Source organism: Hibiscus syriacus, unplaced genomic scaffold, assembly GCF_006381635.1.
Source record: "Hibiscus syriacus cultivar Baekdansim isolate YM2019G1 unplaced genomic scaffold, ASM638163v2 tig00110895_pilon, whole genome shotgun sequence".
NCBI classification, from domain to species: domain Eukaryota; kingdom Viridiplantae; phylum Streptophyta; class Magnoliopsida; order Malvales; family Malvaceae; genus Hibiscus; species Hibiscus syriacus.
In genome coordinates, this window is record NW_024062903.1 from 5,832,668 (window position 1) to 5,904,756 (window position 72,089).

The following is a 72,089-nucleotide window of genomic DNA, read 5'->3' on the forward strand; positions in this document are numbered from 1 at the left end:
TATTTTCTTAACATTTTCTTTAGAGGAGCTGCAATAATTGAGAACCCCTCGATAAAACGACAGTAATAACTAGCTAAGCCCAAGAAACTACGGATCTCTAAGACATTTTTGGGTTACTTCCAGTTCAGAATAGCCTCCATTTTACTTAGATCCACCCAGATACCCTCAGTAGAAACGATATGCCCTAGAAAAGTCACTTCGCTGAGCCAAAACTCATACTTGCTCAACTTGGCATACAATTTCTGTTCCCTTAGAGTCTACAGAACAATCCTCAAGTGCTCATCATATTCTGTTTTAATTCCATAATACACCAATATATCGTCAATGAACACAACCATAAATTGGTTCAGATAGGTCAAAATACCCGATTCATTAGATCCGTAAAATTAGCAGGGGTATTAGTTAGCCCGAATAGTATCACTAAAAACTCGTAATGCCTATATCGAGTACAGAAAATAGTCTTTGAGACATCAGAGTCTTTCACCTTGAGTTAGTAATAACCAGACCTCAAGTCTATCTTCAAGAAGATATAAGCCCCCCAAAACTGGTCAAACAAATCATCGATCTTAGGTAGAGGATATTTATTTTTAATCGTAAGATTATTCAATTTCCTATAATCAATATAGAGTCTTAATGCCCCATATTTCTTTTTGACAAAGAGAATTAGGGCTCTCTGTAACTCCCAATTCCCGTATATGTTTCCATACATGAGTCATAGATGTCACGTCACTTTTAAAAGCTTTCTACTTTTGAAAATCCATTAAAAAAATTTGTTTCAAATCATAAACCTTTTAATTTAAAAAAACCAAAACATTCATTTAATTATAATATGTAAACAAATCTTAAAGGTTTGAACATCTTTAATTTTTACATCATCATATGTCAAAATATTTTTCAGAGCATATTCCTAGGTCTATTACATGCCAACTAAATACATCAAAAGTAGATATGGTTGCAGTATAGTTATTGATGAGGTGACCATTGCTTTGAGATGTCAGATGCACTCCTTACTCCGTTCGAGCTAACCTACGCATGAAATCAACATACACTAAGTAGTCACTTAGTGAGGCATAATAATAATAAGGTAAATGTTCTTTTAAAACATACATATACCATCAAATATAAATTGATATTTCAACTCTCTATAAATTCAATGGGTTTCTCACACGTAGTGCAGATACGGTAATTCACAACTCATAATGAATTACGTTGGGTGCATACATAGTGCCAATACGGAAATTCATAAACTATTATGAATTTATTAGGTTACAAACATAGTGGCAATACGAAAATTCATAAACTAATTATGAATTTCTTAGGTTGCACACATAGTGCCAATACGGAAATTCATAAACTAATTATGAGTTTCTTAGGTTGCACACATAGTGCCAATATGAAAATTCATAAACTTATTATGAATTTGTTAGGTTGCACACATAGTGCCAATACGGAAATTCATAAACTAATTATGAATTTCTTAGGTTCCACACATAGTGCCAATACGGAAATTCATAAACTAATTATGAATTTCTTAAGTTGCACACATAGTGCTCATTTGGTAAATACAATACATACATTAAGCAAAAATGCATCTATGACTTTCATAACATATAAGTACATAAGAAATGTACTCATCTTGTGTGCCTCAATAGAATGCCTTACTGATGTCCGACTAATCGACAACTTTATCTTTTCCCTTTTTCTTGCTAGACTCAGGAGCTTGATTTTGATCTACAGAAGCATCCATAATTATACACATAATACAAATGTTATCATACTTTCTAAAATTTATACTTCTAATAATACTCAAAAGTACTATTATTTCCAAATTCTATTAAATTCCATAATATCTTAAAATTTTAGGTTTACTGGTATCAGTACCCCTCTTATGGTATCTATATTTCTATACTATGGTACCGATACTCCCTTTCAGTATCGATACCATTTCTGCATTCTGGAATCCATGGTATCGATACCTTACTCTTAGTATCGATAGTAATTGCATCAGTATTGATAATGTTCATTGAATTTCTTCAAATTTAAACCTATAGTATCAGTATTGTTCTTCTAGTACCGATACCCTTACCCTTTTTTCAACTCAATTTTCACCCAAATTTCGTCAAATTCCCTTACTATTACCTCCAACAATACTATTAAACCATTTTTTACTTATCCCAACTAACTTTCCTTCATTAAGCTGTTTATAACATCTACAATCTCCAAAGAACATCCCAAACTAAAAATCATAATACTTTTTCACACATGTTTTAACCACATCAAATGTTTCTAATCTCTTATTTACTTATTTGACAAGTCTAATATACTTGTAAACATCAATAAAAACTCATATTCCAACATATCACCCAAAAACCCATTTTCTTCAATCTCAAATAAATCATTCATTTCTTAGTTTTAATCCTCTTTAACCATTCCTTAAGCCTCTATAACATTCAAGGTTTCAATACTAGCCATTACACTAAAGGAAAAACCAACTTGGAAGAAACTCACCTTTGGCTATGGGGAGAGCACGGTCAAGGGGAATAAGAAGAGAACTTAGATTGTTTTCTCACTTTTCCCTTTTTTCCTCTTCTTAAATACTTTAATTTTAAAAAAATGAATTTTAAATTCATTTCCCTCTAAAGTACCAAAATACAATTTCCTTCTTTCATTCTTACTAATTAGACTTAATCACAATTTCTATATCATTTTCTTATACTTAACCATTTATTCAATTTAATCCTCCAAGTTTTTAAATCCTTTCAATATAGTCACTGACCTGATATTTAGGATATTACAATTCTCCCCTTTAAGAAAATTTATCCTCGAATTTTAAAGAAGTATCTGATACGAAGAGGTGTGGAAACTGCTTCCTCGTGTCCTCCTTTCTCTCCCAAGTAGCTTCTTCTATTTTGTGGTTTTGCCAAAGCACTTTAACTAGAGGAATGTTCTTGTTACGCAGTTATTTGTTTTCTCTAGCCAAGATCCGTACTGGTTCTTCCTCGTAAGTCAGATATAGTCGGATCTCTATTTCCTCCGATGTGATAACATGGGATGGATCTGATCGGTACCTTCTGAGCATCGACATATGAAAAAAATTGTGGATCTTATCCATATCAGGAGGTAAAGCCAATTGATATGCTACTGGTCCGACCCTTTTCAAAATCTCATAAGGTCCAATGAATCTCGGACTCAACTTTCCTTTGCACCTAAAATACAATACTTTCTTCCAGGGCGACACTTTCAGAAATACTTTGTCTCCCACCCAAAATTCAATTTCTTTTCAAATCAGTATAAGAATTTTGTCGATCGGAGGCTATCTTTAGATTATCCTAGATAATTTTCACTTTCTCTTCCATGTCTTTCATCATTTCCAAGTCCACTAGATCTCGATCTTTTAGTTCAAACCAATTTAATGGTGTTTGAAATTTCCTCCCATACAAAGCTTCGTATGGGACCATCTTAATACTCGATTGGTAACAATTATTATAAGCAAATTTCACCAAAGAAAAATACCTTTCCCATGATCCTTTAAACTCAATCACACATGCCCTTAGCATATTCTCTAATATCTGAATCGTTCATTCTAACTGCCCATCTGTCTGTGGATGAAAAGTTGTACTAAAAGTCAATCGAGTACACAATGCCCCATTTAAGGACTTCCAAAATCTTGAAGGAAACCATGGGTCTCGGTCAGATACTATCGATATGAGCACTCTATTTAGCCTAACTATCTCTTTTACATACAATTCTGCATATTTATCCATCAAGTAATCTACCCGAACTGGAATAAAGTGAGTTTTCTTGGTCAATCTGTCTACAATTATCCATGTCGAATCCTTTTTACGTGATGACAAAGGTAGCCCTGAAACAAAATCCATTATAACTCATTCCCAATTCCACTTGGGAATGGATATCGGTTGCAACAATCCAGACGACACTTGATGTTCAACTTTCACTTGCAACAACCCTTTTCATACCAGGCCACCAACAACGACAATTTAAATCCTGATACATCTTATTCCCACCTGGATGCATCGTCAAATGACTATAGTGTGCCTCAAAAAGAATATATTTCTTCAGTTCATCATTATCAGGAATACAAAGTCTTCCACGATAATATAAATATCCATCAGTCATCATTTTGAAGTATTTAACCTCTTCTTTTTCTACTTGCGTCATCCTCGCCAAGCATTTCTCATCTTGACCTTGCAGATCTTTTACATTATCCAAAAGGATCGGCTTTAACTTAAGTTCAGCGATCAAGACACCATCTTCATTTAAAGACATACGCGCATCCAAAGCCCGTAGAGCTACAAAAGTCTTTCGACTAAATGCATCAACTACCACATTAGCTTTTCCTGGATGATAATCGATGATCAAATCATAATCTTTTAAAAGCTCGATCTATATTCTCTGTCTCAATTTCAGTTCTTTTTGAGTCAGCGAGTACTTTATACTCTTGTGATCCGTATAAATATGACAACGCTCACCGTAAAAATAATGACGCCAAAATTTTAAAGCAAACATGATGGTTGCCAATTCCAAGTCATGTGTTGGGTAATTTCTCTCATGATTTTTCAGCTTTCTTGAGGCATAAGCCACAAATTTTACATCTTGTATAAACACACATCCTAACCTATTATGAGATACATCACTTAAAATTACATAGTCTTTACCCGTCTCAGATTGTATGAGCACTAAAGCCTCTGTTACTATTTTCTTTAACATTTCAAAACTTTCTTGGCATTTCTCTGTCCAAACAAAAGGCACATCTTTCCATAACAACTTAGTTAGCGGCGAAGTTAACATTGAAAAGTTCTTCACGAACCGTCTATAATAACCAACAAGCCCCAAGAAACTCCAAACTTCAGAAATATTCTTTGGGGTTGCCAATCCACTATAGCTTGAATTTTTTGGGATCTACTTTTATGCCTTCTGCGGAGACTATATGACCAAGGAAAGCAATCTAAGCTAACAAAAATTCATACTTGGACAATTTGGCATACAATTTCTTTTCTCGAATTGTCTGAAGGACCACTTTAAGATGGGCATCATGTTCCTATCTTGACTTGGAATACACTAAAATATCATCTATAAATACCACCATGAATTGATCTAAGTAAGGTTGGAATACTCGGTTCATCAAGTCCATAAATGTTACAGGAGCATTATTTAATCCAAATGGCATCACTACAAATTCGTAGTATTCATACCGAGTCCGAAAAGTTGTCTTTGAAATGTCATCCTCTTTTATCTTTAATTGGTGGTACCCTGAGCTCAGGTCTATTTTAGAAAACACTGTTGCGCCTTTCAGTTGATCGAATAGATCATTAATCCTTGCAAGAGGATACTTATTCTTTATCGCTACTTTTTTTAACTGATGGTAGTCGATGCATAATCGCATAGATCTGTCCTTCTTTTTCACAAACATCATAGGTGCTCCTCAAGGAGAAACACTGGGTCTCATAAATCCCTTATCAAGTAGCTCTTGCAATTGGGCTTTTAATTCTCTTAACTCTGTTGGAGCCATTTGATATGGAGCCATAGAAATAGGTTTGGTACCTGGGTAAACCTCAATACTTCACGATCTGGAGATAAACCCTGTAATTCTTCCGAAAAAACCTTTGAAAACTCCTTAACTGTTGGAATATCATTCAATATTGCTTATGGTACTCGAGTTTTTATTACATTAGTTAGGAAAGCTATACATCCTTTTGATATCATTTTCCTTACAATAATGGTTTATATTAATACTCTGATGTACCAGTACACTAGCATTTTCGAACGGAATCGGGTGCTCACGATTAGCTTCATAGCTCTCGCTTCCCGACCCTTCTCTAATTTTAGACCAGTCGCTCTCCACAAATTCGTAGAATCTGACATATAATAGAACATACATAATAATAACACTCATGTTAGTAATGAGTGATATCAATCATATTTTATCTACACCATATCAATAACTTTGACATCTTAGTGGCATGTAAACCTTTTTTTACAGTAATAATACACCTGGTTTCAACTGAGAATTGGTTAAACCTATAGCTCTAATACCAATAAATGTAACGCCCAATTCCCGTATACGTTTATGTACACTAGTCATAGATGTCACGTCACTTTTAAAAGCTTTCCACATTTAAAAATCCATTAAAAATTTTCGTTTCCAATAATAAACCTTTTAATTTAATAAAACCATAACATTCATTTAATTATAATATGTAAACAAATCTTAATAGTTTGAACATCTTTAATTTTGACATCATCATATGCAAAAATACTTTTCAGAGTATATTCATAGGACTATTACATGCCAACTAAATACATCAAAAGTAGACATAGTTGTCATACAGTTACTGATAAGGTGACCCTTGCTTTGCGATGTCAGATGCACTCCTTACTCCTTTCGAGCTAACCTACGCATGAAATCAACACACGCTAAGTAATCACTTAGTTAGGCGTAATAACAATGAGGTAAATATTCTTTTAAAACATACATATACCATAACTATCAAATATAAATTGATATTTCAACTCTCTATAAATTCAATGGGTTTCTCACATGTAGTGCAGATGCGGTAATTCACAACTCATTATGAATTATGTAGGGTATACACAAAGTGCTAATACGGAAATTCATCAACTTATTATGAATTTCTTAAGTTGCACACATAGTGCCAATACGGAAATTCCTAAACTAATTATGAATTTCTTAAGTTGCACACATAGTGCCAATACAAAAATTCATAAACTAATTATGAATTTCTTAGGTTGCACACATAGTTTTAAAATCAGTATAATATGTTGAGTAGTATCGATACTGATTCAAGTGGTATCGATACCAAGAGGGGAATATCGATACCATGAGGATGGTATCGATACCATTGAGCACATAATGCAAAAATGGTATCAGTACCATAATAGAGTATCGATACCATAGTATAGTAGTATCGATACCATGGTGGGGGTATCTATACTATTGAGTCAGAAATGTTAAAAATAGGTTGATATTATTATAGAAAGTTAATAATATGTACTCTTGAGTAACGTTTAAGTATAATTGTTAGGAAATATACTAAAAATTGATATTGTACGTGTCTTTATTAGATTCTTGAGTAGATCGAAATCAAGCTCCCGAGTCAAGCAAAACTAAAGGAAAAGGTAAAGTATCGGAGTAATCAACTTTGCATTTTGGATATAATAGCGAGACAATCCAGGTGAGTATATTTAATTATGTACGTATATGTTATGATAGTCCTAATTATAGGTATTACTGATGTATGTATGGTGATTACCAAATGGCACTAAGTGTGCAAAAAGTTAAGAAAATCATACTAAGTGTATGAATTTCCATATTGGGCACTTTGTGTGCAAAAAGTTAAGAAATTCATATTAAGTGTATGAATTTCCGTATTGGGCACTTTGTGTGCAAAAAGTTAAGAAATTCATACTAAGTGTATGAATTTTCGTATTGGGCACTTTGTGTGCAAAAAGTTAAGAAATTCATACTAAGTGTATGAATTTCCGTATTGGGCACTTTGTGTACAAAAAGTTAAGAGATTCATACTAAGTGTATGTATCTCCATGTGGGAAATATATGTATAAATATAAGAAGTTTATAATAATTAGGTGAATTTTTGTACTAGTAGTAGTAGTGGGTATGCAACTCACCTAAAGTATAATAAGGGTTAAGAAATGATGGTATTAGCACCACCAATGTAAACTATAGAGTTTTAATGAGTTGAGAGAGTTCATTGATATTATGAATAATTATTATAGTAGAAACTGTTCTAAAATACAAGATTAAAGGTCTAACTGTATATTTGATAGAAATATGTCAATCATGTCAGTTAGATGAAAGGCTAAGTGCCTTTGAGGCCTAACTGTGGATTTGACAGAAAGGTGTCAATCATGTCAGTTAGATGAAAGGCTAAGTGTCTTTAAGGCCTAACTGTGCATTTGATAGAAAGGTGCCAATCAAGTCAGTTAGATGAAATGCTAAGTGCCTTTGAGGCCTAACTATGCATTTGACATAAAGGTGTCAATCATGTCAGTTAGATAAAAGGCTAGATTCCTTTGAGGCCTAACTGTGCATTTGATAGAAAGGTCTCAATCATGCCAGTTAGATGAAAGGCTAAGTGCCTTTGAGGCTTGATTGTGCATTTGACAAAAAGGTGTCAATTATGCCATTTAAATGAATGGTAAAATATTGTTGAGTAAAAAACTAGATATATAACAATGCATAACATTGTATAAAAGACATGAAAGGATGCCATAATTGAAATGCATATGGGTGCATTATCGGCATTAAATGATGCCATAGTTGAAATGTATATGGGTGAATTATCGGCATGAAAGAATGTCATAATTGAAATGCATGTGGGTGCATTATCGACATGAAAGGATGCCATAATTGAAATGCATATGGGTGTATTATAGGCATGAAAGGATGCCATAATTGAAATGCATATGGGTGCATTATCGGTATAAAAAGATGTTATAAATGAAAAGGCATAATGATGCATTATAAATATGAATGGATGCTATCAATGAAAATAAAGAATAATGAATAAAGAGATAAATGGAAAATAAAAATATAAAGGAATATATGTATGTTAAGCATACTAAAAATAATTAAGATGATTGTGCATGGAATACAGTTTAAATGAGTAGGATTATAGGATCCTTAACGAATATATGATTTAGTGCGAACTAAATAAATATGGCATACCTATGTATACACAAAGGTTACTTTACAATATTTTGTCTCACTAAGTAAATACATGACATGCGTTGTTTCCACGCGTAGATAAAAGCGGAGACATTAAATAAGGAGTGCATCAGTAGCAGCGGATATCATCTTTTAAGGTTGACTCTCATTAGTAACGGTAGGACAATCATATTTATTTTGAACAATTGTTGGCATGTAATCAAATTTAAAGAAAAATGCTATGTAATGTATATAAAGAGGACATTTTGATAGTATGTTTTGATTATTGTTTTATCAGTGTTCTAAAATGTTTTAATTTAAATTTTGCAACAAACTTTTAAGGGTTTTCAAAAGAAAAAAATGTTTTAAAAATAAGGTGACATCCATATCTCATATATGGAAAGGTATACGGGAGATACGTGTTACATTACAAGTCATATAATAGGTTTGATATACTTTCTCCAATAATATCCCTAATGACAGCAATAAACATGTATGTATTCGAGTGAAAATGGTAGTTTAATCCATTAAAACATAAAAATGCTCCATACTCAAAAATCAAATACATAAATACAGTAACCATAGATCATATAAAAAATGTACAGTAAATCATATATGAGATAAACAGTATTCAGAAAATCAGGTATTGTGTCGTAAAATACTCAGTATCATCATAAATCTAAAACAGTTCAGATAAATAGTTTAAAATAGTAATGTAACACCATCAGTAAACACACATGTACCAGTCTGAGTAGTCTGATAAGGAAGCCTACTACCGAGTCTGTCGATCACGATCATCGACAGTGTTAGATGCTACGAATCAAAAAATTTATATCAGATTCCTAATATAAATAATAATAACCTCTATTTAAACAATTTACGAGAACATATGACTCTCGAAGAATATAGATCAATGGACGAGAAGCACCGAATCTAATCGACCCTCAGTCGGGAGAAAAACAAGCACCTTCATAAAAATATATTCTCAAATTAATTCCATATTCAAACCTCAAATAAATAAGCAAAAATACTAAAAAAATACTAAGCATTTTTGGGTTAATGAGATCGAATCTGGGCTTTAGAATTATAATTTGGCAAAACATATCACAAAATCGGATTCAGGACGTCAAAAAATATCAATATGGAGGTTTTCTAAAATAGTCAATAGAAATCAACAGTCAATGGTTGACCGGTTCGGATCGAGTCGGATTTGGTCAGGTTGGATCGGATCGGACAGGCGGGTCGACCCATTTTTAGAAGCCCGCCAGGCTGTGGAGCTTCCCCACCCGCAACGAGGCCTTCAGGGGTTGTAAAAATTACGAAAAAAATTCCTATATGCATTTTAAAGGTTTTGAGACGATTATCAAGCTCGGTTCACAGCGGTGAACGACAGAGAGCTCAATTTCACAATGTCAGAAACTTGAACTTTCTCACCACCTCACACGCTAGAGGTAATGGAGACAAGATAGACACTAGTGGACTCGGGATGACGCAAGGAACACAATTGTGCGAGATGTGTCAAAAGCGGAACAACGGTCGGTGACGAAACGTCGATTAAAGATTTCCTACTAACAGATGAAAAGTTGAAGAGAAATAGGAGTAGGGTTTAAACTTTCCAGAAATGGAAAGTTTCTGATTTTTTGGGCTTTTAAACCTACATTTAGGAAAATTTTGTATAATTACACTATAGGTCCTACAATTTTAGTTGATTTATTAATTTTGGATTCGAATTTAATCAAATTTCACTATGGTCCTCGAATTTAATTAAAATTTCAATTTAGTCCTCAAAATAAATTTTAAGAAAATTTTAGGCCCTAATTTGGGGTGTGACACATATGTTCCAACGCTGTCCTTTTTTGTTAAAAATGACGACAGTCTGAGCTGAACATTAACATGCTAACTAATATATATTAAAATTTGATCACAAAATCTCAAACGACTATCATATCTCAGTCAACATGTTAACGTCCAACTTAGATAGTTGTCATTTTTTTATCGAAAAATGATGAGTTCGAAATATATGAAAAGTCGAGTGACCATTTTGTAACATTTAATAATCAATGGACTCAACAAAGTAACAACATATAATTAGATGATCATTTTGTAACTTTTAATAATCGAAGGATTCAACAAAGCAGCGTCCTATAGTAAAGGGACCATTTGTATACTTCACCCTGCTATTTTTTGATATGGTATTAGGACCTATCTTGGTCTAATTGGTACAATCAGATCGATTATAGATTTTTATTTACATTTAGTTAAAAATTTAATAATTATATTTCGTTTCTAATAATATAATTAATAGACTAATGGTCTGATTTGACACTGGTTTTGGTAAGAAATTTGAAAAATATTAAATCACTGTCCGTCTATAAACACCTCTAATTAAGGCAAAAGCTTCTTTGCACTTAAAAGTGTTCATTCTAATAAGGTTAGTCTTACAACATTGTCTAATGACACTTATATTTTGTGATTTCATTGAAATCCATTCCTCTTCCTAAGTTCGTCGTATAATTAATTCAAGCATCTTGATGTTTTGTGACCAGTCTACATCTCTCACCCCCTCAATTTTTTATTGAACAAATTTTACTATCAAATGTATTTATGTTCTGAAATCTCTAGCCATCAATATGAATAAATATGTAATTGTTTGATCAATAAATGTAATATAAAATGCTCATTATAGTGTACATGTTATGTAATAAATCAAAACATATTAAATGTCAAGTGGTTTTAACAATAAGAATGAATGTTGTTCTCCTAAAAGATTCGGGTCAAAACAAATGTTATATATGTAAGATGTGTAGCTAAGAAAATTTTGATTAAATATTACCGTATAATCATTATAAATTAATAAAAAACACTAAAACTAAAACACAAAAAAAAATTAAAATTTTATGAGTTAAAATTGGAATGTAATTATGGATGAACAAGTTTAAGTTATTATCCAAATGTTTATTATTTTATTTTATATTTTTTAGTTGCTTTCTCATTTTCAAGATTTCAAAATTCGGATCGACCCACGTCACACACCTGACTTTCGTGGGTGAGTCTTCGATCTCCCAACAGAGATATCAAACTACTTACTACTTGAGTTGGCCCCGCTGGTATCCAATTATTTTTATTTAAGGGTAAAATACACAAATGGTCCCTCGACTATAGGGTGTTATTTTATTGAGTCCCTTGATTATCAAAAGTTACAAAATAGTCACCTGACTATTCATATGTTCCAAACTAATTCTTTTGCGTTAAAAATTGATGGCAAATTGAACTGGACGTTAACCTGCTGACTGAGATATTTTTAATATGATCTCAGAATCTTAAACGATTATCATATCTCAATCAGTATGTTAACATCCAACTCATATGATTATCATTTTTTTACCGAAAAATGACGAGTTTAGAACATATGAATAGTCAGGTGACTATTTTGTAACTTTTAGTAGTAGAGGGACTCAAAAAAGTAATTTCATATAACCAGAGGATCATTTTTTAACTTTTGATAATCGGGAGACTCAACAAAGTAGCACCCTATAGTTAGAGGATCATTTGTATATTTTACCCTTATTTAATTACTCAAATTCAGATCAAAACGGATCCGGTCCAACCCAATAACTCCCATTATATTAAAGGTTTAAGTAAAATAATATATTTTATTAATAATTAATAATTTAGATATATTAAAATTTCCCAAATAGTTTGATCCCCGGTAAAGCCAGAAATGCCATGGTTACAAAGAATTAAAAATGAAAAAAGTAATAACGACAGACAACCTAACACTGCAATACACTAAATAGATACATACAGTGCCATAAAGTATAAATCATATAATTAATTAATCAATTAATTAAACTTTTCTGCTCCACTAATTGATCTTCCAAGTTCCAACAATTCTACCTTCCCTTGCATGACATATCCCTTTTATATTTCAGAAATTTGTTATTTATAACTGAATTTAAAGTCATTCATCAATATAATGAAAACCCTGTAATTACCTACCAAAATATAAAATAGAAAAAAAAATGTAAAAGGCAGTGCACACGAGAAGCATTGGTAACTTCTGCTGTGCGGCGCCTAAAAAACGACGTTTAGGTTAAAATTTAGACTGGTTATGTTATATTATTTAATCAAAAATATTATCAAGTACAATAACATATTAGGTAACGTTTATATAATGTAATAGGTAGCGATTATATAATAAAATATGCATTTAACCGGAAATATTATCAAATACAATAACATATTAGGTAGCGCTTATATAATATAATAGGTACCGTTTATATAATGTAATAGGCAGCGCTTATATTAACCTATTTTATAAATAAACCGGTATATTTATACAGGTAACATTGCAAATTTACCTATTACATTATATTTATCGGTTTCAATGGTTTTGGATCGATACAATTTTAAATGTATCGACACTTTATGCGTGTACCTCGTTGAGCATTCATTCTGGAAACAAGTATCGACACAAACTTAAAGAGTGTCGATACATTATATATACCTATTTTTCATAAAACCGGTATATTTCTATCAGGTACATTGTAAATTTACATATCACATTGTAATTATCGGTTTCGATGTTTTTGGGATCGATACTTTTAATAAATGTATCGACACTTTATGTGTGCACCCGTTTGGCATTCATTATGGACAAAATGTATCTACACAAATTTAATAAGTGTCGATACTTTATGATGACATATTTTCTCATAAAACCGATATATTTTTACCGGTTACATTGTAAATTTACATATTACATTATAATTATCGGTTTCGATTTTATTGGGATGGACACTTTTAATAATTGTATCGACACTTATTACGTGCACCTCATTTAGGCATTCATTTTGGACAATAAGTATCGACACAAATTACACAAGTGTCGATACATTATGTTGACATATTTTCTAATTAACCAGTATATTTATACTGGTTACATTGTTAATTTACCTATTACATTATAATTATTGGTTTCGAAGTTTTTTGGGTCGATACTTTTAGAAAAAGTATCGATATATATATTTAGGTAGTTATTGTACACACCTAAATATGTCACGCGAATTTAATGTTGTACTCACCCTTCAACTACCACTACCAATACCACATCCTATTTAAAGCACGACTGAAACATGTTGAATGAACCTTTACTTACATCTCCATCAACTCCGGGACCACTGAACTTGCGCAACAATATTTTTTGCCATGGATCATACTGATGCAGACAATGTTATGCCAACCAAGGAATGCCATGAAGTACATAATGTTGATGAATCTGAGAGATTGGTTGGCCAGCTCTTCTCTTCACGTGATCAAGCTTAGTACTTTTACAAGGGATTCGCACGGGAACATGGGTTTAGTGCACGTAAGGGAACAACACGGCTTGACGTGGAAGGGAATCTGAAGACACAAGAATTTTGTTGTTCCAAAGAAGGGTTTCGAGTATCAAAAGGCAATACTGTTGATCGTCAACGTGCTCATACGCCAGTCACAAGAATAGGATGCAAGGCTAGACTCATAGTTACATCAACAAATACAAACGATCACTGGGTTATAAGTAAGTCTTATCAGAAACATAATCATGCATTGTGCACACTTGCTATGACACCATTTATGCGTTCTAATAGAGCTGTAAGTAAGTCTGATATCGATGAGGCAACAACATTGAAAGAGGTCGGTGTTGGCACTCCACAAGTAATGAACTATTTAACTAAGCAGGCAGGGGGCTATCATAATGTTGGATTTACACATAAACACCTCTATAATGCACTTTAAAGAGGTAAAGCAAAGGAAATCGTCGATGGGGATGTGAATGCGCTTATTGTTTACTTTGATTATAAGAAATATGATGATCTCGGGTTTTTTATGACATACTCGGTACACAAATCAGGGGCATTGCATAATCTTATTTGGTCGGATTCTACATCGAGATCAGATTACACATGCTTCGGTGATGTAATTACGTTCGACATAACGTATAAGTATAATTTGTATGGTCGACCAATTATGCCTATTGTCGGTGTCAATCATCACCATAACACAATTGTGTTTGCCACTGCCATAATTGCTAACGAGACGTCCCAATCTTTCGAGTGGGTACTACAGAATGTTTTAGAAGTCGTGATGAATAAATCGCCTATTTCAGTTGTCACCGATGGGGATAGGGCAATGCAGAGGGCTATCAAATCTGTTATCCCTTATGCTAAGCACAGATTATGTTCTTGGCATCTTTCTCACAATGCATAAGCTAACATTGGTGACCTAAATTTACAACAGCATTCTCAAAATGCATGGCTTCCTGGTGGACAACCGAGGAATTCGATATTTAATAGCGTTCGGTTGTTTCAGAATTCAACGTCGAAAAGCATCCATGGGTGATTGAGAAGAGAAATACTCGGCATGTATGGGCGCAAGCATATCTAACCGGTTATTTCTTTGCCAATATTCACTCAACACAAAGGTGCGAGTCTATGAATGCTTCACTAGCAATTGCACCGAAACACAAGAAGACATATTTAGATGTTGTTCGTGCAATTGAAGATGGAATTAGTAGCATGCGTATGAACGACTTGGAAGTGGATTACTTAAGTTCCCAAACGAAGCCCTTCCAGATCACAAAACTGGTCATACTTGAAAGCCATGCTGCTGAGATTTTTACCCGCGAATTTTTTCGTGCGTTCCAAGATGAACTTCAATGGGAGATATTGTACTAGATTGATGAAGAGATTCAGCCCTTATCAGATGAATGTCAACATTATATTTTGACAAAGTACAAAGAAAAAAGTAGGACATTTGAAATTAGTTTTAATTCTCGTACGGAAACCCTAATTTGCTCCTATAAAAAATTTGAGACCGGTGGACTTCTGTGTCGCCATCAACTTCATATTTTGAAGCACTTGGATTACACATATTTTCCTGGGACTTTGATTCAAAGTAGGTGGACTAAGGATGCGAAGGCTTCTGCACCCAGTTATGTTGACTTTAATGTGCCTCCAGAAGTGATGCAAATGGCAAGGTTCGCTGCTCTACGTCCAACGTCAAGTAGGTTATGGTACATTACATCAAAGACAGAGGCGTCTTTCAAAACCGCAAGAGATGAGATGAAAAAACTAATAGAAGAATTTGAAAACTCGTTTGGTTTGAATGATTCAGTCAACCAGAGCAGTGTAGTAAACAATGTTCACGGCCCTTAACGAAAACAACGCAAGCGAAAAGAAGTACTGAAGAACAAGGTCGAGAAGAAAATTAGGCGATGTGGGTACTGCAACGGTGAGGGACATAACAAACTAACATGTCCTCAAGTAAAGCTAAGTTTGAATACAAGCACACAGCCTACATCAACTGATTTTTTCGAAGACGGAATGGAATGGCCATTCAGTCCCGCACGTGATGACAACGATCTCCATATATCGTAAGTATCAACATGACTCCTATTGTGTATAAGAAACATGTACAAAAACCTATTGCTATCTTTTCTCATCTCATACATAATTACATTCACATATAAAATTATAAATCGTATGTAACTTATAGAAAAATAACCCTACATTAACAAAATTTCATATCTTAGTCTATTTTGATTATGGCTTACAAGACCGTTTAATATTACATCTACATCATCACATAAATGCCAAACAATTTGTAAACTATAGTCTCCTGAAATCATGTTCAGTTCTATAACTGGGATTATCCAGGTTAATCATGTTGACTGCATAGCCAATAAAACCTGGGGGTCCAAATGGTAAGCTAGGAATTGGTAAGGCAAGCTTTCTTTGAGGGTTTAGGGTTTAGAGCCCTCCAACATAAAGAGTGCATGATTGAACATTACGTATAATAAGTGTATTCAATTGTTGAAGAATTGTTCTTAATTTTATATAAGGATAGTTGTTATAATATATGTTCACGTTTCGGGACCAATTAGTTAGATGCGTGCAGTAGCCTATATCCTCAAGGCAGAGCACAAGAAATATGTCACTTAAAGATTTACCAAGAGCGGTAGCTTTTGCTCTGAATGAAGACCGAACCTAGAATCAACTTTGCAATTATGCCTATCATGCTGAAGAGAACCTGCTGAAAAATAGAAATTGCACAACTGCAAGCATTTTAAACGCTAAACCCAACTCCTCACATGGAAATTTTTCCATAAAATGATTGACATCTCTGTTGCATAATTTTTAATGTGAGTAGTTGGGTTTAGGGTTTAAAATGCTTGCAGTTGTGTGCAAATCCTATTATTCAGCAGGTTCTCTTCAGCATGATAGGTATAATTGCAAAGTTGATTCTAGGTTCGGTCTTCATGCAGAGCAAAAGCTACCACTCTTGGTAAATCTTTAAGTGATAGATTTCTTGTGGTCTGCCTCGAGGATATAGGCTACTGTACGCATCTAGGGATGGCAAGCGGGTATAATTTCGTGGATTCCGCACCGCGCCCGCTCCAATTGGAGCGGAGATGGGTATAATTTTAGTGGGTAGTGGGCGGGTATGGATTTAGAAAGTGTTACCCGTCGCGGGTAGTGGGCGGGTAATGGGTTTGAGACCTTACCCGCCCTGCATCCGCCCGCCCCGCATCTGCCCACCCAGCTAAATATCCATTAAATTTTGGACCATTATGAATTTAGGTATAATTTTAGAGACTAATTTATAAATATTAATATTGTATAATATATAACTTGTAATTTAACTAAATATTAGGGATAAGTTTATGCATAATTTGTTTTCTTTCAAACCTCTAGTATTTACTCTCCAGCTTATTCAAGTACGTTTCTTCCCTTTTTACTTAAAATTTAATTTTTGTAACAGCCATTTCCGTAGTCATTTCGTTTTAAGCTCCTCTGCATTTCATTTTAAGAGTTTAATTTTTATTTGCTCGTACTGATTTTTAATTATTTTTTAGATTCATCTCAATGTTTGTTTTAAGCTTAATTTCTTAATGTTCTGCAAATCAGTATCTTATCACTGAGCACCCACGTTTAGGCCAACAGAGTCAGATCGTTGCTTCTCAAATCTCCATTTTTAACGCCACTGAATAGAATTAAGTGTTAAGAGATTCAATGTTTTCCTTGTGCTATATTACTTTCCCCTGTTCTTGTCCCCGAAATTAAATTTATATTTTTTTATCTTTTACTATCTATAGAGTTGTCATTAGAATAATGACATAAAAAAATTATATAGAGCCAAGTAAGCATCTTTTCTTTTTCTTGGGATGTGTCAAGTAAGCTTCTTTAGTTCGGTACAGTAATATCATTTGTTTTTTTTTGCTTTTAATCTATACCGAGAATCCAGTTTTAGGCACCTCCTAAACTATATCTTGAAATAAAACACCAAATTTACTGCTTTTCTTACTGTTAACATATAAATAGAGGAGTAAATGAATGTTCTACCCACATCTTTCACATTTATTTATGATAAGTAAATGCATTGAAGAGAAGTCTTTGTAATGATATGGTTGTCTTATCGTTTATGATTAAAAGGCTCCAATTTTTTTTGCTCATTTAAAAAGGGCCTATATTGTATTCTCCTTACTGGAGAGATGCTATTTTAGGAGGTCTTAAATCATCTTAGTTTGCTTCGACAAAACTTAATTGTTCTCAACTTTTGTTTTGGTTAAATTCGATGATATTTTCTCATGATTTTGATGGATTAGTTTAGTTCAAAGAAAGCATATGATAGAGAAATATAAATATATAATGTCCTTGAATCATATGCGTGTAATTCAATTGCTCTTTCTTGTTTTACTAAAAAACATAGTTTTCTTTCTTTTCTAATCCAATATAGATTTTCTTGTTGGATAACATAGTTATAATTTCTAAAGTAAACCGAAGATACGAGAAGTTTATTGCCTAACATATTTATTCAAGCAAAACATGGTCTGCAAGCCCTATACTGAGTTTTCACCGAATCGTTGGCCTGAGCTTGAAGTACAAAACAGTAAACACATATATGATGTATCCCTTATTAGGTGGGTAGCGGGTGTGGGGATGAATTTGAGAATGTACCCGCGTGGCCGGGTGTGGATTTGAAAATTTTTACCCATCATGGGTGGTGGGCGGGTGGTGGATTGAAAAATATTGGGTGGGTATGGGGATGGGAGAGGGGGTATCCGCACCCGACCCGCCTATTTGCCATCCCTATACGCATCTAAATAATTGGTCCCTAAACGTTAACGTATATCATAACAACTATCCTTATATAAAATTAAGAACAATTCTTCAACAACTGAATACAACTATTATACGTCATGTTCAATCATGCACTCCTTACGTTGGAGGGCTCTAAACCCTAAACCCTCAAAGAAAGCTTGCCTTACCAATTCCTAGCTTATCATTTGGACCCTACAAGGGTTTTATTGGCTATGTTGTCAACATGATTATGAGTTTCCTTTATCCTTTCGCATTCAGTAAGATTGTAGAGATTTGAAGGTCATCATCTTCGTGAACAAAGATTGAACTTGCAACATATAACCATTCACAAACAACAAACTTTAAAACCTAACCCCTCTTTTTGAATATTTTCTAAAAAATTAGGGTTTTGACAACATACCTATCGAACATAAGAAGGGAAAACAGTGTCCAATATAGAAATCAATACCATAATATCGAGAAATTTACATGAATAACTGATCGTAACTGTTATAAACGATGGTATTCTTCACAGAGGAATAGAAGAGAATTGCTTTTAGGGTTTATCAATTTTGGGTTTGTATCGTTACATATAAATAATGAAGGAAGAAAAAACGTGTTATTTACAAGTATCGCCACAAATCTAAAACGTGTCGATACATTTGTTCACCTATTTTCTCATAAAACAGGTACATTTATACTGGTTACATTGTAAATTTACCTATTACATTATAATTATCGGTTTCGATGTTTTTGGGATCGATATTTTTTAAAAAATGTATCGACACTATATGCTTGCAACCCTTTTGGCTTTAATTTTGGACAAAAAGTATCGACACAAATCTAAAATGTGTCGATACATTATGTTCACCTATTTTAACATAAAACCGGTATATTTATACTGGTTACATTGTAAATTTACCTATTACATTATAATTATTGGTTTCGATGTTTTTAGAATCGATACTTTTTATAAATGTATCGACACTTTATTCGTTCACCCTTTTGGGCATTCATTATGGACAAAACATATCGACACATCATTCAAAAGTGTCGACACATTATGTAGACCTATTCTGACATAAAACCGGTATGTTTACACCGGTTATATTACAAAATTAATTATTACATTATATTTATGTGTTTCGATGTTTTAAGGATCGATACTGTTTAAACATGTATCGACACTTTATGGGTGCACCCTTTTTGGATTTTCCTTGTGGACCAAAAGTATCGACACAAATTCTACAAGTGTCGATACATTATGTATATCTATTTTCTCAAAAAATCGGTTTTATTTATATCGGTTACATTTTAAATTTACCTATTACATTATAATTATCGGTTTCGATATTTTTGGGATCGATACTTTTTATAAATGTATCGACACTTTATGCGTTCACCCTTTTGGGCATTCATTCTGGACAAAAAGTATCGACACAATATTCAAAAGTGTCGACATATTATGTAGACCTATTTTCACATAAAACTAGTATATTTATATCTGTTATATTACAAAATTACCTATTACATTATAATTATGGGTTTCGATGTTTTTGAGATCAATACTTTTTTAAAAAGTATCGACACTTTATGGGTGCACCCTTTTGGGCATTCCTTCTGGATAAACAGTATCGACACAAATTCCAGAAGTGTCGATACATTATATAGAATTATTCTCGCATAAAACATGTTTAGTTATACTGGTTATATTGTAAATTTACCTATTACATTATATTTATGGATTTCGATGTTTTTGGGATCAATATTTTTTAAAAATGTATCGACACTTTATGGGAAACTTTAAGTTTTGGAAACTTTATGTATGCAAACTTTGTTGTGGAGATTATAGAAAACGATTCTTTAATAATGTGTTTCGATACATTTGCACGCATATGTAAAATACATTAATAACTGGTATTGATATTTCAACAATCCTCAAATGTATATGTATACAGATAAGCAAATATGGAATAATCAATGATAACATGCATATTAGCTAAGTTAATAAGTTTTGAAATAGGTAAGTTGTTACCTTATAAATGAAATTGTATAATTGATTCATACTATTCAAGTAACATACGTTATGAACCATCAAGCAGGTAAAATATAATATTGATTGAGTTCAAAGCTGAGTTGTGAGTTGATGGGGTTGTCACACTTGTCACATGGTGGGAATAAAGTACTAACATGGAAGAGATAAATAAATTATTTTGTTATGCACAGCGCATCCCATCCGAATGAAGATATACACACAATATAATCAAACCAAAACATACATACACAAGAAATTTATACATAACAATGTTCAAATAATGTTCGAATAATGTACCCACAACGAAATTAAATCGATGAAAAAGGGTTATTTCTAACGAAGTTCGGAACATTAGGCGGCTTCAACAAATTTTCCAAATACTCTCGTATGTTACCGCCTTTTTCTGAGAACATATATAAATAATTTCAATTATAAAACTAATGAGGTGCAATTTTACAACTAAATTCGCATAAGCAGGAACAAATTTGTGTCATACCTAGAGCATTGTAGCCCGAATGGGAAGCATCGTCAAAGGAATGTGGACATATGTAATTGTATTTCTATATAAACACATAAATTGTTAATCAATCAATGTATTAACACTTGTTTAACTGGAAAAACATATTGCATAAATGTAACTTACCGGACTATAAATCATTTTTTCCGGTGAATCATCGACCGACAGTGTATTTAGGTCGTTAAAATAAGGAAACACGTTCCAAACATCATTGAGATCTTTATAGTAGGTAACATTATCATTGAGATCTTTATAAAAGTCAAAAATTGTAATGAGATTCATCTTACCCAAGTGAATAGAAAATGGTCAAACATCAAAGGTAGTTTCTCAAGTACAGGGTCGATGTTATGCCTGAGATAGAAATCAAGTTTGAATGTTAACATTTAATTGTATATTAACAATTTTGGTTACAGTAATTCAATTTCTCAACAGTTCTAACCTCATCTTGGAAGACCAAATGGCAACAACAAAATTGTATACACAAAAATGCATAAATTCATATAATCCTCTTCTGATGCCAACATCTACAACATGAAGAAAATGAGATTAAAGTTCTACGCTTATATGTTAAAATAATGGATACAAAAGAACATAATTAAAACCTTTTGGTTGTCTTGAGATGTAGGCAATGACACCATTGAAATAAAAAATTATAAGTTTTCTTGCAGGCGGCGGTGCAGACACGATATACTTGCTTGGATCATCATAATCATCATCATCATCTTCTTCATCGTCATCTTCATCTTCATTGACCTCTTGGTTGTCCACATCTGTTAAAAGAAAATAAAATACATTTCAGAACGTGTAAATGTTTAGAAACATAAATAATTAATTACCTAACTCATTTGATTTCATTGACGTAATTCGTCATGCAACATGGAGACTTCATCCTGCAATGATGAAATATCGGCTCGCATTCCACTCAAAAGGGAATCAATATGCTCCCGAAAATTAACCATGTATTCCATCACCGTCTTAATTATGACATCCTCTCCAACTGGAGCTTCTTCCATCATTGCGTCTCCAATTGGTTGGTCGTCTTCATGGCCAATAGGGTCCATTTCCTCCATCTCTTGATCTAATCCGACCTCCTTGACACGCTTCCAACCGACTTTTTCAACAAAATCATATCCCGCTTTTTTAATAAATAACATGTCAATCTTGCAGGTTAATCGAACAAGGGCATCATGCGAAAAATCAACTTCTTTCTTATTCAACAGATGGGTGATGACACATCCATATGGTAGTGAAGTTGAAATTGTTGCTCCCTTTCTGACCATATATACAATTGTATTAAATATCAGTTTAGCAATGTTTGGAGCCGTTTTGGATTTATACTTTGCTATCCACCAATAATCACTGTCTCGAAGCTTTGAATGTTTTCCCCCAGTAGGCCGAATATACCAAGAGAGCATTTTGTGAAACACTCTCGACTCTACATCTAGGTGAATTGGGCTATTTCTAGCAACCCGTTGTATTGTAGTATCTAAATTATTTTCATCTGAATCCCCTTTATTCTCGACACCTAGACCTTCCGCAATAGTTTCCAGATATATATATATATATATATATATATATATCCTTCTCCATAACATGGGTATTAATTCCTATTATATTAGTCTTATTAGGCTCGTGCTATAAGGAAGCATTGAGAAAGACCGCGCTTCTGACACTGACGTTTTGGAGCCATTTTTGGTGTGGATGCTATTACATTGGAACACAAACACATTCAGCAAAAAGAACTCCAATGTTGAAATCAATCAAACCCATAAAATAATGATAAATTTACCTGAATATCTAATTGTCACTGTTATGATAACGCTAGTATTCTTCGGAGAGGAAGAGTTCTCTTCTGCCTTTAGGTTTAGGGTTTCTTGATATAGAGTTTGTATTGATTATAATCTATAAATAATAAAGGGGAAAAACACACGATATTTAAAATGGTATCGACACAAATTTAACAATTGTCGATACTTTATGATGACATATTTTCTCATAAAACTGGTATATTTATACCGGTTACATTGTAAATTTACCTATTACATTATAATTATCGGTTTCAATATTTTTGGGATCGACACTTTTTAAAAATGTATCGACACTTTATGCGTTCAACCCTTTTGGCATTCCTTCAGGATAAAAAGTATCGACACAAATTCACAAGCATCGATACATGTTGTAGACCTATTCTCTCATAAAACCGGTATAGTTATATCGGTTACATTTTAAATTTACCTATTACATTATATTTATGGGTTTCGATGTTTCTGGTATCGACACTTTTTATAAATATATCGACACTTTATGCGTTCATCCTTTTGGACATTCATTCTGGACAAAAAGTATCGACACAAAAAAGTGTCGATACATTATGTAGACCTATTCTCACATAAAACCGGTATATTTATATCGGTTATATTAAAAAATTACCTATTACATTATAATTATGGGTTTAGATATTTTTAGGATCGACACTTTTTATAAATGTTTCGACACTTAATGGTGCACCCTTTTTGGGCATTCATTTTGGACCAAAAGTATCGACACAAATTACACAAGTATCGATACATATTGTAGACCTATTCTCTCATAAAACTGATATATGTATACCGGTTACATTAAAAAATTACCTATTACATTATAATTATGGGTTTCGATGTTTCTGGAATCGATACTTGTTTATAAATGTATCGGTACTTGTTGTGTGCTCCCTTTTTGGGCATTCCTTCTGGACAAATAGTATCGACACAAATTACATAAGTGTCGATACATTATGTAGACCTATTCTTTCATAAAACCGGTTTAGTTATACCAGTTACATTGTAAATTTACCTATTACATTATATTTATCAGTTTCGATGTTTCTGGGATCGACACTTTCAATAAATGTATCGACATTTTATGCGTTCATCATTTTGGGCATTCATTCTGGACAAAAAGTATCGACACATAATGAAAAAGTGTCGATACATTATGTAGACCTATTCTCACATAAAACCAGTATATTTATACCTATTACATTATAATTATGGGTTTCGATGTGTTTGGGATCGACACTTTTTATAACTGTATCGACACATATGCTTACCTATATTTTTTGAAACTTAACGTTTGGGAACCATACTAGACAAAATGTTGGAAACAAATCTTTGTGTTTATTAATTTTTCATTAAAAAAAACTTTTTTTACCAACTATATTATAAATTTACCTTTTACTTTAAAGTTATTGAATTTTGTAGTTATTGTACATATCCTCTATATGGAATGGCCATTCAGTCCTGTACATTATGACAATTATGATGACATTTGGAATAATGCAGATAACGATTTCCATATATCGTAAGTATCAACATGACTCTTATTGTGTATAAGAAATACGTACAACAACCTACTGCTAACTTTTCTCATCTCATACATAATTACATCCACATACAAAATTATAAATCGTATATAAAATTATAAATCTTATACAAAATTAACTCTATAATTACATCATTTCTTCCTTTTGTTATTCTTGTGTCTCATGGCAGCTTTTGTTATCTCCTGTCTTCGTTGATTTTGATTGTGGCTTACGAGATCGTTTAATATTCGCAATCGATCCCACTCTCCAACAACCTATATTCAAATTGTCAGTACGTTAAGTATTGTAAATCATAGCATTCAATCTACGACTTTAAACAATTTAACCGCAAACGAATTTTTAATTCCACTTACAAAATTACCAATTGCCCCTGTAGAACCAATCAATTCCATCCACATCATCATATACATGCCGCAATCATATCTGTAACAAAATTTGAAAACCACACATGTCAATTATTAAACCTGCATAAATTAAGCTTTCTATTTATGATAACATCTCATACCCATTCAATTGTTCATTCTTCTTATGCTCCACAAATTTGAAATTTTTCAAAGGGAACTTTCCTAGAGATCCACATTCTTCTACCCAATTGTGTTTCTTATTATAACTATCTAATATTTTCATCTGTATTAAAAAATATGAAGTTATGATCCAAACAAAATATGCATTATAATTTACATAATGTCCTTTCATACATACTAATCTCTTAGCATCATTCACTCTCTGTTTAGCTGCTTCAGATGTAAACAGACTATAATATATTATTGCAACATGATCTACCATATCCAACACCAATAGATACCAATGTGAATTAAGGTAGTTTATTGTGATCATGATCTGCAACAAATTTCACACCTAATTTGAAAAATTCAACATTCTATATCCAAAAACATCATTTGCAATTCGTATGATGTCTTATCTTCTCACAGTCGGTGAATTTCATATAGTTACCCAATATGGGACCCTAAAAGGTAACAATACTCTCAACACTTACTTTGTTGTTGGCATCCAACGCCTGTTGCTACAATTACACAACAATCATTATTAATTTACCATCTATAACACTACTTTTCAACATTTATTAATTTAACTAACCGCTAAGTGGTATGGAAGGTAGTCAATCCTCTGGAGTGACTTTTTCGAATCGTAGCATACTGTCCATGCGAGCAAATCAATAACCTAACAAAATTAATTACACAATCAGAACATATTCAATAGGTTTTAACATTTTGTACTTTCTATTTACCACACCTCCAACCCATTCCGTAGGCTTCAACGTTGCAACGTCGGATATATTAGCAAATTGATTTCCCATTGAGATTACAGAATATTTGTATGAATCATTAGGATTAATATCTTGTCATGAAATATTTAAATATCACTCACAAAGCAATATATTTCACTTACCCTGATTTTAACTCACTATTCCATAAATAATCACAAATTGCAGCTTCGATGTCATCAATTCCGCTTGGAATATCCGCTTGGAATATCCGCTTTTTCAACCTACAATTTTGTATACAAATTTTTGTCACAACAACATGATAAAGATCAAATTAAGTTTTCTTTTATTCAACTTACTTTTCGCTTCTTCTTCTGGGGTGCAGGATATTCCGAATCCAAATCTGCATCTATAACACTCTTCGGTGTATAGATCACATCGACGTCCTTCATCCTCATTTCCTCCATCTTTTCTTCTTCCTCCCTCTTTTCTTCTTCATATTTTTTCAGTTCATCGTATTTTTACTCTACATAGCTCTTCATCTCTTTTATTTCACCCTTCAATTTTTCCCCTTCATCCAAGTATTCATCAACCACCCCCGTAAGTTCACTCCTCAATTCCAAAACCTCATTCATCACTCCATCAATTTTTTCACCCCTCACCATCTTAAGTTCACCCCTCAACACCTCAACTTCTTTCACCATTTCACCCTTCAACACCTCAACTTCTTTCACCACTCCATCTATTTTTCCTTCTGCTTCCCCCTTATGCCTCTCAAGTGTCTCTTCGACTCTCTCAAGTTTCTCTTCAACTCTTGATTGTCTTTACATAATATCAAATTGGATTTTTTTTATATCAGCCAATTCAGATATCAAAATGTCGAATTTACTCTGTTTTCCCTCACCGTCATCCCCCAATACAACCATCTATTCTTCCTTCTCCTCTTCCTCCACTGCCTCCACTACATCCTTGCCAATAACCTTCAAAATTAAATTACAATATTAAAACATTGATTATATTCTTAATATTATTTAATTACATTTATTACCCTTTCTTACTTCCTCGGTCTATCAAACTTTAACTTCGCCATCACTCTAACCACCTCTTTCTTCCCCCATGCACGGATGCGAGCCACTCCGGTTCTTTCATAAGCCGGCACTGCCTCACAGCCCGACCAAAAATCGAACGGTGCAACCTGCATTTATAATAAAATTTATAATTTTATATAATAACTATATTATCATTTTATATAAAAAAACAAAAACGTTCTTGAACTCATTTACCTCTAAGATTGTTATGCACCCTTTGAGGTATCTCTGGCTGCCATTTTTAAAGGTGATTATTGATTCAATCAATCTCGAATGTATATATTCAGCCCAATTGAATTCACCCTTCAAGCCTTCATCGTAAATGAGCTTCATATAGTCATTGTTCATTGACGTATCACCCGTTGGACAAAGAAAGATCCCGACAATGTACAATAGAACTCGGGCCTTCAGCTCATCCCCTCCGTAAGATCCACTTTTGATTTCCTCTTCAAGTTCAACATATGTCACCTTCTGCTTCAAACCATATTTGGAGGCAAGTTTTTTCCAGTTCTTACTCTTAGAGACTTCTACAAAACTTTTGCCTTTATTTCCTACCCCCAAGACGGCTGCAGCACATGGGATCCCGAGAGGAAATGAAAAATCATCATATTTAGCAATACATTGTTTGACATCAAATTGCGCCATCAAGGATCGACACAATTCCCTCCGAATAGGTCGATCCCTTACTCCTACCAACGATCCAAACCCCATTTCTCCCAGCATATTCAACTGACCCTTCTCCTTAAGGTGTATAATTAATGAATTCACCCATTTAATGCTGCACCTTGTCGACACTTCCTATATTTTTTTAAAATATATAATGTTATAGTTCTTATATATTTTGTATCAACGTATTTACAAGTTTAATGAATACATTCTTTTCATGTGCTTTCCTCCATTCTTTGTATTCTTCATTATCCATCTTTGACTGTGCGATGTAAGGTTCCTTCTGAGCATCAGTCATCGAATTCCATTTCTCCAACACATCATTTCTCACCTAATATTAAGCATAAATATTTTTTAATCAATACATTAACGCTAAATAATACTCAATGTCAATTTCAATTTACATACCGAACCGATGTGTTCGCCACCTTCCTTCATCCTTTTGCATTCGGTCATATTGTCAACATTTAAAATTTGTCATCAATTTAAAGTTCTTAAATACTTTAATCCAATTACCATTTCAACAATAATAACAAAAAGGCATTGATACTTACTAGAAGTACATATATCCACCCTTTGGTTGCTTTCGAGTCTCGACCTCAATTTCAAAGTCATTTGCGCCACCAACAATATTTCCACCATGGTTATCAAAACCGGACCGGTCGGTTCAACCGGTTGAACCGTGAACCAATGGTCTGTTCGGTCTGGTTACCTCACAAAACCGGTCTGGCAATGAACCGGCTGAAAATCGGCAAAACTAGTTTGAACCGTCGGTTCACTTTTTTTCTTTTTAAAAAAATTAAACCAAACGACATCGTTTGTTCAATGAGCCAAGTCAAATTCGAGTATTGTTGAGCTCGACTCGAACTCGAAAACTTTAAAAGTAAGCTCAACTCGACTCAAAAACTCACGAGCTAAAAATTATCAAGTTCAACTCGAACTCGAAAAGGCTCGAACTCAAAAAAAATTAGAAGTTCGATTGAAGCCTAAAATTTGAGCTCAATTGAAGCGAAATAATAGTTCGCTCTGTGCTCACCAAAAGGCTCCATGATTTTGAATGTCAAATTACTTCTATTATTTATAGAAGTAGGTTGGGATGCTCTTCTATGTTTCTTAGCCACATGGGATTGTTTTGTTCTCTTATTTTTACTCTTTAAACTTTTGGGATACTCTTCTATGTTTCTTAACCATGTGGGATTATTTTTTAAAAAAAATTAAACCAAATGACATCATTTGTTATGATTTTTTTAAGCCCCAATTTTATTTTTTTGATTATAGTTAATAATTATATTTATTATTTAATATGTTTTACCTTAAATATTATGTTGTAGTTGATTTGAATCATTTTGTTTCACTTGATTTTATGGTTTTTAATTTATATATGTTATGACTTGTAATATTTTTATACCTTTTAATATTGTAAACTTAAAAAAAGTGTTATATATATATATTAATATTGCTTTGAATATTACGTAAAATTAAAAAAAATTATTTTATATAAAATCCGGTTCAATGAACCAGTACCTTCACTGGTTAATGTCCGGTCCGGTTTTAAAAACATTGATTTCCACCCATTGACTCCATTTTTCCTTCATTTATTAATTTACTCAAATCAAATCAAATACTTGTTACATACACTTATTCAATATATAAATATAGATAACTACTCTTGTGATAAAACGGTTTTCTTCAAAAAAATTTGAATGGCCACTACAAAATGTGTTGGCACATTTATACAACCTAAAATATCATTTTCTACCTATAATATTATATACAAGTATCCATATTTATTTTTTACCTATAATATTATATAATCGGTCACAAATCCTTCTTGGCTTCGATTCGAAATCCCCAAACCAAACCCAAAAACCCTAATCTCTATTTTCTTCAAACGAATGGGAACACTCAATACTCCAAGTATCGGCACATTTATACAACCTATAATATCATTTTCTACCTATAATATTTAATAAAAGTATTGATATTTATATTTTACCTAGAATATCACTTTCTACCTGTAATCGGTCTCAAATGTTTCTTTACTCCAAAACCCAAAACAATATATAAAAACCCTATTTCTGATTATTGTAATACTAAAAAACTAGGATTTCGACAACGTACTTTTCGATTCGACTGCAACAACAAACAAACAAACTTCGCTTTAGAAACGCCTTCTAAAATGCAGCAACAATTACGCTTTGATTTCAAAAACTCGTCTGTTCTATCTATTTTTTAGAGGATATTTAACTATGCCCTTTATATTTTCACCGGATATGTTATTTATATTTAATCGATACAACTACAAAAGTGTTGATACTTTTATGTCATGTGTCAATACTTTCGATAGTTTAATTATCTATTTCTTTGAAAGTATCGATAATTTATTACGTTTACTTATTAAAGTATCGACACTTTCAATATATCCAGTAGCGCTTTACCGGTTTTGTCATTTCGAGACCGGTTTTGTCATATTTTTACCTGTTATATCGTTGTGGACTGATACATTGTTATAAAGTATCGACACTTTATAGGCGCTAAAGTTGCTTCTCTTTTAAATTCACAAAGTGTCGATACTTATATTAAAGTATCGACACTTTAAATATATACGGTCGCTCTATACCGGTTTTGTCCTTTAGATACCGGTTTTGTCATATTTTTATCTGTTATATCGTTATGGTTCAATACATTTTTATAAAGTATCGACACTTTATAGGCGCTAAAACTGCTTCTCTTTTAAATCCACAAAGTGTCGATACTTATGTTAAAATATCGACACTTTCAATATATTTGGTCGTTCTATAACGGTTTTGTCCTTTAGATACCAGTTTTGTCATATTTTTACATGTTATATCGTTGTGTATTGATACATTGTTATAAAATATCGACACGTTATAGAAGCTAAAACTGCTTCTCTTTTAAATTCACAAAGTGTCGATACTTATATTAAAGTATCGACACTTTCAATATATCCGCTAATGCCTTACCCAATTTTGTCTTTTCGAGACTGGTTTTGTCATATTTTTACATGTTATATCGTTGTGGATCGATACATATTTATAAAGAATCGACACTTTATAGACGCTAAAACTGTTTCTCCTTTAAATTCACAATGTGTCGACACTTATATTAACGTATCGACACTTTCAATATATCTGGTAGCGCTTTACCGGTTGTCTTTTCATGATCGGTTTTGTCATATTTTTTCCTGTTATATTGATGTGGATCAATATATTTTTATAAAATATCGACATAAACTGACAAACTAAGTTTATCGGTTGCTAATTTTTTTAATATTTCTTCATGATTTAGATCTACTACATTATTATTACTCAACATTTCCGGTAGTGTTAAACCGAATTTATTAAATATATTTTAATGTATCTGGTAACATCGTATATTAACCGTATATTAATCCGTCTTTCCTGAGACATCCCCAGAAGCATGACTTGTCTGTCTGTCACATTTGATTAAGACAAATTAAAGGGCTTTCCCATCAATATGCATTTCCTATACTTGAATCAAAGCCACTCAAGCTTTCCTTCATCTTTTGGTAATTGTAGGTGAATATTATTTAGTAAAAAATTAATTATCAGAATAATTTTTAAAAAAATATTTAAAGAAATAATATTTTTCCCAATTAGTTAAAATACAATCGCATTTAACCGAAAGTATTTTTAATTATACGTGTTTTTATGTACGCGATATAATATTATATCACATAGATTAAAAGGAAAAAACGCAGATTACAACTCGCGCCTTCAAGTGAAAATTTAAATTTTCAATTAATTTTTATACTATTTTAATTACTAAAATTATTAATTAATTAATAATTTATTTTTCCTATGTTTTATTAAAATCTTATATTTCATAATTTTAATTTATTTAAATAATTAATATTTATATAATTCGTATTTAAATAATTGATATTTCAAATAATTAGTAGTTAAATAATTCATGTTTATATGATTTATAATGAATCAATTCATCTTAATAGTATTTAAATTTGTGGTTTAATTAACATTTGAAAGTAATATTTTATTCCCACTCTCCCTCTTCTTTTTCTTTAGAGTTTGTATTATTTTTTACAGATCATATCAATTTTTTCTTCTTTGATTTTATTTAGCTGGTGACGACACTAGTTCTGATGTTGGTTGTCGACCGTCGATTCTCTTCTATCTTTGTTTCTTCTTCTTTTTTTAGTTTTTTTAAAGGAATAGTTTTGTATTTGTGACATGTTTTTTGTTTTCTTTCTTAGTCGTTTGGTCGTTCTTTTTATTTTATGTTTTCTCATGGTTGGATTTGATGGCGTCATGACTGGTCAAGAAGTGGCTTATTTATAATCTTGGATATATTCCCTGCTATGGCTCATCGAATTGAATTTGGATACACAGTTTTGTGTTTGTAAATAGTTTCTCACGACGCTCGACTCTGATTTGCAGTTCTCGATGGCCTTTTAATAGCTTAATCCCCTTTTGTGGTTTGTTTATTGATACAATCATATTTGTCTGTATTTATTTGTTGTTTGAGTCTTTTGATTGAGTTTTTAACATTTTTCAGGTTTGGTCCTTATATGTTTAAAGTGGCTAGTTTCAATATCATAAGAAAATCTCCAAATTATATATTTAATTCACTATATGATAGTAGTAAATCCTTATTACAAGTACATGCAAAGGATAAGTATTTTTTACAAAGAGAATTTTGATCTCATTCTCTTAAATTTCTAGTCTAAATCGTACGGTGAATAAGTTTACTCATAAGTCTAATTAATACATAGGAGCTATCGAAATTAAACATGTGATTTGTCAGAGTTAAATCTTTCGTATAATAACTAGAACTATTTAACTAAATATACTCATATTGTAACATAAGATGATTTTAATAACTAAATATATAACTCATATGGAAAAAGGAATAAATAAGAAAAAGAATGTTTTAATCGAAGATTTAGATCACCAACAGAAAAAATGGAAGGTTGAAAACAGAAGTTGAAAGTAGCTGAAGCTTTTTGAAGCTTAATAATGACTACACATTAGGTGACAAAATAGATTACAAGAAAAAGGAATCACAAAGCATATATAATCCAATGTCGTCGGTAAATGACATCATCATTCACCGACACAATATGTCGTCGGGAAATTAAAAGCTCTACGCTTTCTTTTACTTCTTTTGAACCATACCATACCAACCCCACATTAGTGGTTGGCAAAGTAAACCATTGCTGTAAATTCATAAATCAACAACCAGAGAAGACAACAGAGCTTATATAAGACATTGTTCTCCCTCTCATTTTATCAGCATTTTTTTCTTTCTACTTGTTTATTGAAGTGTCCCTCTCCCTTTGCTTTCTCGTTTTCTTTGTGTAATGCATATTTCTTAGGAGCTGGTTTAAGATCTTTAAGGATCTTAAAAGTGGGTATTTTTGCTTCTTGGTTGCTGCAAATTAGTGTGGGGGTGTTCATCACTTTGCTTGAACCAGAAGCAAATTCCCAAAGCAAAAAACCAAAACATTCCGTCTCTTTTTTTGTTCCAAGGAATGTGCTTCACATCTAAGCAGATCTTGTGGGTTGTTTTCAAAATCTGTGTCTAATCATCTTCCAAACTTGTTTCTTAGCATTATTTTTCTTTTTTCAATTTGGTCCTCCCTTGTTTTTGCTCTTGAAAAAAAGCATTGAAATGGATCGGCTTTCTTCAACAGCTATTCTCCCGGACACATTCCAAGGGACGAGAGATGATTTGTCGATGCAAATGGGATTGATTTGGAGTCAAATCAAGGCGCCATTGATGGTGCCATTGTTGAGACTAGTTGTCATGGTTTGTTTGATTATGTCTTTGATGCTTTTCGTTGAAAGGGTTTACATGGGGATAGTCATTGTGCTTGTCAAACTCTTTGGTCGAAAACCAGAGAGAAGGTACAAATGGGAACCCATAAAAGACGATGTTGAGTTGGGGAACTCAGCTTATCCTATGGTTCTGGTTCAAATTCCTATGTACAATGAAAGAGAGGTCATTTTCTTCCCCCCTCAAATTGTTCCATACATGCATATGTCCGAATATATTGGAAATTTGGTAATAATTCAAGTTTTTTTTTTCAGGTTTATCAACTTTCAATCGGAGCTGCATGTGGCCTCTCTTGGCCTTCTGATCGGATCATTATTCAAGTCCTTGATGATTCAACTGACCCAACAATTAAGGTATTTTACCAATTTCAGACAAAAAGAAATATTAAATTTTGGTTCTGGCCCTAATAAAAATGTTGCATGGAATTATGTATAAAAATGAAGGATTTGGTAGAGTTGGAGTGCCAAAGATGGGCGAGCAAAGGTATAAACATAAAGTACGAAATAAGAGACAACAGGAATGGGTACAAAGCGGGGGCTCTGAAAGAAGGGATGAAACACAGTTACGTCAAACACTGTGACTACGTTGTCATTTTCGACGCCGATTTTCAGCCGGACATTTTAAAATCTTTATTAATAATTTATATTATTAATTTAATTATTAATTAATTAAGACGATTATAAAATAATATTTATTTATATTTTTTTTAATTATTAACGAAACATATTCTACTACTCAAATATAAAATCTGAAAGATTACACGATATTTTCTTTAATCATATAGATCAGCTTTAATTTTTTTATTTTTAAATAAAACATTTTTTCTTATTTTTGAAATAAATAAACGAGGTAAAATGTATTGGGGGTAGGTCCCTAAGCACGTGGATCTATGGATGGTCCAGCCTTCGCTGGCTGAGCAAAGGTTCGGACACGTGCGTGGTTGTGTAATAATAAGCAGAAATAGTAGCAGAGAAAGTAGTGTAAATGTCGCCCTTATTTTTTTGGTTTTTTCTTCCATTTCAGTTTTCGGTCTAAGATCTCCTTATCCCGTATCCATATTTTTTGGAATCTACTCGCAGAAAACTGTTTAGGTAGTTTATATATTTTTAATATTTAAAATCAAAATCTTATTTAATATTTTATTTTATATCAATTCTCAAATTACAACATTCATTCTAAATTTATCTTTAAATTTTAAAATATTTTATATTAATTCTTAAACTATCAACGTTATTCTAATTTGATTATTTTATTACCGACTTTAATGACTTTTGAATGTCTCGTGAATTGAACTGGCGACGAAAGACGTGTGATTTGACTTATTATTTCATAAGAGTTAACTACACGTTAATGGAAGAATCAAAATAAAATAATGTTCATAGTTTAAAGATTGATAAAACGTTTTAAAGTTTTAGAATTAATTTAGAATGAAGTTAATAATTTGAAGATTGAGATAAAATATTTTAAAATTTAAGAATCAATTTAAAATGAGATTATAGTTTCAGGATATTTTATTTATTTTTTTTATTATTAAAAAATAAAAAGATTAAATTAGGAATAAAAAATATATAAAAGAACAACAATAAACTCAAAAATAAGTCATTGATACATAACAGTGGTATGTGTCAGTACCAAAACAAAAAGGGTGTTGCGTATATTGATATTGACAAGCTTGCTTGTATGGAAGCAAAGAAAAAGCACCGAGAAATTGTCGTTTTTGGTTATTATTTTAACTTCCAGGACCTTATCCTGCTGTAGAATCCTAGTTATTACAGAAATTCTGATATGTTTTTATGGCAAAATTTGTGATATTTGAAGTAAACAATCACGGGGGCAATGTTTTTTGTTTTCCCTTTTTTCTAATTGACTTTTTTTATGCCGACTGTCTGGACAGTTGGTGCTTGTGACAGGCGAACATGGGGACAGTCTGGTGAGTTAAAATCAATAAAAAGGGACCCGAAAATGTTAGCTAATTAATATGGGACTCACTTTTGAGTTGTAAAAAATTTTCAAGATAAAATTTTATCTTAGAGGTGAATTTATAAATTTTTTAAGAGTAAATTAACTTATAATTTTTTATGATGAAACTGATTATCAATAAAAAGTTTAAACAAAGTATGTGAAAATACATAAGAATTTAATTTTTTTAAAGAGGGCAACGACCCTCGACCATTGTTCCACGGTCTATCACCGGCCCCTGGTATATATGGTATCTTTGTCTTGTCTCGTATTCCCAGCAGCTGCATGTGCTAGCTTCGTAAAGTGGTGGACCTTCAACCAGTCATTATCCATGGTGGACTAACCCACATTTGTATTTTTTTGGTTTCCCTCTTTGCTTTCTTGATTTTCTGATATCAAATCTTCATCAACCACAGGCTAAGGGGAATAGTTTCCTTTTTACATGATTTACAGTGAATGCTGATGAGTGCTTGATGACAAGAATGCAAGAAATGTCATTGGATTACCATTTCACTGTGGAGCAAGAAGTGGGGTCTTCCACTTATGCTTTCTTTGGCTTCAATGGTAATGAAAAAAAAAAACCTTTGATTAGAATTTATTATAGAAGAAATGTGATTTTAAAGATTTTCTAATTAAACTTGCTTAGGAACTGCTGGAGTGTGGAGAATTGCCGCTTTGAATGAAGCTGGAGGATGGAAAGATCGAACTACGGTCGAGGATATGGATTTGGCCGTCCGAGCTAGTCTCAAAGGCTGGAAATTCCTCTACCTCGGAACCCTAAAGGTATTGTCATCAGGCAATCCATGACATTCGTGCATTTGTGTTGTGTTAACAGTTTTTCTTGTATAGGTGAAAAATGAATTGCCGAGTACCTTGAAAGCTTACCGATATCAACAGCACCGGTGGTCTTGTGGTCCGGCTAACCTTTTCAGGAAAATGGTCATAGAGATCATAAAAAACAAGGTTAGCTAAACGTAAACCAATTCGTAAAACAAGTAATAAACACTAGAAATTTGTTGAATCGGTCTTTGATTGATTGCAAAATATTAATTACAGAAAGTTTCGACATGGAAGAAAGTACATGTAATTTACAGCTTCTTTGTGGTTAGAAAGCTCGTTGCCCACATTGTTACATTCTGCTTTTACTGCGTTGTTCTACCTGCAACTGTACTTGTCCCTGAAGTAGAAGTTCCAAAGTGGGGAGCTGTTTATATTCCTTCTATAATTACCCTTCTCAATGCTGTTGGAACTCCAAGGTATTGTTTTCCCCCCATCCAATCTTCTATTTTGATAGATTTCATCATTCTTTGGTAACTTGAAATCGAACTTCGAGTTCATCAATCAAAAGGGTTGTTGTTGAACTTGAATAATTGTAATCAATGGACTACGTTTCTTCTTTTGCTTATAAATTTGTTCATGCAGAGCTAACAGTTGGTTCTTTCAGGTCACTTCACTTACTGGTTTTCTGGATCCTCTTCGAAAATGTCATGTCATTGCATCGAACAAAGGCTACCTTCATTGGTCTGTTAGAGGCTGGTAGAGTAAATGAATGGATTGTCACTGAGAAACTTGGAGATGCTCTCAAGGCTAAGGCAGGTGTAAAAGCACCCCGAAAACCTCGTTTCCGATTCGGAGAAAGGTAAGGGCAGTCAAATTGAGTCTGCTATCACAACCTTTTCATTCAATGTTTTTTTTGTTTAACGTTTGAATGTTGGCAGGCTCCATGTCTTAGAGCTTCTTGTCGGAGCTTATCTATTCTTCTGCGGCTGCTATGATGTTGTGTTCGGTAAAAACCATTACTTCATATACCTTTATGCACAAGCAATCGCCTTCTTCATTATGGGATTCGGATATGTTGGCACCATCATCCCCAATTCATAGTGCAACTGCCTAAGGTAGTCCATAGTAGCCGTCTTCATTGTAATTCTTTTGCCTACTAACGCCATCAGCAGGTCGTACTCTACTGCAGCTACTAAAGGGATATTCTTTGAGTGTAAGAAATGGAGTTGATAACTCGAAAATAGTTGTCCTTGTGAATATGGAAGAAATTAAGGGAAAATACAGAACAGATGTTGTAATGGTAATGCATCATACACAGTATATAAGTAGCTAATGAAGGCTGTTTCCGGGTTTATATAGGCAATATTTTGGAATAAATTGTTTGCATTTTTTGTACTTTTTCTTCTTTTCCTATTATGTTGTGGTTGGGAATTGTTTGAGACAATAAAAAAAACAATAGGAAAAGATTAATTTTCACATTTGATTCTTCCCCATTGTCCTTGTATGTTTACCTATCAATCTTTGTCAAAATAACTTTTCTTTCATGATCTAAATTATAAATGCAGACAACAAATGGAACATACTTGAAACATTGCATTGCAAAGAGCACAAAATATTCAGAGAAAACATCACTCATAACTCTCCATTGTCAACAGTGCATATGAAATTTCTCAGAGCCTGGTCAATTTTTTTACTAAAGTTAACAAAAAAGAAGAAAACTAATCAATAAAAGAGTTTCTAAAAGAAGTTGCTGATGTTTCATCTCTTGATAATCAGAGCACTTTGAGAATGTCTTCAGCTCCACTGAAAGTAAAAGCACCACCTTCTTCCAAATTAACAAGTTTAACGATTCCATCTTCAGCCAAGAGAGCGTACCTTCTTGAGCGAACTCCGAGTCCAACGGGCTTATCACTCAAATCCATTTCGCACCCAATTTTCTTGGTGAATTCCCTATTTCCATCCGACAACAAAAGAACCTCGTCGTTAATACCCAGATTCTCCTTCCAAGCCTTCATCACAAAAGCGTCGTTGACCGAGACACAGGCGATGGTGTCGACCCCTTTGGCTTTCAGTTCCCCTGATTTCTCCACGAACCCAGGGAGGTGTTTCTGGGAGCATGTGGGGGTGAAAGCGCCGGGGACGGCGAAAAGGACGGTTTTTTTTCCGGCGGTAAGGGAGGAGATGGTGGTAGTTTGGAGTTCACCATCGTAGTCGATGTAGGAGAGGATGGCGTCGGGAAGCTTGTCTCCGACGGAGATAGCGGCGTAGATTGGAGTGGTGTTGGTTGAAAAGGAAATGGGTTTGGAAGGGCGGCGGTGGAGCTTGATGGAAAGGGGAGAAATGGAGAGCTTTGAGGAGAGGGATTTAGAGGTAAGTCTGGTGGTTGCGTTGGGGAACGAAATGGCGGCGGGTGATGAAAGGAATCTTGAGATTGTTAAGGAAGCTGCCATTGTTGATTGAATTGAAAATGCTGAAGCGGAGGGCAATAAAGAGCCAGGCTTTGGCCTTTCAGGGATTTGTTGGGTTTAGGCTTTGGGTCAATTATACCCATTGGTCATTATATTATATTAAAAATAAATATTTTTGCCACTGAAGTTTCAAAAATTATACAAAAAACATTCAACTTTTAATTTTCTAACAAAATGATATCGCACTGGCTTTTTTTTATAAATATTTTGGTGATTACATGATAGTACATGTTTAGAATTCTTAAAACACACTCTGCAGATGTAGTTAATCAACATTTTTTTACCACTAAAGACAATTAGTTCATATCACATTGTTAATTTGTTAGTTAATGTTAAGAAAATGACATAACATATTAAATTAACAGATAATATCCCATTTAATTTTTTTTTTGTATAACTATCGTTTTCTAATTTATTAATCAATTAATTTGGATTGGGTATTGCAGCGACAAGGGTGACCCTCACAACCCAATTTGTTTCATTCGCAAACGTCATGATTTAAACATTGACCTTGCTTAAGGGATTTAGTGTCTCATCTCACTAGACCAACTAGTAGTTGGTATCTCATTTATTTCTTTAATTATAAGCAATATTTTTTATATTTTTAATATTTTATAAAATAATGTATTTTTAAAAAATATATGAAAATTCATATTTTTAAATTATGTTTGTTATCTTTGTTTTTAAGAAAGTATACGAGAATTATTATTTTAAAAGCAAATGTATATATACTCCTTTCTTATAAACCGAGGTTTTAAATTCTATGTTATACGTAAGTAGAGGTGTAAATAAATAAAAATTCGTTTGTTTATTTTTAAATGTGTTAATGTTTGATTTGTGTTAGTTTATATTTTTAATATTATGTTCGTATTTATTTATTTATTTACTTTTAAATGTGTTTGTGTTCGTTCGATTAGTATTCTTTAACATGTTCGTTTAGCATCCGTTTATATATTCATAAATTAAACAAAACCAACAAAATAAAACTTATATAACATCCAGGACAACAACAAAATACAATCTTAAAACATATTAATTAAACAAAAACATATTAATGCTTAAACTCTAACTTTTATCATGTATTCAGTTTAGTCTTTACAATCATTAATATTTAAAATATAATAAAATAAAAGGTAAATGAGTTCTAAACGAGTTTGTTTATGAATATAAAATAATCAAACACATCTCTATTTGTGCTCGTTCATTATTAAATAAACACAAAAAATATGTCCATACTCATTTATTTAACTTAACAAACAGACGCTATACGAACGATTCACGGATAATTTACAAAACAAGATGTTAATTTACACTCCTATATGTAAGTAGTGAAGCTAATAAGAAAGATCTAAGGCTTGGAAAATTCTAATCTCACAATGTGGGAAGTCAAAGTTGATTGGAAAAGCGCTTGAATTCTCGGAAAACGTGAAGAAATGTGGTTTTGAACCCGATACAAGGACTTATACGATGATGTGCGTGCTATTCGTAATGCCGGAAAAGGTGACTTAGCATTAATGTTTAACAAGGAGATGGTTGAGAAGGATATGAGGCTTGATTCAAATTCGCACAAGATGCTGCTGAATTGCGTTGCGAAATCAGGGGATCATGATGCGGTTCACTTGGTCGCAGATAGATAACATGATGAGGCTCTCTAAGATTCAAGAACAACAAGTTTATGGTTATGTATTCAAGAATTTCTGTATTTTTGGAAGAATCAAGGAAGAAGATTTAAATTACTGGGCTGATAGGATCACGGATTTGAATTGCAATTGCGGTTGCATTTTTTTTGTTATGTTGTATTTATTGTGATTACAACATAATGGATACTATTACGAGTATCACAGTTGTGAAATAACTGTTTCAAACAATACTTTTATCGCTATATTTTGAAGAGAAGACACTCAGTTATTAAGAAGGTTTATGAGATTATCAACAATTTGGGTATTTGAGAAATGATATTTTCCAAAGCATGAAGGAATCTGGGTACTCGCCAACGGCGTCTGCTTAAATGCAACACCTCTTTAGATCGAAGGAGTACAAGAAACGTTGTGATTTATACAATGAGATGCTGGTCCTGGAGAAAGATGTTGGGCCCGAAACTGTTGCTATTATGGCCATGGTTGCGGCTCATGTTGGCCTAAACCTTAGAATATTTTTGGGTAAACTACAGAAATGATCATTTACCTTGTATATTTCCACATTTTTATTTATTAAATTAAAAAATTTAATCATTTATATTATTTTTTATTAAGTTTTGATCACTAAGTCATTAAATATCGTTAGTTTGATGATATCACGCGTTAGTAAAATGATTTAATTTTTGTTTTAACTCAAAAACTTTAGATAAAATACTAAGTACAAGTCTTTTTATAAACTCAAAGTAATTTAGGAACATAATTTCAATTTAACTATTTTCTTCTCAAATCTTAGCTTCCCCATTTGCACCGCATGCTGTCATTGACAGTGGCGGATGTACTAAGCCCCCATAGGGGACAAGTGCATTCCTATTATTTTAGAAATATAGTTAAAATTAACATAATGTGTTAAGGAAAAAAGAAAAAAAAATATAACTTTCATACCCATTATTTTTAAAAAAAGAAAATTAAAATTTTAAACCTCAATTCTTAAATTTCTGGATCCGTCACTGGTTATTGATATTCATTTCTCCGTTGCCGGTTAACTAATGTTTTCATGGTATGTGAGCATGTAGCTCTTTGATTTTTATGATGATGATTACTAAGTATGTAAGATAAGACAAACCCTATTTTTCATTCAATAAGATGAAGATCAATATAAATTCCAGGGATGATAAGATAAAAATTAGACTTATCATGAGACATATATATAATAAATACTATATCGTGGGACCAATTAACAACCTTATTTATAATTCCAACTCAGCTTAGGCTCATATATAGTTAAATTAAATTCAAAATTTATTTTTGGATCTTCTTTTCATAATTCCTACTCAACTTCGGTAACCGAAAACAATGGGCATCCATCGAAACATAAAGTTAAAACTCAAAACTCGTGCCCCTCGCATTGTTTCTCGCCCCCTTCTAGTCTCTAGAGACAAAGCAAACTAGAATCCAACGGCTCTTGTACTTTCCTTAGGATCAACGGCTCTCATTAATTTAATATCCTCTTTATAAAGCACTCCACTTCCATCTGCTCGGCCTCGCTTTTAAACATTTGTGACAATCTCAAAAAGCTTCCTTTCTCTTACTCTTTTTTTTTTCCGGATCTGAAAGAAAGCATGGCTGCTACTATCGTCTCCGTCAAAGCTAGGCAGATCTTCGATAGCCGTGGAAATCCAACGGTGGAGGTTCGACTTCTCACCGGATCTCCTTCATTTTCTATTCCCCTTTTCTTTGTTTTGGTTACGTTATCGATCTGTTTATATAGCATCTCCGCCACTCATCTCCCGATTAATTCTTCATTGACCTTGATATTACGATTCAACGAGTTGAATCGGTCGAATAGCTAGTTTTTTTTCTATTCCCTTTCCTCTGATTTCGTAGAATAAACGTAATTACGGTAGTTATTCAATTACCTCGATTTTAATGCAACTATTTGACTAAATGTGATAGGTTGATGTGGAAACATCGAACGACATAAAGGCTAGGGCCGCAGTTCCTAGCGGTGCATCCACTGGTACGTTTAATTTATTCGTTAATAATATCTAAACAATTATATTTCTATTTTTTTTTATAATGTCAATAGTTATTTTGTTTTAGGAATTTACGAGGCTCTTGAGTTGAGAGATGGAGGCTCCGATTACCTTGGTAAAGGTGTATCAAAGGTCGGGTATACTATTATCTTTTGTTTTTACTGGCGTTAATTTGTTTTATTAACAATGTGATCTTTATAATATATAGGCTGTTGCTAATGTTAACTCAATCATCGGCCCTGCATTAATTGGAAAGGTGTGTACCGAACTTGTTTTCACCTTTGATTTCATGCTCTTTGAGGTTCATGAACTGGTGATTATTTTGATGAACTTTAAATGAGTAACTCTGTTTGGTTGCTATTTTTTGCGACGATCTGAATCCCACTCCCGTAAAGTTTAGAATTTACCATTTTCTTTCATATACAAGTAAAACTGTAAAATCATGCATTAGTTAAATAAATTGGGAGTTTGTTGTGGTGAACATGAGGAAATTATTCTTGCTATACTTTGTTCTGAAGTGTGTTCTTTTTTCCCAAATGATTTCTATAGGACCCAACTGAGCAGACTGCCATTGACAATTTCATGGTTCAACAACTAGATGGAACACAAAATGAGTGGGGTTGGTGCAAACAAAAGGTCGTATAGACGTTTGGTTCTTTATTGTCTTTCAAATGATTTTTTTGTTTTGTTTTGAAGCTTATTATCATCTTCATATAATGGTGTTGTGTGTGTGTATGTGTGTGTTTTACCTTCAGCTCGGTGCAAATGCCATTCTTGCCGTGTCTCTTGCTGTTTGCAAAGCTGGAGCTGAAGTCAAGAACATTCCCCTTTACAAGGTACTTCCTACCCTATTGAACCTTTTTTTTTCTTCTGTAGAATAACGTAAGCATTTGAATACTGCTTTGTGAATGTTAGAATGATTTCTATTTTGCTATTGAAACCACTTAATCTTTCATGGGTGATTTATGTTAACGTTAGCTGAATCCACTTTTTGATGTAGCACATTGCTAACCTTGCTGGCAACAAGAAGTTAGTTCTTCCAGTCCCTGCTTTCAATGTCATCAACGGTGGTTCACATGCAGGAAACAAACTTGCTATGCAGGTAGGGGTCTTGAGATTCCTTTTTGATTTACTTAGTTCATAACTTGATATTGATGTTATCCTTCATCTGTCTGCAGGAGTTCATGATTCTTCCTGTAGGAGCATCATCCTTTAAAGAGGCCATGAAAATGGGTGTTGAAGTCTATCACCACTTGAAAGCTGTGATTAAGAAGAAGTATGGTCAAGATGCAACCAATGTCGGTGATGAAGGTGGTTTTGCTCCTAATATCCAGGTCCAATTCTCAGTAGTGAAATTTTTGGTTGCTTTATTTATAGCTGTTAATTGTTAATTTTCTGTTCATCACTAGTTATTGATGTCTTTTTTCTTGTGCATGTTCAGGAGAACAAGGAAGGACTTGAGTTGTTAAAGACTGCCATTGCTAAAGCTGGTTACACAGACAAAGTTGGTACCCCTTTTTAGTAACCTTCATAACCTTTTTTTCCCTTTTCTAATGCAAGGAAATGAGTAATTAAATTTGAATGATAATTATTCTAGGTCGTTATTGGAATGGATGTTGCTGCATCTGAGTTTTATGGAACAGATAAAACCTACGACCTGAACTTCAAAGAAGAGGTGACCTATGTCACAACTCACAAAATGCTCTTAATCATTATCTGTGGTTACTGCGTCTTATATGTATTATGCTTACTTCGTTTCCTCTTCATTTGTATGTGTTGTTTGGTGCATGAAGAACAATGATGGCAAACAAAAGATCCCAGGAGATGCTTTGAAAGACTTATACAAGTCATTCGTATCCGAGTATCCCATAGTGTCGATTGAAGATCCATTTGACCAAGATGATTGGGAGCACTACTCCAAACTTACCAAGGAAATTGGAGAAAAGGTCCAGATTGTGGGAGATGATCTCTTGGTCACCAACCCAAAGGTTAGAATAGGCAGTTTTCCCCCCCAAGCTATATAGTGTATGTATTTCTTTAGTATTTCTTTGAAGGAACATGCCATTTACATTACTTTTAACATCTCCAGAGGGTTGCGAAGGCTATTGCCGAAAAAACTTGCAATGCCCTTCTTCTCAAGGTACCATGGATTCTGTTTTTTAGGTCATTTATTTATTTTTGGGACCATTCCTTCGATATTAATCGAGGTTCTTTCTTGGTATGACTGCGAAACAGGTCAATCAAATTGGATCTGTTACTGAAAGTATTGAAGCTGTCAAAATGTCAAAGAAAGCTGGATGGGGTGTGATGGCCAGCCACCGCAGGTTCGAATGTGAACCTTTAAATGCAAAAATTATTGATCTGATTATCAAAATCTAGATTCATGTTATTCACAGGAATGCTGTAATTATTTTACTGCAGTGGCGAGACTGAGGATACTTTTATTGCTGATCTTTCTGTTGGTTTGGCCACGGTAATAATTACTCATTGAAATCTTAGATTAAAAATCTTCACTGTTTCAAATGCCTTGACATTTTTATCTTTTTCTTTAAAAAAAAAAACAGGGCCAAATTAAGACGGGAGCTCCATGCAGGTCTGAGCGTTTAGCCAAGTACAATCAGGTTAACATGCCAACCTTTAAACATAGTTTGATGTGGTAATTGGTAATGAACAAGGTTTGAGAAAATTAATAGCGTTGTACTCCTGATTATTGTTTGCATTCCATTCTAGCTTTTGCGTATTGAGGAGGAGCTTGGTGCAGAAGCCATCTATGCTGGAGCAAGCTTCCGTGCTCCTGTTGAGCCCTATTAACAAGTTTAGATGAGGCTAAATGAATTCGCCCATCCTAAACGGGGTTAGGGTTAGGACCCAAAACAATTTTCAATAATTTTTTATAGTTATTTTGTTGGAATATTGTTTTCGGGAAACAAGATGGTCCTCTTTTTTCCTTTGGATTTGGTCAAATTAGGTCTTGTGGTGGGTTTGAACATTTTTTTTCAGTAATCAAGTGAAAAGCAATTCGGATCTTCTCGAAACAATTTATAAAAACTTTGTTTTATCGAAATAATTATGAATCCCATATTTTGTCAACTTTACGTGATGTGCTCCAATTCCGTTTATGCATTAAAAACTGAATAATAATATTTAAAAAATATTTATTTTTCAGTAACGTGAACATTATAAATTACTTAAAAATGTTTCTTTTTTTTCTTAATTATTAATTTATTCATCATCAATTATCTGGTAATTTTTTAAATACGTTTGATCGCTTATGTGGCAGCCACATCGTTCTTTGATTACTTGATCATTAAGAAATTGTGATTTATTCGAATTACACTTTTAGTAATCAAACGAAATTTCAATTAATTCATAAAGTTTATTTAATTATAGAGATTTTAGTCATACAATTTTTTTTGAGTAAATTGTAATTAATATAGATTATAATGGCTGGCCCTTCAAGAAAACAAAAGAAATAAAGAGGAAGTGATTGTTATTTTTCCTAAAAGGTGAGTTCAAAAAATTGTGTTTGTGAGTTGTAAATGATTAAAAAAGATTTTGAATATGTAATATTTTATAATCACCTTAGATTATTTAAATATATATATATATAATATATCCTAATTAATTATTAGTAGAGGAAAAAACATTAAACCCTTCTTATTTCTTTAACTCTTTCTTCATCTTTGATTGATAGACGATAAAACAAATTTTGGTGTTGGTCATTATCATCGCTATTTATTTTTAGTTTTAAATTACTCTACTTTTATAACATGATTTATTCTATATTTATGACACAATTTTTTCTGTCTTATGACACGTTTTCTCTCTCTTTGTTATCAGTTGTTTGGCTGTAATTTTCGTTTATTTTTTTCTCGTGGTTGGATTTAATGTAACACTCCAATTTAGGGGCTAAATTTTAGAAGTTACAAAGTATTGAATGTAAGTGATATTTTGGAAGAAATTGAGGATTAAAATATAAAATTGCAAAGTTGGCATACTATTTTAGGAAGTGTAGGAATTTGGGGACCAAATTCATAATTTACCCATTTTTCTTTAGGTAAGAATTATAAATCCCCTCCCCATGTTTCTCATTTCCTCTCCCCTCAGTCAACTATTTTGAACTCTGATTTCTCCACCGTCCGACCACTGTTCGTCGATCCGAAACCACTATCGTGTTCGTTGTCGACCGGTGAACAAAACCCCTCAAACCTCTCATCATGAATCGTCGTCGTTCGCCGTAAAATTCAACTCAAAGTTTTGAAGTTTTTAAACTCCACTGCCGGGAAAATCATCGATTCATCGACGATCGTTGCTCTGTTTTCGACACCTCATGCACCATCGTGTTCTTTGCATCGTTCCGAGTCCACCGGAGTCCTTCTTGTCTCCGTAGTCGCCAGCGTGTGAGGGGTGAGGAAGTTAAAGTTTATGTCGTTTCGTAATCGAGCTCTTCGCCGTTCAAAATTATGAACCGAGCTTTGTAGGTGTCTCAAAATCCCTTAAAATAATTTTAAATTTTTTTTTGGAATTTTTCCGACTTCCTAGGATGCCGCACGAGCCACCCTTGAGAGTGGGAAAAGTCTGGACAGCTTGAAATGGGCTGACCGCTTGCCCGACCCGCTTGACCCGACTTAGTCAACCCGCACTGAGTCAACTCGGCTGAGTCAACTCACTAGGTCAACTTGTTGACTTAAACCGAGTCAACCTGTTGACTTTGACAGAGTCAACCTGTTGATCGTTGACTTTGACCGAGTCAACCGTTAACCATTTACTTTGACTTTGATAAAAAAGTCAAAATTTTTGAAAAGACATATTTTATGTTTTTCGACGTCTTGAGTCCGATTCTGAAGTCTGTTTCGCCAAATTCGAATCCGATAAGTTGTTTTTCACTGATTTACCAACCGATTCAATCCGTTTTTCGCAACTAAGCTCAGTTTCAAATGAAATTTTTCGTTGTTATGTATCTGAGAAATTATTTGACATTGATTTCAAGATTGAGGGCATTCGAATGGAGTTTAAATGGTCGATTAGTATGACATAGAAATCGAAGTAATACATTATTACCTCTTTATGCTTTATTGAACATGTCAATATTAGTAAATGCATGAATAAGATAATGTTTGGTCTTATATGTGTAGTTAATTAAGTTCTACACTCGATTTGAATACGGTAAAAATTCGGTAACTGAATATGGCTCAGATGACTAATATAAGAAATTGAAGGACAATCGGAATTCAATTACAAGTTCTGGGATTAAGTAATAAAGGAATCATCACTGGATATGTAATTTATAATTTATCTTATTAAAGGTACTTGGATGATAAATTATGAGAATACTGCAATTAGGTAAAATTACGAAATTACTGTTATATTGTAGAAAGACAATAATTGTCTCTGGAAGTTGGATAATAACTCTGAAAAGACATATTGATTCAATAAAACCACTGATGTGCATATAAAATGCTAGTTTTCCTAGGAAATCTGGATAACCGATTTCTAACCCCAAGATGGAGAAAGATTTAGAAATTATGATTTCTGGACAAATCCGCCTGATAAATAAATTGATAGAATGATGCATATGTTTGAATCAAAGAAAATAACTGAGTAACCTTGAACTGTAAAATGACCAAAATACTCCTGGAATGGAAATAAATCAAGAATATCACCATGCTCAGGAATGATTGGATATCCTCAAGTTCTAAAAGTATTGGAATAACATTGAGCACCAAAATGACCAAAATACCCTTATGACACATACTAAGTAAATGTCTTGGATTAAATATTGAATTAATTAAGGAATCCAAATAAACATGGGTGTTATACTACTCTTAAAAGTTATGGAACACATCTTAAGTGAGTCGATAAACCCTAATGATATGTCAGTACCTGAATGGCATAGATATCACTTGAATGTGTGTTCGTCTTCTCAAGTTTGGATCGATGATAGTTCTGGAAGTACTCAGCTCAATTAAACTCTAGAGCGCATTTGGTACTAAGAATTGGATATTCGTTAGACAAATCAACCATGAATACCAAATTGAACTAAATAGAAGTACAATATGTATCCGAAATTCAGAAACGTCTGAATTACTCTGGAAAACTCTGAAGTAACCGGGATAGACTTGACTGCTAAATAAACTAAGTAACCTCAATGATTGAGGATTAAATAAATGATTTGGATGAGTCTGGGAATGCTAATGAAATTACATGATGTACTATTCTTATGGGTCATGAACTACAAATCAAACATTTCAGCATTTCATGATATCGTGGAAGTTTGGAAATAAAATAAAGACCATTGAAAGATCTATTCAGAGATGATTCTGAAGATGACCTATGGACAAGAATTTTTGGTATTAAAGAGTAAATACCTTGGAATGCCAATGAATTGACCAGTCGACAAGCATTAGTTTTGGGAGCTGTTCATCTCGAGTTGTTCGATAATCCGATCAATCGACATAGATTGTAAAGGTCATGAATCTTCGTTCTTTCTTATCAACTCAAATCACTCTGGTCATATATGAAAACACAAGTAGCTCAGATGTAAAGGATTCTGAATACCCTTCTGATTACGTATAGCTTCCGAATGTCCAAATAAGATATGATCCTGATAAATCACATTATGAATAACTGATGATTTTGTCAGTTAATGAACTATCTCAATAGTGATTCTAACTTATGACATTCTATCAGTATACTGAAGATTCGTGTTTCTCTGCCCGATAAGATTATTCGGTATCTATGAATAATATCTGGAAACTCTAGTGTGTTCCTTAATCACATGAATGTTTTATCTGATTTTTGATTTGGATTATGTTATGATACATGACCTAGATTCTGTTCTAATACATGACCTGAATTATGTTTTGATTTATGATATATCTGTTTATTGACGGAAAATGTTTTATTTAGGGGTATTATTGGAGGAAGTATACTTGCATGCTCCTCGGCTTTGTGCTGCTGAGGGCCTTACTGGATGTGGCGGTGGTTGTATAGTTCTGGGGAACCTACACATTTGGACGTGTTCGGTTGGAGGGATTACTATGGTTTTTAAAATGTTTTATTTGGGAGTATTGTTGGAGGAAGTATACTTACATGCTTCTCGACTTTCAGTTCAGAGCCTTACTGGACGTGACGGTTGTTCTATGGTTCTGGGGAACCTACACATTTGGACGTGTTCTGTTGGAGGAATTACTATGGTTTTTAAAATGTTTTATTTGGGGGGTATTGTTGGAGGAAGTATACTTGTAGGCTCCTCGGCTTTGTGCTCAGTGCCTTACTGGACTTGACGGTGAGTGTATGGTTTTGGGGAACCTACATATTTGGACTTGTCGGTTGGGGGAATTACTATGGTTTTTGAAATTTAAAAATATGTTTTAAAAATATATGTATCTTTTCACTGGTTTTGCGAGAACACACTAGATAACCTAGTCTAATCTTCTGAACCCAGTCACCTGAAATATTTCCCTTTGAACTGAAACTTACTATCTGTTACTACCTGAGACATCAATGAGTCTAAAAATCTGTACATGTCTGAACCAATAAGAAAATATATGTTTATCTGTATCTGCACGTTCTTCAGCATCATCTGGTAGTTCTGTATTATTGAGCTTTCCAAATCTTACTCTATTCTCACCTTTTCAGGTTAAAAGAATTGTACTAGTGCATCTATCAACATCAGTAAGGGAGTTCTTCCGGCGTTGCTTGCAGAGTATGGTACATGTGATTAGGGGCATGTAATTGTATTTTGTTTTATATACAAGTCTGAAAATCTGTTTTATTTCTGCATATTGATAAATCATTTTATGAGTTACATGTTTTAATAAAAGTTTTAAATTTTCTGAGATTTTTATAGTGGGTCGCTCCGGTAGCCCTAATGTGACTTCCCAGATCGGATCGGGTTACTTGCATCGGTCTAAGGGTGTTACATTTAACATTGTTATGACTAATCAATATTATACTTATTTGTTATCATCTAATATTCTCTGTCTTGACCCTTGGATTAGATTTGGATACGTGATTTGCGTTCGCAGATAGTTTTCTCACGTCGGTCAACTTTGATTTGTGGTTTGTCGATGGTCTTTTAGTAACTTGATCCCCTTTTATGGTTCATTTGTTAATACGGTTAGATATATTGGTATCTATCTTTTATTCGAATTTTTCAATTAGGTTTTAACATTTTCTTTTATGGCCCTTTGTGTGATCTTAAGTGGTTAGTTTATTGTGTTAATGGCTATAAAAAATGTCTTAATTATACGTTTAGTTTATGATTATAGTTATATACTTTCATTTTTATTTTAAATATTTTCCTTCTTTTAATAAAACTATTGTTTCTATTAAAAAGAAGTATACTTTCCATTTCCTAAGTTAAAGAAGGAAAAAAATCAGCTTAGATTTATATACTTGAAAAAGGCTTAATAAGGATTAATATAAAAACAAGTGCTTAAATTATACTAATTTTCTTATTTAGATGTTTAAATTATTTTTCGGTCAATTCATGTACTTAACGTTTTCAACGCAATAATTTTAGGTGCGTTAACCATCACGTCTGCTAAATTTTATCGTTAAATGACATATATCGTTTTTAACTTTTTATAAAATTTAATTTTTTTATCTTTTAAAAAACACCTAAAAATATTATTTTTAGAAAAGCCCCACTTTTCCTGAAATTATAGAAAAAATTAAAATCTTTTAAAACCATAATTTTAATCCTTTACCACCACCAACCCGCCAAAATTTTAACTTTATGTTTATTGTGTTAATGGTTATAAAAAATGTCTTAATTATGTGTTTAGGTTACGGTTATAGTTATATATTTTTATTTTTAGGTTATATTTTAATCAACTAAATTTCTCCTTTTGTGGGTTGTTTGTCAATACAGTTAGATCTATTGGTATCTATCTTTTATTCAAATTTTTTTGTTAGGTTTTTAACCTTTTTCTTTTATGGTCCTTTTTGTGATCTTAAGTGTCTAGTTTATTGTATAAATGTTTATAAAAAAACATCTTAATTATTTGTTTAGTTTACTATTATAATTATATATTTTTATTTTAAATATTTTTTAAAAAAACCCATTTTTTCTGAAATTATAGAAAAAACTAAAATATTTTAAAACCATGATTTTAATCCTTTACAGTGAACGGAATGTAATCGACTAAACTAATAACCCGAGAAAATTAGACAAGATTTAATAAAGTTGTAGGCTGTGTGGTTCGAACCCACGCGCAACTTCAGTTGCAGAAGATCTTTAGTCCTTCCCCTTGACCACTCGGGCAAACAAGCCACTAAATGGGTTTACCAAAAAGCTATAGTATATTTTAAAGTGTTGTACATGACACCAATTAAGGTGTATTTTTTTAAATATTTTCCACATTTTAAGGGAAGTAGCTAGATTAATAGAAAATGATATACAAGTTGATGGAAAATAAATTATTTTTTTATTAATTAACATTTTTTATAAAAAAATATATAATCATTAAAAATATGCATCGAGGAACTCTAGTTTTCTCTCTGTGCCGTTAGTCTTTTTCTCTTTTTCATCTTTATAATCGACAACAACAATAATCTTAGTGTTAGTTAATATTCATTTTAGAGAAAATAATCTCAGTGACCAAAAATCCTAGATAATATACGATTTTGACCAACTTTTTTTGGATTTGCGATGACCAACAAAATCGCAATGCGATCTCTAATTTGCATTGCGATCTCCACTATCGCAAATTCGCGTTGCATTTCGCGTTGCGATAGTTGAAAATCGCGTTGCGATTTTCCATTTCGCGTTGCGATAGTCTATAGTTGTCGTTGCGATTTTCCAAATTCGTTGCGAAAATTCGTTGTGATAGTTAAAAAAAAAAGATTTTGTTTCTTAAGAATTTTCTCTAAAAAGATAGTATCCGCGCGGACGTGTCGAAGACACGTATTACCACGACCACGACCACGACCCGAGACGGACGGCAGCGGCGTGCGAGAGTCCCCCTTATTCTCTATCACTCAACAAGGAAGTGGGAAAGCCAAGCCTTAAATACCATTCTCAATAGTGTTTCCAATACTATGTGGGATTGAGCATTACCAACACTTGTTTCCAATACAATGTGATTATTCAGGAAACAATTAACAATCATGCACCTTAAAACAACTGAATTAGCAACCAATTGCATTAGTATTATACGATTAAATATGTCATAATTAAAAGTCAATCTACAATCAATCGCGATTATTGCAATTTTAAGCAAAACATTCAAAAATAATATCACTATTTAAGGCTCAATCACACATAGTATTGGGAACAAGTGTTGGTAATGCTCAAATCCCACATAGTATTGGAAACACTATTGGGAATAGTATTTAAGGCTTGGCTTTCTCACTTCCTTGTTGAGTGATAGAGAACAAGGGGGACTCTCGCGCGCCGCCGCTGCCGCCGTCCGTCTCGTCTCGTCTCGGGTCGGGTCGGGTCGTGGTCGTGATCGTGGTCGTGGTAATACGTGTCTTCATCACGTCCGCGCGGATACTATCTTTTTAGAGAAACAAAATATTTTTTTTAACTATCACAACAAATTTGGAAAATCGCAACAACAACTGTAGACTATCGCAACGAATTTGGAAAATCGCAACGAATTTGGAAAATCGCAACGACAACTGTAGACTATCGCAACGCGAAATGGAAAATCGTAACGCGATTTTCAACTATCGCAACGTGAAATGAAAAATCGCAACGCGAAATGCAACGCGAATTTGCGATAATGGAGATCGCAATGCGAATTAGAGATCGCATTGCGATTTTGTTGGTCATTTTCGCAAATCCAAAAAAAGTTGGTCAAAATCGTATATTATCTGGGATTTTTGGTCACTGAGGTTATTTTCTCTTCATTTTATTTTATTTTATTTTATTATGTTGTATCTTTTTTTCTTGTTTTTAATTTTTAATAATTATACCTTTATGCACGTTTCCTCTGTCTTTTGACATGTTTTCGGTCATTTGACCATTATTTTCGTTTATCCTTTTTCATAGGGATGGATTTGACATCATCATGACTGATCAAGATGATGTACATTTGTTATCATGTTGATATTCCCTATTTTGGACCCTCAAATTAAATTTAGATACATGATTTGAGTTTGTGGATAGTTTTCTCACGTCGTTTGATTTTGATTTATGGTTTGTCGGTGATATTTCAATACCATGATCATATTTTGTCCATGCGATAAGATATGTTCATATATATATATTATTCGAGTTTGTTTGGTTAGATTTTTAACATTTTTCTTATATAGTTCTTGTGTGATCTTAAATGACTTGTTTATTGTATTAATAGTTATTGTTGGAACCGTCTTTTGGTTGGGCCCGGAATTGGGCTTCGACTTGAATGAATTGGATTAGAGTCGCCACCGACCATTTTAAAATGAATTTAGGTGGGTCGGACACCATCTTACCTGATCTGCGTTGTACCAGAAATGTGTCGAGTTTGGGAGTCGGTTACGGTCAAGGAAGGATTAGCACCATTGAACCGCCCTTTCGGTACCAATTAATTTATCGGTTGTCTTTAATTGCAAAAATTAAAAATTTAAATTGATATTTAAAAATCCGATTCGAGTTACTTACCTTTGACCGATTAAAATTTCTATGAAAAAAGATAAAAAAATGTTAAAAAGATAATTCAATAATAAAAAAATAAAAAAACAAATCAAAATAAATACAAAAGAAAAAAGAGGAAAAGAATAAATAAAAAAAATAAAATAAGCTTAAAAATAAAATAAAAAATAAATAGAAAAAATGATAAATAAAAATTGGATTTTTTTAAAAAAAATATAAAGAAAAAAATGATAATGAAAAAAAGAAAATAGTAAAGGAATCAAAAAAGAATTAAAGTTCGAAATCAATACTAATGAAAAAAATAATACTAATAATGATAAAATAAAACTTGAAGGATCAAATTGAACAAAATTGGAATTAATGGGTTAAATTGATATTAGAAAAATGACCTGCAAAATAAAATCATAAGTGAGTGGCCAATTCACAAAAATGTAAAAATATAAACCAGGGTCAAATTGATAAAATTAAAAATTTCGAGGCCAAATTACAACTGATGACCGAATTGTAAAGCGATTCAAAGCTATAGGGACTGCGGAGAGGATTTAGAAATCATCTATTTGCACTCCGGTCCTCCGTATATAAATGCCCAAATAAGCCTCCTTGCAATTCATTTCTCTTATTTTCGCCCGTGTTCTCTCTGATAACTCTCTCAAATCTCTCAAGCTCCTCCCCTCAAGCGATTCCCGACCACCGTCAGACGTCGCCATCGGCCACCACTGGTGGTGGCCGGAAAAACAAAAATGCCCCTCACCCGTTGCTCTCAACCCCGTAAACCCAAAACTAGCCACCAAACCCTCAAAATCGACCCCAATAACCGTAGATCTAATATGCAAACCTCGGTTTTCACCTTTTTCGTCAGTGACTTTCTGACCTCCGACGCGGTTGTTGAAGTTTTTTGCTTCGCTCACTGCTCTTTTTGTTGTTGTGATATGTGTTTTTGGTTGTATTTCTCTGCTGATATCTCTGTTGTTGTTTGGTGTACTCGTTGATTCTGTTGGTTTTTTAGTTTACTCGTGGGTTTCGTGGTTCCCGATCGATGGTCTCTGTTTGTGGCTGATGGTTCTCTATTGGTATCGTGGTTGTATCTCACTGTGATGGTTGTTTGCTTACTGTGTTCTCGGGGGTTATCTCCGTTGATGTACCATTTTTTCCGGTCCTGTGTTCTCTGATGATCCCCCTTGGTAGTGGCTTGGTGGGGGTCTTTATACCCCACCGGTGGCCTGTTAGTTTCGAAATAGGGGCGATCGTGGCTGTTGTGACCGGTCACCCCGGGATGGGTCTGTCCCGGGGATCTCGGCCGGAAATCTCGCGCCGTCTGTGACTGTTGGTGTGACTTCTGGAATATTCCTTGATTTGATCTCGACCTTTGGATTGGGTCAGATCCAACGGTCCAGATCTGGCTGCACAAATGAGGTCTTAGGGTTTTCCCCTGTGCGCCGCCTGTGTTAAACGTGTGTAAACCCTATCTCCTTTGGATGTTGGCTACGGGCTGATTCAGGCCCAATTTGGACTGTTGCTGGACCAAAACAATTTACCTAAAAAAACAAAAAATAATAATAATTAAATAAAAACGGGTGAATAATAATAAATAAAAACAATAAATAAAAACTATATAATATATTTTAAAACTGTTTATTTTTTTAAAAACTATATACTATATATTTTCAAAAATGTTTTTCAAAAAACTAATAATTTTTAAAAATGTTCTTTTAAAAATTATATAATTTTTAAAAATGTTTTAAAAAAATTATATATTATATATAAGTTTTCAAAATGCTCTAAAATTATATATTATAAGTTTTCAAAATGTTTTTCAAAAATTATATTATATTTTTAAAATGTTTTTCAAAAATTATATATTATATATTTTTTAAAATGTTTGAAAATATATATAATATAGTTTTTAAAAGTGTTTTAAAACCATATATATTATATACGTATTTTCAAACCGCTTGCAAATTATATAATATATAGAAATATCCGGAAAAAAAATGAACGAAAATTAATGTCTACAGTTGCCCCTCTTTGTCCTTTTTCGTAGAACGAAAAATAGGACAAAGATAAAAAGACACAAATTTTTGTTCAGTGGAGTTGAAAAATTGACTCTAAAAGAATAACTCCCTGTCGAATTGAGTTGCGAATGGCCCCTCCATCGCGAAGTCGAGTCCATCTTGAAATGATATGGAATTGAAGCTGTGGTCCGGAATTTGAAACAGAATGTGGCTTCTCGTCGTAGTCCGCCTCTGTCTTTTTTCTCGGTTTAAAGACCTTGGTTTGAGAATTCGACTGAAAAATCATTCTTTGATTCCACCATATGGTTGATAGGCCCTTGAGCTGACTGAAATCGAACTCGAAAGGTCTTCATTGACAGATAGCTTTTCACGACTTAAGCTATGCTGCCGGAAAAACGATTTATTGTCACTGAGGCACGGTTAACCCAGGTCTTCTTCTCGACTTGAAAACCTTGATTGCAGCCAAACAGTAGTGTGGTTGGGGTGTCATCGAGCTGAATGGAACCAAACTCGACAATTTTATTGACAGATAGCCCTTCTTTGCCTTGAGCTATGCTGTAAATGATGTGCCTTGGAGTTGAGCGTAGTCGAACTCAAAGGTCTTTTGGTCATAGATAACCCTTCTAGCCTTGAGTTATGCTGTAAATGATGTGCCCTCGAAGCTGAGTGTAATCGAACTCGGGGGTCTTTGGCAGATAGCCCTTCTCGACTTAAGCTATACTGCAAATGATGTGCCGTTGAGCTGAGCGTAGTCAAACTCAAAGGTCTTTTGTTGCCAGACAACCCTTCTAGACTTAAGTTGTGCTGCAAATGATATGCCTTGGAGCTGATCGTAGTCGAACTCGAAGGTCTTTGGTTGGCAGATACCCTTCGGCTTAAGTTATGCTGCGAATGATGTGCCCTCGAAGCTGAGTGTAATCGAACTCGGTGGTCTTTGGCAGATAGCCCTTCTCGACTTAAGCTATGCTGCAAATGATGTGCCGTTGAGCTGAGCGTAATCGAACTCGGGGGTCTTGGCAGATAGCCCTTCGACTTAAGCTATGCTGCAAATGATGTGCCGTTGAGCTGAGCGTAGTCAAACTCAAAGGTCTTTTGTTGGCAGACAACCCTTCTAGACTTAAGTTGTGCTGCAAATGAAATGCCTTGGAGCTGAGCGTAGTCGAACTCGAAGGTCTTTGGTTGGCATAAACCCTTCTCGACTTAAGTTATGCTGCAAATGATGTGCCCTCGAAGCTGAGTGTAATCGAACTCGAAGGTCTTTGGTGACAGATAACCCTTCTAGCCTTGAGTTATGCTGCAAATGATTGTTTTAAAAATGGCTTCCCTTAACGGGTCGAAGCCGTCATGACTCAGGTGGTTCCTTTGAGCTCTGAACCAAATGAGACAATCTTGGATGACTCCCCTTTTACAAAAAGCCCACTGATAAATTCTGATAGCCGATATCTTCCGTTGTGGAATTGAAATCTGGCTTGAAGGCATTAACTGGAAACATGCTGCATTGTTAAGTTGAGCTGGACTGGATTTGTTCTGAATTGGTTCTCGAACCTATCTGAAATTGATTACGAGATCTGTAGATATGTCAAGTCGGGTTGAGGTGGAGCTTCTTGCTGCTGAGTTACACATCGTTCTTTAAAAGTGCTTGCAAGTCGAGTAACCTTCATCCTGAAGTCGAAGCTTGACTCTGAAAGCTGCAAAATATGAATGTGATGCACCTAAGTATGTCTAAGATGCATGCAATGAATGAATTATGTGTTATTTCTTGGATGGAGTCTCGTGCTTTGTCTGCCAATCTGGTCCTTGGAATCGATCGTGCCCCATTCCCTTTCCGGGCTTTGGCTTTACAGACCTTTCATATCCGAGACTGTCCTGTTTGAAAATGTTTTCTCCTTTTTTCTTGTTTTAGGAGGGAAAATGATGAAAATTCTGTAAAATATTGTTCGTAATTGAATCAAATTGTAAACATGAGTTCAAAGTATATCAAAGGAATCAATAGCACTTTTTATGATTTCAGAGTTACAGGTCTTTGACAAATGTTCAAAGGGATGAGTTGGCTTTAGGTTAGCCTCTATTTCTAAGGTTCTGGCAAAAAGAAAAAAATGTCATTTTTCTTGGTCTTTGAACAGTTTTGGCATTTTGATTGGATGCGGACAAAATGACGCAACTAGCATTATCAACTACTAGGCCTTCTATTTTGGGTTCTCCAAAATCTTTCATTTGTTCAAGTTTTGTAGGCTCCTTTGGCTAGCTGAATCCATAAAGCCGGGGCATTTAACCAATGCTTTAGAGGGACAACTTAATATTATAATCACTCTTATCAAGTTAACTGAAGGGTTCATCTCATCACAGCGTCTTCGGCCTGACAAGAGCAGTGGAGCAAACACTAAATTGCCAAGTGTCCGAGCAATGTTATGGTTTGAACGTAATCTACTCATAAGGCCAGGGCTTTCAAGTTTCATCTATAACCAATTGCCTTAGTGGAATAGCTCAGCTTTACAGATTTAATTTCTTAAGATTGTCAAGAAGAACCTGTTATAGCCTAGGTATTTGTTGAAAGTCAAAAATTTCATCTTTAGAGTTCAATTTTCAAGCAACTGACCTAAACTGGATTCACCTACTCGACTCTTTCATTTGTAAAGATCATCATCGTCATTGAATGTCTTAAATAAAAAAACATAGTAATTGTCATATACAAATGATGCCCCGTGTTGTCCGCACCTTATGAAAAGAAAGTGTTGTATTGGTTAATCGTAAGAGCAGGGTACGGTGTTTGAGGGTATATTCTGGGTAAGGTCAAGGTCCTTGTTTTAAAACATGTTACTTTGTCAAAGATCCGAAACATTGAACCATTCACAGAGTTTCTTAATTCAAATGATATTCAAAGAATTGCAAGTTTACAAATGTGATTCATTGCTCGTCATCATTAAAGTAACATAAATTTATTCAAATGTTCTTACAAAAACTAGAAAAAGTGAAAAAAAAAAAACAAGTTCAACCAGAATGCCTCAAATGATGAATGATATCCCTCACTTAGATGCCCCCAAGTTGTTGAAGTCGATCCAGTTCTGGTTACGCATCTTTTGTACGACCCTTTTGAATGCGTAACAGTTCTCAATTGTGTGCCCTGGGACTCCACCGTGATATTCACAATGCACATTCTCATTATACCACTTAGGGTATGGGGATTTCAAGGGTTCAACCGGGTATGGTGACACTACATGGGTGTCAAGAAGTCGATGGTAAAGCTCTTTGTAGGTCATGGGAATAGGGTCGAAATGTTTCCTTTCCCTCCTTGGTTCTCTGGGATCTTGTTTAGAAGTACCTGACGGTATAGCTGCAGTTGGTTTCGGTTTGGAGATCGTAACACCTTTACTGGCATAGTTGATGTGTTAATCTCTCCCTCCGCTCGCATAGGAGGTTTCCTACTGGCCTCCCCATCCTAATTTTGCCTTGCTTTATGCCGACTCGACCCATTTCTCCAGCCATAACCAAGTCTGAAAAGCACTGACGTGATCGCAACCAGGTGTCCAAAGTATGGGTCTTCAGGGTCTGTACGAAAAGTTTTCGGGTTTCATTTCATCCAACGGTGGATGAACTTGCACAACCAAGTCCCTCCACTTTTGTGCGTATTGCCTGAAACTCTCGTTATGCTTCTTTTCCATGCTTTGTAGCATAACTCGATCTGGCCTTATGTCATTGACATGCTTGTATTGTTCTAGAAATGACTTAGCCAAGTCCTTCCAGGTCTTAATATTTGATCGGCTTAGCTGGTGTACACACCGAATTGCTGAGCCCGACTCTCCTGGAAGCAGTGAATCAGGAGCTGGTCGTTTCCTCCATATCTTGTCATCTTTCTGCAGAACATGGTGATGTGAGCAGATGGAACTGTTCCCGTCAAACTTCTCGAATTCCGGGGACTTAATTTCGGAGGAAGAACCAAGTCTGGACTAGACTGAGTTCCGCGACATCGATTTCATGGTAGTCATGGTCCTTTGACTACCTTCATTTGGTCCCCAATTGTTTGATTTTTTTTCCATCTTCTTCGTTTGTCTTCGTCCAAATCCAGTACATGGTAATAACCCGGATTGTTCTTAGGGTTAAATACAGAGGACGAGGGCTTTGCTTTTGCCGCAGATGAGTCCTCTCGAAGTTCTGGTAAGATTTCAGGTGAGATAACCACTTGTGTGGTGGGTTGTATAGTTACCCCTTCCGATGAACCTGCCCCAGGCATACTGGTCTGTTGTAGGCCAAACTAACTTGGCAAACGATCTGATCAACCAAGGACTCTTGGTTCTTTGTGATTGTTTCTAGAGTATTTCGACTATTTTGGTTTATCTATATCTTCTAGCTCTTTCTGTAGTTTTAAATATTCTCCGATTTGTGTAATTCTGGCTTCCATCCTCTTCTTCAAACGAGTGTTATGCGGATGAGGTGTGTCCAATGCTTGAGGTGGTGTATCCAGTATTTGCTCCCTTTGATGAGACATGTTTATGTTAGTTAATGTGAATACAAAGAAAATAACAAAATGCAAAGAAAATAAAAAATGCAAAATGTCTAAATATAATGCATGAATGATCGAGGCATTAATCCAAAAATGTATATGTTATTAAAAATATCCTTATTGGGGACAAAGTGTTTTCTTTTAAGACAAGAATATTCTGACACTTCTGACAGTTGACTAGTCTTCTGCGTTCGTCTGTCACCGGTTGGATAATCTGTCGAACCGCTCCAACTTATGCAGATGATGAGTTGTTTGCCCCAAAAAGAGTCTCGAAGGACTGCACCTCCGGCTTCCACTCTCTGCCGAGTCTGTTCCCTAGCAGCAACACCATTGGAGCCCTCTATCGAAGTTTTCTTCTTGAATCGTCAGCATTGACATTCAGCTCAGCTAGGGTTTTCGCGTCTTGTTCTCGTAGTTTTTGAAAGGAGCGTCCGGGTCTGTAACCTTTTCCTCGTTTTGCTCTGCAACCTTTGGCAGTCAATTCTTCAAAGATAGACTTTCATTACTTGGTGTATACCGGTTCATCCTGAGTCTTTTATAATGCACCAGAGTGATATACTCTTTACTTGTGGGGACCACATAGTCGCCTTGTAGATTGTCCTCTGTATTTTCATCTCTTGTATTACAACCCCTTTGTCCATTAATGCAGATTATTCATGTTTAACAAACACGTTTTTGGTGGATCAACACCTCTTTTGAATAATGCAAGTGATGAAAATAAATAAAATAGAAGAAAGATGAAAAGAGTTAGTGATGTGAAAAATAATAAAAAATGATCATAAAAATGAAAGTCCTACCCCACATGATATCTAACCTCACATGGCATCCTAGGGGAATGAGGTTTTGGGGTGGGCTCTAACTCCTTGTAGTCTCCCGGTTTAGGTTCTAAAAAGGTACTCGAGTTCTCCTTGCTGGTGCCCCCTTGGGCTTGCCAGACCCTTAGTCCTAAGCCCATTATAAGCTTGTGTGGACTAAGTTAAACTCGAGAGGAAACATTCCCTTATGCCCATACGGAGAATAAATTCACACGAAGGCATAAGGTATATGAATCCCGAAGGTTACTTGCTAGGCCCATACGGTGAATAAATTCACACGAAGGCGTCGCTTTCGCCCCCACTTAAAAGGGTTCAAAGCTCGGGTACAGAGCCTGAGATAGAAACTTTTCAAAAATCTGAAATCATTGAAAAAATGTTAGTACAACTATTTATTTGAAAAATAATCAAAGGTAAATAATTGGAACCGAATAAATAAATTAAAATTTAAACTTACAATTTTCGCATAAAAAGACAACCGGAAATTAATTCTGGCCTGACTCACTTACCTGTCCCCAGCAGAGTCGCCAAGCTGTCGGAACCGTCTTTCGGTTGGGCCCGGAATTGGGCTTCGACTTGAATGAATTGGATTAGAGTCGCCACCGACCATTTTAAAATGAATTTAGGTGGGTCGGACACCATCTTACCTGATCTGCGTTGTACAAGAAATGTGTCGGGTTCGGGAGTCGGTTACGGTCAAGGAAGGATTAGCACCCTTGAACCGCCCTTTCGGTACCAATTAATTTATCGGTTGTCTTTAATTGCAAAAATTAAAATTTAATTGAAATTTAAAAAATCCGATTCGAGTTACTTACCTTTGACCGATTAAAATTTCTCTGAAAAAAGATAAAAAATGTTAAAAAGATAATTCAATAATAAACAAATAAAAAAACAAATCAAAATAAATACAAAAGAAAAAAGAGGAAAATAAAAAAAAAATAAGCTTAAAAATAAAATAAAAATAAATAGAAAAAAATGATAAATAAAAATTGGATTTTTTAAAAAAAAAATATAAAGAAAAAACTGATAATGAAAAAAAGAAAATAGTAAAGGAATCAAAAAAGAATTAAAGTTCGAAATCAATACTAATGAAAAAAATAATACTAATAATGATAAAATAAAACTTGAAGGATCAAATTGAACAAAATTGGAATTAATGGGTTAAATTGATATTAGAAAAATGACCTGCAAAATAAAATCATAAGTGAGTGGCCAATTCACAAAAATGTAAAAATATAAACCAGGGTCAAATTGATAAAATTAAAAATTTCGAGGCCAAATTACAACTGATGACCGAATTGTAAAGCGATTCAAAGCTATAGGGACTACGGAGAGGATTTAGAAATCATCTATTTGCACTCCGATCCTCCGTATATAAATGCCCAAATAAGCCTCCTTGCAATTCATTTCTCTTATTTTCGCTCGTGTTCTCTCTGATAACTCTCTCAAACCTCTCAAGCTCCTCCCCTCAGGCGATTCCCGACCACCGTCAGATGTCGCCATCGGCCACCACTGGTGGTGGCCGGAAAAACAAAAATGCCCCTCACGCGTTGCTCTCAACCCCGTAAACCCAAAACTAGCCACCAAACCCTCAAAAGCGACCCCAATAACCGTAGATCTAATATGCAAACCTCGGTTTTCACCTTTTCCCGGTGACCTCCGACGCGGTTGTTGAAGTTTTTTGCTTCGCTCACTGCTCTTTTGTTGTTGTGATATGTGTCTTTGGTTGTATTTCTCTGCTGATATCTCTGTTGTTGTTTGGTGTACTCGTTGATTCTGTTGGTTTTTTAGTTTACTCGTGGGTTTCGTGGTTCCCGATCGATGGTCTCTATTTGTGGCTGATGGTTCTCTATTGGTATCGTGGTTGTATCTCACTGTGATGGTTGTTTGTTTAATGTGTTCTCGGGGGTTATCTCCGTTGATGTACCGTTTTTTCCGGTCCTGTGTTCTCTGATGATCCCCCTTGGTAGTGGCTTGGTGAGGGTCTTTATACCCCACCGGTGGCCTGTTAGTTTCGAAATAGGGGCGAACGTGGCTGTTGTGACCGGTCACCCCGGGATGGGTCAGTCCCGGGGATCTCGGCCAGAAATCTCGCGCCGTCTGTGACTGTTGGTGTGACTTCTGGAATATTCCTTGATTTGATCTCGACCGTTGGATTGGGTCAGATCCAACGGTCCAGATCTGGCTGCACAAATGAGGTCTTAGGGTTTTCCCCTGTGCGCCGCCTGTGTTAAATGTGTGTAAACCCTATCTCCTTTGGATGTTGGCTACGGGCTGATTCAGGCCCAATTTGGACTGTTGCTGGACCAAAACAATTTACCTAAAAAAAATAATAATTAAATAATTAAATAAAAACCGGTGAATAATAATAAATAAAAACAATAAATAAAAACTATATAATATATATTTTAAAACTGTTTATTTTTTTAAAAACTATATACTATATATAAATTTTCAAAAATGTTTTTCAAAAAACTAATAATTTTTAAAAATGTTCTTTTAAAAATTATATAATTTTTTAAAAATGTTTTAAAAAATTATATATTATATATAAGTTTTCAAAAATGCTCTAAAAATTATATATTATATGTTTTCAAAATGTTTTTCAAAATTATATATTATATATTTTTAAAATGTTTTTCAAAAATTATATTATATATTTTTTAAAAATGTTTTGAAAATATATATAATATATAGTTTTTAAAAGTGTTTTAAAAACCATATATATTATATACATATTTTCAAACCGCTTGCAAATTATATAATATATAGAAATATCCGGAAAAAAAATGAACGAAAATTAGTGTCTACAGTTATAATAAAATGTTCTTATTATATATTTTAGTTTATGATTGTGGTTGTAAATTTTTATTATAATTTGAAAATTTTCTTTTCTTGATAAAACTAACCGCTTCTATCTTGTAAAAGAAAAGAGAAAAGAGATACTCATTATGTAAAGTTTAACTCTTTAAAAGAAACATGTTTTGACTTAAAAAACGGTTAAAAGTGTTATAAAATAAAGAAGGCAAATAAAGAATAAGAGCAATATATGTATGAAAAAAAGCGATTTTTGTATTACTCTTTCAATATGAAGTATATAAAGAGACTTCTTCAACCAAAATATTTATAGCCATAAGTAATAAATATAATATATAACTCTAATATTAATGGATATTAAAGATCTGATCACAAAATACATCAAAATATTATCTTATAGATAAATATAGACATCTAAATAAATAAATATTCATAACATTTCGCTTTATATGTTTATGAAGATTATGTGTCTCGTTAAAACCTTACAAATCTTAGTGAAGGAAAAGGTACAACACATACTTACTCCCTGTCATATATGCATCACTTATGTATGATACTTTTGAACCAAGAAGATCTTGATCCTTTTCATCGACGGAAATTGTCCCCCTTTTTTACATCAAGTGACCTAACCATTATTGGAGTGAATGAGAACTTGAGTTTTATTGTTACTCTAATATGATGTTGATTATACTGAAAACATATTTAATGAATAGACTCAGACTGACGAAAGACATTTGAAGACTTTTTCGATGGAATTGTTTGAATTTTTAATATTTTATATATATAATTTATCATTTTATAAATTTTAATATTTTTAATTTTATAAAAATTTTATTTTTATATTTTATAAATATTTTAATGATATTGTTTAATTTTAATAATTTCTTAATTTTTTATATTTTTACTTAAAGATTAAATAAGTTCTCATACTTTCAATTAAAATTAATTATATGCATAAAGCTGTTGAACACGCGTTGATAATTTTGATATACCAAAATGCTTAATATTTTAAAATAATTTTTAAGGTTATATTCGATTTGAACATTCAAATACATGAAATCTTTCTAAGCTCAAAAACTTGATATTTCTTTCTAATATTTAAAATTTTGTAAAATGCTGAAAACAATTTTAGAACAAAATTTTCTAAGTATTTTGGACTTTAAACGAGTCAAAAATGATTTTCAACATTAGAGTATTGATACTTCAAAAAAATACCGATACTAGTAATAGTGTATCGATGAAGTACTAATATTCCATAGAGTATTGATACTACTTTAAATAATAATACGGACACTTCCCATTAAAGTACATATGCTACCCTATTGTTTTGAAATTCTATTATTAAAAAATAGTACTAATAATCCATAGTGTATCAATATTACTTATAATAATAGCATCAATACTACTTGGTATTGTATCGATATTCCCCATTTCCAACTGTTATATTTTTGTGTTTAACGCAAATAGTATCGATACTTAAGTCTATAATACCAATATTCTAGATGTTTGAACAACATTTATCACAAGAAAACTCAATCCGAACATCTCTATTAACTCCCACAACTATCCAAACGACTAGAATTAAATGAAGGGGGTACAAAAGCAAGAACCTAAGTCTCATATGAAGATAAGAGATTATAAAGAAAGTCAAAACATTTAATTTAAGCCAAAAATCCAAGTCAACTTGCACTTATTATTATTATTTTTTTGCTTTCAAATGATACTTGTGTACCAATTTGTATTTGTTTTTCCAAATGTTTCATTTGTTCTTGAATTATGAAAACACATTCCTTGTGAAGTTTGCAACTTGTAATTTGCTCTTTAAGAGAGTGTCTCAAGAATTTGAGGTATAATTTTTGAGGGAATTGGTTAAATTACACATCATCATCAAAGGTTGATACAAAATAGTGAATTTGTGAAAATCCATATTGTGGATAGTTAAGGTTGTTGATGTAGACTTAGTTTAAAAATCGAACAACTCTAAAATTCTTGTGTTTAATCTTTTCAATTTTTCTCCAAGTTTTCACCAAAAATTTTATTTGTCAATTCATCCATTCTTGGCTATTGATTCGATCGATTGACTCAACAAATCCAGCTAAAAAAATAATTCAACCCCTACCACATCATCATTCACATATGAATGACTACGTTAACATCATGGACCCCTATGTCAGCATAATAGACCACTATGTTAGCATAGTTAACTGCAACACCAATATTGTAACAATTAACATTGCTAAAAAGGTGAATTTGATATAATTAAATGAATTCGATGATAAAATTAATGCAATTAAAAAAATTTATACATATGTATAAATATATATAAAAGTAAGAACTAAAATGAATGACCAACAAAAACATGGGATCTAAACAACATATATTAATTATTTAAAAAGGATTAGACAATATCATGCCAGAAATAACTAGGATCAAGCATGCAAATAAACCAGAGCACCAAAACAATGACTAAATAATAAAAAATGATAACTTTAATATAAATATGAAAAAATCAAAGAATACAGGGACTAAAAACAATATTAAACACATAAAGATCAAAACAGGACTAAAATGAACATGTGCAAAATAAAAGATTCAAATCACATTTCATGCAATATAGACTAAAATGAATTCATAAAAAAACATAAAGGATTACATAGAGGTTGTCCTATTTGCAAACACTATAAATCCCAAAAAAATCTTAGGAAAATTCATTTTTAACTTAAACTCCCAAAAGTTAACAGAGAGGATGAGAAAACACTCGGTTTTCTTGTCGGAGAATGAGGACTGTCATCATTCATCGCCACCTCCGATGGTCGTTCATCACCAAACTTCAAGGAAAGGTTTGTCTTGATGGCCAGGAGCTTGGATCCGACCTTGGTTTCAACAAAAAAACACTCTGATCTTCACAAATCGATTAAAAACCATTTGATCATTTCACTCTCCGATCTCCTCATCCGACTATTGGATCAATCCAATTTCAAAATATGTTGGTCTTCCACCCGAGAGGCGCTTCTCTGCTGTTCGGATATGCGAGAGGGGGCTCCGATCATCGGAAAATATCCATGGGAAAAGGTGAGACTCTATTTTTTTCTTTTTTCCTTCTTATCTGAAATTTCCTTTTTTATTCCTTATTTTCGAGCTCCTTTTACTTCTCCCCGTCCCTTTTTTCATTCGAGCACCATGTTTTTTTAACTTCCCCCTCATTTTTTCTTTTCCCCCCTTTTGTCTTATATGGTTGTTGTGTTTGGTGATAATTCCGTGAAAGCTATGGCCATAAGGAAATGATTTCCCTAAACCTCATTAAAAAACCAGAACCATTTTTTTATTTAGTGTGATTTTTAATGAGTTTGGTATGGATTGACTGATTTCCCTCATTTTTATTATCTACTAAGGTGATGACGATGGAGTGATTGAAACAGTGGCCTTCTCGACGTCATTGGCATAGCTGGGGCGAACGACAAAGGCAGCAACATCTGGCGATGGCGTGGTGAGGGGTTGCTCTCTAATATTTCCTATAAACCTAAAATGTTTTGGGTTAATTGGGCCCATGTTGGTTGGGCACGAGTTTGTTGCAATGTTAAGGCCAGTTGGCCCCCTTGTAATTGGGCTTTGAGTCTCAGTTGGTCCTCCTGAGTTGTAACTGGCCCAATTAGACTGGTTGTAATTTTATTAGTATGGAATAAAAGAAAACGAAAAATAAATATAATAATAATAAATTAAAAACCCATACAAAACTAGTGTCTACAACTACTTGGTATTGTATCGATGTTCCCTATCTCCAACTATTATATTTTTGTGTTTAATGCAAGTAGTATCGATACTTAAGCCTATATTACCAATATTCTAAATGTTTGAACAACATTTATCACAATAAAACCCCATCCTAACGACTCTATTAACTCCCACAACTACCTAAATGACTAGAATTGAATGAAGGGGTACAAAAGCAAGAACCTAAGTCTCATATGAAGACAAGAGATTATAAAGAAAGTCAAAACATTCAATTTGAGCCAAAAATCCAAGTCAACTTGTACTCATATTTTTTTTTCTTTCAAAGGATACTTGTGTACCAATTTGTATTTGTTTTTCCAAATGTTTCATTTGTTCTTCCAAATGTTTCATTTGTTCTTCCAAATGTTTCATTTGTTCTTGAATTGTGAAAACACATTCCTTGTGAAGTTTGCAATTTATTTTTTGAGAGAATGTCTCAAGAATTAGAGGTATAACTTTTGAGGGAATTGGTAAGATTACACATCATCCTCAAAGGTTGACACAAAATAGTGAATTTGTGAAAATCCATATTGTGGATAGCTAAGGTTGTTGATGTAGACTTAGTTTAAAATTTGAACTACTATAAAATTCATGTGTTCAATGTTTTCAATTTTTTCCAAGTTTTCATCAAAAATTTTATTTGTCAATTCATCCATTCTTGACTATTGGTTCAATCGATTGACTCAACAAATCCAAACAAAAAAATATCTATTCAACCCCTACCACGTTATCATTCGCAAATGAATAACTACGTTAACATCATAGACCCCTACGTTAGCATAATAGACCACTATGTTAGCATTGTAATGGCCCAAATATTGAATTAAGGATTTTATTGAAAGGATTTAAAAATAAGGGGATTTATTCGATTAAATGATAAAAGATGTGAATGATTAGAATTAATGGTTTAGAATAAATTGTGACAATGGATTATTAAGAGGGTATTTTGGTCCTTTAAAGGAAAGATAATTTAAAATGTATTTTTAAATTGGTATTAAAGAAAGGGGAAAATGGGAGTTAGGTTACATAAAAGCTTTCTTTCTTTTCTTCCTCTTTCCCTCGTAGCAAAGTTCCTCCATAGCTCAAAGGTAAGCTTTCAATTTAGTAGTTTATTTCTTCGTGTTTAATTGGTTATTGAAGCCTTGTATGTTATGGAAACTTAAGGAAGGTTTAGATGAGATTAAAACAATGAGATAAGGAAAATAAAGGAAATTTTAGAAAATGGGTTTTATAATGATATGTTAGTACTTTGGTATTTATTGATGATTATTAGTAGTTTTGACTTGCCAAAGAGGTAAATGAAAGATTAGAGGCGTTAGATAAGTATAAAAACAAGTTAGAAATTTTGGTGTGATTCTTATAATCAAAAGCTATTGAGGGATACTTGATGTTTTAAGTATCTAAATGAAGGAAAGTTAGTATGGTTAAGTAGAGAAGAGATTGCATAATATTATTAGGGGTAAATGTAAAGAACATTGGCCAAATATGGGTATGTCTCGGGTTGAAAACTGGAAAATCTAGGCACAAGTATTGATACTGTTCAATCAGTAGCGATACTATGGGCTATAATGAGATGAATTAATTAATTAGTATCAATACTTATTCAATAAGTATCGATACCTAAGGGAAGATATCGATACCATTTTAAAACCTTTTTGAAACAGAATGCAAATATGGTATCGATACCATAGGAGGGTATCGATACTATAGTATGGTAGTATCGATACCATGGTAAGGGTATTGATACCAGGTAACATCGAATCTAAAGTTGGTATCGATACCGGAAGGGGATATCGGTACCATAGTATAGTAGTATTGATACCATGGTAGGGGTATCGATACTGAATAACCAAAAATTTTAAGTTATGCTAGTATTGTTGTAGAAAGGTTAATAATAAGTACTTTTGATTAATGTTTAAGTTATAATTGTTAGGAAATACATTAACAATTGATATTATACATGTATATAATGAATATGGATTAGATCGAATCAAGCACCCGAGTCGAGTAAGGCAAAAGGCAAGGGCCAAGTTCCGGAGTAATCATTGTCTCATTTTGGATATCTACGCAAGGCGAGCCAGGTGAATGCATTTAATTATATACGTATATGTGATAATAGTTATAGTGGGAAAAATTATTGATGTATGTATGGTGATTACCAAATGGCACTAAGTGTGCTAAAATGTTAAGAAATTCATACTAAGTGTATCAATTTTCGTATAGGGCACTTCGTGTGCTAAAATGATAAGAAGTTCATACTAAGTGTATGAATTTTCGTATAGGGCACTTCGTGTGCTAAAATGATAAGAAATTCATACTAAGTGTATGAATTTTCGTATAAGGCACTTCGTGTGCTAAAATGATAAGAAATTCATACTAAGTGTATGAATTTTCGTATAGGGCACTTCGTGTGCTAAAATGATAAGAAATTCATACTAAGTGTATGAATTTCCGTATAAGGCACTTCGTGTGCTAAAATGATAAGAAATTCATACTAAGTGTATGAATTTCCGTATTGGGCACCTTGTGTGCTAAAATAATGAGAAATTCATACTAAGTGTATAAATTTCCGTATGGGAAATATATATGTATAAACCTAAGAAATTCTTAATAAAAAAGTGGATTGTTATATTGGTAATGGGTATGCAAACCACACAGATTTTAGTAATGGTTGATAAAGGATGATATTAGCATTAGCGATGCAAATTATGAAATACTTACTGAAATGAACGATCCTTTAAAGTGTAAAGTGTAATAAAATAACTTGTGTTTAGAACTTTACTTGTGATTAATTATGCCTCACTAAGTAATACTAAAAGTGTGTTTATTTCGCTCGTAGGTGGAATATCAGCTGAGTAAGGAGATCATCAGACATCAAGTCGGAGTCGCCTCATCAGTAATAGTATGACATACTTATCTGCTTTTGATATATTTTGATTGACATGTAATAGGTTAGTAAAAACGTTTTGAAGAGCTTTTGAATGAAACTAATGTATAACGGTGAAATGTAAGACATGTTTTTATTGTATATGTAAGTTTTATGCACATTTTCATTATAAGTAAATTATAATGGTTTATAAAATGAAACAAAATTGTTTGGATTTTTCAAATGGGAAACTGATTTAAAAGTGATGTGACATCTGTATCCGGCATATGAAAGATGGGTGTTACAAGCATAGTTAATTGCAACACCAATATTGTAACAATTAGCATTACTAAAAAGGTAAATTTGATATAATTAAATGAATTCGATGATAAAGTTAATGCAATTAAAATGTCGTATAAATTTTTTAATTTAAATTTACTATAGACACATAATGAACCCTTAAACCTAAATACCAATACTTAACTCACGTATCAATACCACGTGTAAAAATGTTGATACTTAATGAACCAAGATAAATATGCAAACATTGAACTTGTATATTGGTATTTAAATTTCTTTTAGTTATTGATAACGTACACATACTCGAATATATATTTGTTCGAATCCAATACTTCTAAAGAGAATAAAACTTCCTTTAATTACTAAAACATTTGATAAATTCAATTTTAATTTTTAAAAGTAATATCTAACGTTCGTGTATGATTATTGAATAAACAAGGGATATTATATACATAATTATATATATTTAAATTTTGAATAATATTAATTCCTCCAATTACGTATAATCTAGCTGGACACAAATTAAAATAATTATCCAAATAATCCACAATTTAATTACGCATAAATTCAATCACAATATAATTTTCTGAAGGCAGATTAATAAATTTATTATTACCAACAACCAATTGGTCTAGTGGGATGAGATACTTGATCTCTTAAATAAGGTCAGAGGTTCGAATCCTGATGTTTGCGAATGGAGCAAACTGGATTGGGAGAGTCACTTCCTAATCGGTCAATAGATCAGATATCATTGATTAATTCAAAAAATCAAAAAAAAAAAATTTGTTCTTAAAAAAGGGGCAAAAGTGAAATTTTAGTTTGCTAACAGAACTCATCAAATGTTTTAATAATTAAAGAGAACTCAAAATTTTTCAAAACCAGATTCAACTCTCATCAACAGAAAAATGGATCTGGGTTTTCTTCTACATGCATTAATTCCCTCTTGGAACTCTGTAACCAACACTTTCCACTAAGTCTCATTCTCTCAATA

The 72,089-nt window shown here is 33.3% G+C and overlaps 4 protein-coding genes and 1 long non-coding RNA gene across 6 annotated transcripts in view; 3 read left to right on the top strand and 2 right to left on the bottom strand.

Annotated features, from left to right (window-relative positions):
* Positions 1–26,917: 26,917 nt before the first annotated feature.
* Positions 26,918–33,261, bottom strand: LOC120145873. Its single transcript, XR_005518161.1, has 3 exons — positions 33,183–33,261; positions 31,167–31,170; positions 26,918–26,927 (listed from the first exon to the last, which is right to left on the bottom strand). It is a non-coding gene; the product is annotated as an uncharacterized LOC120145873 (long non-coding RNA).
* A 108-nt stretch (positions 33,262–33,369) lies between these two features.
* On the top strand, positions 33,370–37,683 carry LOC120146082 (glucomannan 4-beta-mannosyltransferase 9-like). The gene is made up of 10 exons (XM_039159740.1): positions 33,370–33,723; positions 33,813–33,911; positions 34,002–34,168; positions 35,469–35,488; positions 35,965–36,081; positions 36,164–36,300; positions 36,367–36,480; positions 36,574–36,773; positions 36,962–37,156; positions 37,236–37,683. The coding sequence occupies exons 1-10, from the start codon at positions 33,394–33,396 to the stop codon at positions 37,396–37,398; spliced, it is 1,542 nt and encodes a 513-aa protein (XP_039015671.1). The 5' UTR covers positions 33,370–33,393; the 3' UTR covers positions 37,399–37,683.
* Positions 37,684–37,967: 284 nt separating this feature from the next.
* Positions 37,968–38,766, bottom strand: LOC120145858 (peroxiredoxin-2E, chloroplastic-like). Its single transcript, XM_039159583.1, has one exon. It carries the CDS (start codon positions 38,745–38,747, stop codon positions 38,070–38,072), a length of 678 nt encoding a protein of 225 aa, XP_039015514.1. The 5' UTR covers positions 38,748–38,766; the 3' UTR covers positions 37,968–38,069.
* Positions 38,767–42,021: 3,255 nt separating this feature from the next.
* Positions 42,022–45,383, top strand: LOC120145830 (enolase-like). Its single transcript, XM_039159555.1, has 16 exons — positions 42,022–42,090; positions 42,356–42,419; positions 42,503–42,567; positions 42,644–42,691; positions 42,985–43,071; positions 43,191–43,271; positions 43,436–43,537; positions 43,614–43,769; positions 43,877–43,939; positions 44,033–44,110; positions 44,229–44,423; positions 44,525–44,575; positions 44,671–44,759; positions 44,857–44,908; positions 45,000–45,056; positions 45,166–45,383. Exons 1-16 carry the CDS (start codon positions 42,022–42,024, stop codon positions 45,244–45,246), a joined length of 1,338 nt encoding a protein of 445 aa, XP_039015486.1. The 3' UTR covers positions 45,247–45,383.
* A 26,570-nt stretch (positions 45,384–71,953) lies between these two features.
* LOC120145829 (delta(14)-sterol reductase-like) overlaps positions 71,954–72,089 on the top strand; it is a 4,718-nt gene continuing 4,582 nt past the window's right edge. For both annotated transcript variants that reach the window (XM_039159553.1, XM_039159554.1), the window contains exon 1: positions 71,954–72,051. In XM_039159553.1, the coding sequence (XP_039015484.1) occupies positions 72,004–72,051 (48 nt within the window). In that variant the 5' untranslated portion in view covers positions 71,954–72,003. The remainder of the gene's footprint in view (positions 72,052–72,089) is intronic.

Bases quoted from the DNA above. Each gene is read 5' to 3' on its own strand.
- LOC120146082 (XM_039159740.1), top strand. From the start codon at position 33,394: ATGGATCGGCTTTCTTCAACAGCTATTCTCCCGGACACATTCCAAGGG. The intron at 33,912-34,001 runs GTATTTTACCAA...ATAAAAATGAAG, and splicing joins CAACTGACCCAACAATTAAG to GATTTGGTAGAGTTGGAGTG. The intron at 36,481-36,573 runs GTTAGCTAAACG...TATTAATTACAG, and splicing joins TAGAGATCATAAAAAACAAG to AAAGTTTCGACATGGAAGAA.
- LOC120145858 (XM_039159583.1), bottom strand. From the start codon at position 38,747: ATGGCAGCTTCCTTAACAATCTCAAGATTCCTTTCATCACCCGCCGCC.
- LOC120145830 (XM_039159555.1), top strand. From the start codon at position 42,022: ATGGCTGCTACTATCGTCTCCGTCAAAGCTAGGCAGATCTTCGATAGC. The intron at 43,272-43,435 runs GTACTTCCTACC...TTTTTGATGTAG, and splicing joins AGAACATTCCCCTTTACAAG to CACATTGCTAACCTTGCTGG. The intron at 45,057-45,165 runs GTTAACATGCCA...ATTCCATTCTAG, and splicing joins GTTTAGCCAAGTACAATCAG to CTTTTGCGTATTGAGGAGGA.